The following is a 59,630-nucleotide window of genomic DNA, read 5'->3' on the forward strand; positions in this document are numbered from 1 at the left end:
CCAAGATGTAAAGTTGCTCCTCATTATTATTTCTGAGAGGACAAGACTACCACATGCCCCATCTTCGATCAAAATTTGAGTTGCCCTTTATTGGGTTTTCAACTCAAAACCCCTTTGGTCTCAACATGTCCTTTTGTGAGTTTTCGCCTTGACCTCTCATTCTTCTTCATTTTCTTTAGGTGAAGTATCTCTTAACTGGATCTGAATTCACTGGATTAGGCAGGTTTTTGTCATCCATCTCGGTCAGAATCAGCGCTCCTCTAGAAAAGGCTTTCTTTAACACATAAGGTCCTTTCTAATTTGGCATCCACTTTTCTCTAAAGTCTTTTTGCATAGGAAGGATCTTTTTCAGTACCAGGTCCCCTTCATGGAATTCTCTAGGGTAAACCTTTTTTTCATAAGCTCGTATAATTCATTTTTGGTACATTTGACCATGACAGATTGCCTTCAACTTCTTTTCTTCAATCAGGTTCAGCTGATCATATCGGGATTGGATCTATTCTGCTTCATCTAACTTCAATTCTGACAAAACTCAGAGAGAATGAATCTTGACTTTAATGGGCAAGACTGCCTCCATTCTATAAACCAATGAGTAAGGCATTGCCCCAATGGAGGTTCTGACAGATGTTCGATAAGCATAAAGGGGAAATGGTAACTTCTTATGCCAATCTTTATAAATCTCTGTCATTTTCCCCACGATCTTTTTAATGTTCTTATTGGCTGCTTCTACTACACTGTTTATTTTTGGGTGATATGGTGACGAGTTGTGATGTTTGATCTTGAATTGACTACAGACCTTCGTTATCGTAGTGTTTTTCAAATTCAATGCATTATCTGATATAATCCTCTTTGGCATCCCATACCTACATATGATATCTTTCTTCAAGAATTTGCTAACTGCTGACTTCGTAACATTGGCATAAGAAGTGACTTTTACCCACTTGGTCAAGTAATCAATGACCACAAAGATGAACTGATACCCATTGGAAGCTTTTGGCAAGATCAACCCAATGACATCTCTTTCCTACATAGAGAAAGGCCATGGAGAAGTCATAACATGAAAATGTGAACGAGGTACATGAATTTTGTCTCCATAAATTTTGCATTTATGGCATCTCTTGGCATAACTGATACAATCTCCTTCCATGGTGGACCAATAATACCCGAATCTCATGATTTGCCTGGCCATTATAAAACTATTAGCATACGCTCTACAAACGCCCTCAAAGACTTTTTTTAAAATCTTCTTAGCCTTAATGGCGTCCACACATCTTAGTATCACCTGATCCTTTGTTCTTTTATACAGGGTCTCTCCATCTAAGACATAGTCATTGGCCAGTTTCCTCAGCGTCCTTTTATCATTCCCGGCCGCCTAATCAGGGTATTCACGATTTTTTACATATCGCAGTATATCGTAGTAGCAAGGGTGATCATATTTTTCCTCTTCCTCGATGTTGTAACAATGAACTGAAGCCTCATAAATACTCATCTGGATAGGTTTTACATCCTCTTGCTTGTTCATTTTAACCATAGAAGCTAAAGTAGCTAAGGCATCAGCCATCTGATTTTCATCTAGCGGAAGGTAACATAAGGTGATGTCATCAAACTCTTTAATTAACTCCAGGACCAGCCTTCTATACTCGATCAATTTGGGATCTCTTGTCTCCCATTCTCCTTTGAGTTGATAAATCACTAGTGCAGAATCCCCATATACTTCTAGTATTTTGATCTTATGTTCTATGGCTACACGAATAGCCATGAAGCATGCTTCGTATTCTGTCATATTATTCGTACAATCAAAATCCAATTTACTAGTAAAGGGATAATGATATTTGTTTGGGGATACCAAAACTGCCCCGATTCCGTTATCTACAACATTTGAAGCCCCATCAAAATTTAGTTTCCAAGGATGTTCTTCTTGAGCATCTTCTTCAATGGTTGCAACATACATCAGATCTTCATTTGGGAAATCAAACTTCAAAGGCTCGTAATTGTCTAGAGCTCTATTGGCTAGAAAATTTGCTATTGCACTTCTTTTAATGACTTCTGGTTCACAAAAATTATATCAAATTTAGAAAGTAAAATTTTCTATCGGGCCATTCTTCCATTTACAGCAGTTGACTCCATCATGTACTTTAGAGGGTCCATTTTTTAGATGAGCCAAGTTGTGTGGTATAGCATATACTGTCTCAGTCTTCGAGTTATCCAGATCAAGACACAACACAACTTCTCAATTGACTAGGATATTGTCTCACATTCAGTGAACTTCTTACTGAGGCAATATATAGCTCTTTCTTTCCTTCTTAACTTATCGTGTTGGCCAAGCACGCATCCATAGAATTCCCAAATACTGCCAAATACAATATCAGTAGCTTATCTAGACTAGGTGGCATCAGTACTAGGGCATTGGACAAGTAATGTTTGACCTTGTCAAAAGTCTTTTGGTATTTTTTATCCCATACACCTAGATTATGTTTCTTAAGGAGACAAAATATTGGGTCGCATTTCTCAGTTAATTGTGAAATGAACCGGGTGATCTAATTTAATCTCCTTAAAAACTCTTAAACCTCCTTTTGAGTGCGTGGTGGAGGCAACTCTTATATATCCTTAACTTTGTCTGGATCGATCTAGATTCTTTTTCCTCTAACTATGAATCCTAGCAATTTTCCCGACCTAGCCCCAAAGGTACATTTTGCTGGATTGAGCTTTAACTGGAATTTTTCCAACCTTAAAAACAGTTTCCTCAAGACTTGTACGTGCTCCTTTTTTGTTCAGGATTTTGCAATCATATCATCGACGTAAACCTCAATTTCTTTGTGCATCATATCATGAAACAAAGTTACCATAGCACTTTGATACGTCGCTCCCGCATTTTCAATCCGAATGGCATCACTTTATAGCAAAATACTCCCTACACAGTTACGAATGTGATTTTTTCCATATCTTTAGGATGAATCTTAATTTGGTTGTACCCGAAGAAGCCATACATGAAGGAGAATAGTGGATAACCTACCGTGTTATCCACTAGGGTGTCGATGTGAGACAACGAAAAATTATCTTTTGGGCTGGCTTTGTTTAAATCCTTATAGTCTACACACATTCGTACTTTCCCATCTTTCTTAGGGGCGGGGACTATATTAGCTACCCACTTTGAATATTTAACCACTTGTAAGAAACCAGCATCGAATTGCTTCTTAACCTTTTCTTTTACTTTCAAAAGGACGTCGAGTCTCATCCTTCAAAGTTTCTATTGAACTGGCTTGCATTCTTCCTTTATGAGGAGCCGTTGTACCACGATATCAATACTTAGCCTAGGCATGTCTTGACACGACCATGCAAAAACATCTTTGAATTCTTGGAGTAACTCAATGAGGTCTCACTTTCTTTCTGTGGTGATGCAAGCTCTGATCTTCACCTCTTTCTTTTCTTGTTCGTCTCCTAAGCTCACAATTTCTAATGATTCTTTGTTACACAGAATCTATCTCTCCTCTTATTCTACCATCCTTAACAAATCAGAAGATAAGTTACAATCTCAATCATCTTTAAAATCCTGAGGTTCCTCTAGACACATATATTGCTCAAAAGGAGATTCTAAATCAGTAGTAGCGTTGCTCATATCATTAATATTTAAAGACCTGTTATATGAACGAAGGAAGACCCAATGAATAAATGAATCTAAGAATAATTATCTGTGTGGTATGAGTATGAATGGAATAGAAAGAATAAAAGAATATTTGCCAAAATTAGAAACAAAGATGTATTTTATTAAAATAAAAATAATGAACATATGCCTTTTTTCACAAAAGGATTCTTATTGCTCTCAAGCTTAGAGCAATAAGTATGTTTTGAACATTACTCTGAATTAGTTCTAAAAATTACAGGGATCTCTTCGGCAGTTCAATTGTTCAGAACACTTCCGGGAATGTAATGACGAATACCTGACAGGTTTTCCCTAATTTCTTCTTCGGATATGGCATTAATGCTCAATTTTCCCAACATTTCTTCCGCAGTTTCTTTTCTTGACGTCTTTTGTTCAGGATAAATGGTTTCTCCTTACACGAACGTTTTGGATATATGGTGAAAAGTCATTGGTTCCCACTTGATTTCTTTCCCACTCAGTCCCGCTCTTCTCTTTCTTACTTCTTCTCTAACTCCTTCTTCTTTTGCCTCGCATCTGACTTGTATCCTAAGCAAGCAGCCTCATTTTTCCATCAGCATTGGTGCCTCGGCTCTCCTTTGAAGATATTTCTCGAGTCCTTTTCCAGGTAAGGCTCATTTTCCAACTGTCAACTGCAGGCCCATCTTCATGGTTTTGGATATTCTTGGTACTTGAATCTTATTTCCTTCAATAATAAAAGTTGCATTAACAAATTTCAGTGATCGAAAGGAACATTTTATTGCCTCATTATCCGCTCCTATGTATGGTGTGTTAATAGTTACGAAACAATGATATCCTCTTTAGTGTTTATCGTCATCAGTCGACCCTCTTTACTAACTTCAGTTTTTGGTGTAGTGATGACGGCACTGCCCTAGCTGAATGAATCCAAGGTCTACCTAATATGCAATAATAAGAGGGCTTGATATCCATCACCAAAAAATCTACCTCATATATGTTCGAACCAATTAAGAGAGGTATTTCAATCCTTCTCATCACTCTCCTTTCTGTGCCATCGAATGCTTTCACTATATTTTGACACGTCTTCATGTGGGAGCTATCCATTGGTAATCTGTTTAGTGTGGATAGAGGCAAGACGTTTAGCGCAAATATATTGTCGATTAACACTTATGGCAATGTATATCCTTTACAACAGATAGTGATATGTAGGGCTTTCGTGGATCCCATACCCACTGGAAGTATTTTATCATTATTGAAAAAGATAAAATTGTCAGCACTTCAGGCGGTCCAGCTTGTTCACAGAGATATCATTAGCGACATAAATTTCATTCAGCACTTTCATCAATGCGCGACGATGTGTCTCTGAACTTAAGAGCAAGGGTAGTACTGATATGCGTGCTAGTTATTTGTGTAATTGTTCTACAACACTATACTCACTATGCTTCAGAAATTTTAGAAATACTTTAGTCTCGTTTTCAGTTACTAGCTCATTAACAGGTGATTCAAGCCTAACCATTTTTTCCTTCTTTTGCTCAACTACCAAGGTTTTTCCTTTAGTGGGCTCGGTTCTTGTAGGCTCATAACACCTCCTGCTCCGAGTGTAGAAACCAATATCTTGGTTCTCTTCTGAAGTTCCAATCGAATTCTCCTCTCCTGGGATCATCACATTGCAGTCATAATTCCATGGAACCTTTTTGCTATCCTTATAAGGAAAAGCTACAGGTTTCTGAATTATGACTCTCAGCACAGCTTATGTTCCTGCTTTATTATTTCTCATTTGTGAAATAATCACCATCAGGTGATTGACCTTGTAAACCTTATCCGTTGATCATTCATCTGAAGCGCAGATGTCTTCTCCTTCCAAGTCTTTGACATCTTTAAAGAATTCCAACTCCTTGTTATCTATCAAACGTTGCGCTAAAGTTTAGAATTCAGTGCACTCCTAAAGCTCATGACCTTCTTCGGCTTGGAACTTACAGTAGCTCCTCATCCCTTTAGATACCTCCTCCAAATCTTGAATGACTAATCCTACGTCTATCATCTTTTGCCAAACCCATTTTAGTGGTGTTTTTACTTCCGCCACATCAGTTTTGGTCTTCTTTCCTCCACTCTCAACTATCGCGGTTACTCCTTGATTTGGATGACTAGATAATAGATTTCCTGTCACATTAGGTCTCAATGGATCATCGAACCTTACAATCTTCATCTTGATGAACCTTTCAATCAGCTTTTTAAATGTAGTGTAGTTATCAATTGAATGTCTCGTTATTCTTGCATGATACTCACATTGAGTATTCACATCATACCATTTTGGGAACAGAGGTTGCATGAGTTTCAAGTAAACGGGAATACCACATGTACATCGAACAAATTCTAATATAACTCCCTATATGTCATCGGAATGGGTGTGAATTAGAGTTTTTCTATGCTTGGCCTTGAGTTAGATTCTTGCCTTGAAGGGCCTTAATGTTACGGTTTTTGGTTAGCCTACAGTGACCGATTTTGAATAACCTTTATTATACACACTCACAGTGTTCACTTTATTTTTCCTTTTTTCTCGGAGCTGATCTTTTAACGCTTTACCCCGTGTCTATTTTCCCACTCCTTAATGCATTTTCAATCATCTTTTCAAACATTACTATATCTGAGAAGCTATTGGTAGTACTTCCCAACATATGGTTAATGAACGAGGCTTTTAGAGTGTTTATGAAAAGCATTGTTGTTTATGAAAAGCATTGTTGTCTCCTTCTCTAGAAGAGGTGGTTAGACTTGCGTTGCCACATCTCTCCATCTCTGAGAGTACTACCTAAAGCTTTTATTTTGCTTCTTCTCTATATTTTAGAGATTAACCCTATCGGGTGTCATGTCGGTCACATGGTTGTATTGTTTCATGAAAGCTTGTGCTAGATAATTCTATGAGTTAATTTTGGTACTGGTTAACTGGTTGTACCACTTGGCAGCCGACCCGATTAAACTATTCTAAAAGTAATGAATTAACAATTAGTCATTATTGATGTATCCCGCTATCCTTCGGCAGAACATTGTGATATGAGCTTCAAGACAACTAGTCCTATTTTATTTTTCGAATTCTGGAGTGTTGAATTTTGGTGGGAGTACTAGATCTGGAACTAAGCTTAGCTATTTAGCATCAACCCCACAGAGGTAATTGGCACTCTCTATAGCCTTGAATTTCTCTTCTAACCACTTGCACCAATCTTTTAGCTATTTCGGCAATTCTACTCTTACTCTATCCATTTCTGCCATGTTGTCTAAATCTGGAAAGACGAGGTTGGTCAGATTACCTCCGAGATTGGAACTTGAACCCATAGGGTAATTCACCGATGCTAAAGTGTCAGCTTGATATTGTTGAGATCTTATGATAACGGGTACCCTTCCTAGATGTGTATCTAGTTGGGCTTGGACATTCACTTGGGTAAAGCCTGGGGGTACATAGGGTCTTCATTATCATCCCCAGAGTTATTTACAGTACTTTTCCCTTTTTCAGTCCCTCCAGCCAGCAACTGGGTCAATTGGCTTATCATGCTTCGTTGGGACTCTTGTATTTGATCCCTCATGTCTTGTTGTACCTTAGCTAATTGTTCCTGTAGCTAGGCTTACAACTGATCTTCCATGTCCTTTTGAATTTGTTCTAATCTCTCTAACCTTTGATCCATGGCTCTAGTTTTACCTCAGGTGCCGTAATGATATTCGGTTGGCAAATTCTTGTAGGTTTCCAGGGTAACTGTCATAATTTTGATTAATTATGGTCTTTTTATGAAACTTAATGTATGTGATTAAATGTAATGTTGATGAATGAAAAATGAATGCAAAAAGAAACGTTGATTCTGATTCAATTCTATTATAATAACTTTACTAGAAAATGAATCTTTTTTACATAAAACAGATACATTTTACATATATGGCCTTACCCTAGTACTTAAAGCCTTGACTTTCCTTAAGAAGCCAAGCTAATTCTTGGCCCCTATCCAATTCTGATTCTTATTTCAAACTCAGCATGTCAACTTGAACCTCAAAGGTTTATAAATGGTCGGCTACTTCCCTTACTTAAGTCACAGCTTCGCCCATGATGTGATATTTATCTCTAATCTGACCTTGAGAGTGTTGGAATTGCTCTTTCCAATGTTCATTATTCATTTCTAGAAGTTCAACTCAAAGTTCACAATTTTGCAATGCGGTCTCGAGCTATTCTATATTTCTCTTCAACTCTTCAATCCTACTTAGGCTTGTTTTCAACTCAATTATGGAGTTACGACAATGACATTGACGCAGTGACCTTTCTAATTCTGCTACCTGAGCTCTTAATACAACCTTTTCATTTTAGCTTTCTAACAATTCCGTTTCTAGAGTATCTTCTCGAACTCGAGCATCTTGGAATTTCTATTCCCACTGATCAGCTATAATCTTTTCTTCTTTGATCTCTTGCTGCCATTGTTTCGATGTTTTACCCAACTCGGCAATCCTTATCGACAAGTGCAACTTCTTATAATCTATTTTTAAACTGTCCAAGTTTTCCTCAGTTTTGTTCTTTCCTTTTTTCATTTTCTCAGCTTCTAACTTTTGGACATCGACGTCTAATCCTAGCTTCATATTTTCCTCTTCCAACTGTTCTATATTTTTCTCTAACTCAGAACTCCTCTTTCCAAAGTCTTACTTTACAATTTCTAGCTCAGACGGGTTTACTTGTAAGTGTTTTTCTATTGGCCAAGTGTTTTCTTGACTTGACATAGGGACATTGCCATTGAGTCTTTTACCCCACCACCAATCATACCCGGAGGTCGTTATGGGATTTATGGTAAATTTTTTTATTCTGTGAGTTTGGTTCCAAGCGTTTGATATTTTACGAACCTTCTTCTTATAATTATCACCCTTGTACACAAACTCACACTGAGCCAACCTTTGAGTTGTCGGTATGAACTCCCTCAATCTATACTGTCTTAGTACAAGTAGAAGGGGCATATCCAATAACTCCATATATCTCGAGCAGAGGGATTAGTCGAAATGTTCACATCGGTACAAAATTTCATCAAGAATCACCCAAGGTGCCCTCTATTCAACATCTTTGTCTTTGAGACTCCGGAGAATTGCCATTCATTTTTCTTCCAAAATGTTGTCTTACCTTGGCGTAGCCACGAGTTCTTTCAATGGAGAGTAGTTCTCGGAGAATACTCAATAAGAGACATTTTCTACCTGCTAAAAGTTGCTATGGAACCAATCTAGCAAGAGTTGCACACACCCGATAAATCTTCCTTCACCCGCTCTTCGGCATGCATTTAAGTATCTGAAAGTTTTAGCTAAAATTGTCAGGACAGGCGTGACCCTTTTTTCAAGCCGGTTGAATAGGTCTGAAACTACATCATCTATCTGCCCTAGCGCTTTGGGAAAAACGACCAACCCGTAAATACTCAAGGAGAAAACATCGACTCTTTTCTTCATATCTGGATGTGCCAAAATCAAATCCCGTAATTTTTTCCAAGGGATGCATTTACTATCTCCCTTTTATTTAATCCAGGCCGCGACCCATTACTCATTCATCCCCGTTATGCTCATTAGTCTCTTCAAGAAAGTTAGGATGTTGGCAACTCTAGAATAAGCTTTGTTGACTTGGATCCTCAACAAGAGGAGAGTTATGTACTCTTCTACATTGGGTACCAAGTTTACCCTCCCAAAAGTGAAATAGTTAAAGGTGGGATTCCAATACTGGACAAGAGCTTGGAATTAGTGCTTATCCACTTTGACATCTAGTAGATAAGGCAAATCACCATAGTTACAGTAGAATAACTGCTTGGTTTCGTCATTTCATTGGTCCCATATTTCTTTCAACTCCTGGAGATTATTCTGAATCACACTAATGCGAGTGAAATCCCACAATTCTGATATATATCCCTCCATTAGGCTATCACCCTTCTCTTTTTGTGTCTTTTTAGACCATATTCGGACGGTCGCATTGTCTTTCACTTTATCACGAAACCCTTTTTCCATGACAAGCTCTCTATTTAGCAACTGAATGTAAATCAACACCCTTTTCTATGATGAAAATACAATGCAATCATAACCAAAATAAAACAAAACGAAACAAGTCAATACAAATCTAGAATTCAAAGCAAGCAAGAGATAATAAATAGAGCACCTATTCAGGTGACCATCAGGGGTTTGGTGTGGCTCTACCTAGGGTAGGCTCTTAGGGCTCATTATATGTGGTTCGGTTCTAAAGTAACGGTACCTGAACCAATAGATTCCTCAATCCTCACCCATTACAGCCTCATACGGACCAAGTTTGGTTTAGGGGAATACATTTTTCTATAGCTATATGAAGATGAAAATCTCATGAAGACATAAGTACGGATGTATCTCGAAAGCGATCCACTATCTTATACGGAAGTGAAAACATCATGAAAGAATAGCTTCTCACTCCCACTTAAGAAGGGCAAAATCGAATGGTTATACAATGCAATATGCGAAAAACACACAAAAAGAAACTTTTGAACTAATAAAACAGATATACTAGATCGTTATACAACCTGAGATATAAAAACATGAAGTATGAAATGCAACGAAAGGATAGCAAATTTAAACCAAATTATCAATTTTGACAAAAAGACCAAAAGTAGTCAACTAGTGGCTTGACTCTCTTATTTTATCCCCAGTGGAGTCGCCAAGCTGTTGAAACACTTTTTATTTTGAAATCGACTTATATTTTGAAATAAAGATGGGAGTCGCCACCAATCCTTTTTATTTAGGTGTGATTGGATCACCTCATAATTTAATCATTTTTAATAAAAGTTTAAATTTACTAAAACGATGATTTTTGATTTATAAAATCCCGAAAAATAGGTTCGAGAGTCGGTTATGCACGAGGAAGGATTAGCACCCTCGTAATACCCAAAGTTAGTCCCTAGTTGATTAATTGATGTCTTAGTATCGAGAATTGAAAATTTGAAAAGAGTTTAAAACACGATCTATTTTTGTATTAAGGCACTACTTAACTAAAGCAATTTTCGCGAAAAGGGCTTATTTCAAGTTAATCGAGAAAAAGATCATATCCCGTAAGTTAGGACACAATGTCTTAAGACCTCAAAAACGAGAATAAATGTCAATTGATCGTTACTTAAATCTCGTTTTTATTTGTTTTAAAGTAAATATTTGACTACCTCGGTTTTAGAAAGAAGCCATATTCCGTAAGTTAGGAACACGACTTTTCTAATTCCAAAATAATGAACATTACCTTAATTTAAAAAAAATTATGCATCATACGAAGACGAACGTAACATTTAAAGTAATGTGCATTTAACTTGTTTGGACACAAGATACAAAAACAAATAATTATATTTAAATATAATGTATGATATAGTGATAATGAAATAATGTAAAATGGCTATATAAGTAGAACATTAGAATAATATATAATAAGTAAATGAGGAATACTATTTGATACTAATGTAATTAATAATAATAATAGTATTAATAATCAAATCATAAAAATAACAAAATAAATAAGGTAACTTGAAATAAGAATAAAATAGAAAATGCATGATCAACAAATAGTCGACATGAAAGTGCCAAAATATAAAAGCAATAATAAATTAATAAAATAATAAGAACAGACAAAAGAAACTAAAAGAGATAAATGACAATAAAAATGCACTAATAATAGCATGGCGATAATCACATTAATTATTATTCTAATACTAATTAAATAATAAAGGAAAAATAAATAATAATGATAATAATAATAATACTAATAATAATAATAACAATGATACTAAAATATAAAAGTACAAAAGGAACATAAATAAATGAATTTTAATTATTAAAAAAGGTTGAAGAAATAATAAATAAAACAGTTCGTTTAAAAAAATTGAAGTTAAATAAATCAAGGATCAAATTGAAATTAGAATGAAATTAAGGAGTATAAATGGTAAATAAATGAAAAAAAGACTAAAAAGGACTAAAAAGTAACACGCTAAAAATAATAGGGGCTAAATCGAAAATATCCCAAAACTCCTGGACACGCGTCCTTCCTCGGGGAGTCAACAGTCAAAGGACCAAATTGAAAAAGGTTTGAAATTAATGGTACAATTTTTAAAAAATATAAAAGAATTAGGACCAAATTGAGAAACAATGAAAAAGCGGAAGAACTGGGGCGACAATTTGACCCCCATTAAAAAACACGCGGATCCTTGCCAGGATCGAGTCGGATCTCAGGTCGGTCTCCAAAACGACGTCGTTTTAGGGCATTTCAGACCATCCCAAAACGGCATCGTTTAGCAAGCCTATTTAAGTCAATTTTTTTTTTATAAAAAAATCCATTTCAGCCTATGTTTTAAAGAAACTTCAAAAACTTTCTTTTTTTCTCTCAAAGGCTTCTTCGGCTGGCCTTGGCTTTGGCGAGTCACCCCGCGACAGCTCCGCCGTTCACTGTGGCCGGAAAAAAAAAGAAACCTCCTTTTTGGCCATTTCGGCTCCCTAAGCCCGAATCTAAGGTTGGTTTTTTAGAAACTGGCCAAAAAAATTGCCAAAAAGACAAAGAACCCTTCGACTCCGATGGCAGAAAATGACTACCAGGTGAGTTTTCTTTTTTTTCTTTTATTTTTTTTATATATATAAAATAACCTTTGAAGTTTTTTTATTTATTCTGTATTTGATTTTTTTTGTATATTTCTCAGGTTTTCAAAAAAAAAAAGAACTCCCAACAATCTTTTCTTTTTAGGCTTTTATAGTCGGTTACACTATTATTTATATCAATTTCTCTACTATTTTGTACTTGCTATTGCGTGTGTTGCTTCTTCTTTGCAGGGGTGGTTGGCGGTGGCAGAGGCTAGAGTACTGCGGTGACATGGGAGGAGCGGTGGCGGCAGGCTAGGGATTTAGGGTTTCTATTTCTATTTAGGTTTTGGACTTGTTGGGCCATTAGGTTTTTGGGTTATTTGGGCCACATGTGATTTTGGGTCTGATATTTTGGGCTAATATTGTAACTAGACTGGACTTTTAATATTTTGGAATTTTTATTTACTTTTTCCTGTTTGGTTTTTTATCTAGGCCCGGGCTGGACGAAATTGAGCTTTCATAGTTCGAAACATTCAAAGTCAGTAACCAAACTTCATTCTAGGTGTCCGTCTTAAGACATTATCAATACATTGGCCTAGGTATTAAAATAGTACCTTGTTTTTGAAATTTGTGCCCCAAATTGATGTTTTAAGACTCATTTAAGCTCAAATCTTGTTTGTGGTGATATTTGGGTGCTTGAAACTTTAATTTACATATTTATAATTCAAGTTTTATATGAATTATTTGTACGAATGATTGATCAAGTAACTCCTACAACTAATGTGATGTTTCATAATCAAACTCGGCCCCCAGATAGAGTATGAGGTGTTGCAGAAATAATTTGGTGAAAACGTTTCAAACGCACATTGAGATTTCTAAACTACATAGCATTAATATACAAGATCCAAAGAGCATTAATAGACAAGATCCAAAGAGAAGCCCAGCAGTCTAGTATAACAAGAGTAGATTGGTTCCATTAGAGTTCACAACTTGTATAACTTGGAAGAAAGGAATCAGAAGGATTGAAGTTGCCTACATAATTCTTCATAGATGAGAAGGCATAACAGCAATCCCCTGCATCACTTTATAATTTGAAGATTTTCTACAGGCAAAACTTTACATAATAAGAGAAGCATTTTGGCAGGTCGATAGAAGTGGCATTAGAATTGGCATCTAGTTCGTCCTAACAAGAAGCTGCGAGCCCTTCTATGGAGTACATTGTTCAATTGGAAATATCAACCTCTTGTGGAGGACATCAAGAGCTTAAACACTGAAGCAACAATACTAGCATGGAATCAAATGCATGAAGACTACTTCAAAGAAACTATGAAGTGGTTAAAGTCTAGTTATTGGTTTCCCTTGATTAGTTAATTGCTTGTATTGGTGCCAAATAATAATAATAATGATAATAAAGGAGTTCGACCTTTTATTACCATCAGAAAGGAAAGCACGTCGTTGTTTCAGTTTCCCATATATTCCCTCTAAAATTCCATTACCATGAACAAATATAAAATTAAAACATGAAGAAAAGAAGCTTTGAGTAGGACAATTTGAGTTCCTACGCTCACCCTTTGGCCTTCTTCCCCAACCGCATCAATGCAATGCATTTGGATAGGTAGAGCTACAAGCAAAAGCAAAAATCAATCTTAAAACGTTGGTCTTGCTAACTGCATTTGAATCCATTTACTTGTTTGACTGAAAGCAACTTGTTAATCTGTTCCAACATCCCATCACCTCTTTTTCAGGTGGTTGTTCGAGGGGTACCTTGAAATCTGCTAGCTCACTAAGCTCTTGAAATGCATCCACGAGATTTTGGAGCCTTGCAACGAACTCAATCAAGAGTGAAGTGAATGTTGCTAAAGATAAAGAGCTAGCACTTTGATATATTTTGGATTCCCGAGGTTGGGGCAGCAATGCATCTGCAGTAAACGAGAGACAGGGCCACGACGGTTTACGCATTGTACTCTCGGGTATAACTACATCCGAAGGGTACACTGAAATATCGCTTAGGGATTTCATGTTCAGTTTATGCTCATCATCTTTAGCTTCTTCTTCATGTTCCTTGTTATGCAGTGGGGTTGCCCAGGTTTCTGAATTCACTAGAAGGTATGATTTGTCATCTATCTTCATTTGCAAATCCTCGCCAGCCTCGTGAACTTCCCTCAGTATGTCTCCGGGGCTTAACTTTTCCATCTTTTCAACCTTCGCTCCCAGCTCACGCACCACTTTAGCCCCTTCATTACCGACCCTCTTAATCTCCACAGCAAAAACTTGTCTCTTCTCTGGTGGTGCCTGAATTTCTGAAAGCATACATCCATGCATTGCCATCACCATGAATGCACAATGTCTCAATGCACCACTTACTTTGACATAGTTTCTCCATGGGTAGTTGAATGATTTATAAGGACCATGTGGTGGCTCCCATGAGGCAAAATTTAGCTGGGGAAAAAAATAAAAATTAGTCAAAGCAACTCTAACATTCATGGAGACCAAGGCATATGAGAACATACTAGAGTCTCCTCCTGACAAGAAGATTGCACAACTGATCTGTAGGCACTATATAATGGATCATCAGATGCTTGGTATGTAAGAATGTTAGAAGAGATCCTCTCATATTCAACACATTGCAGGTACCCATTAACACACCCTAGAAAAAGATATGATTTATCAGTTTAGCACAGTAGTTGAAAATTCCATAGTGAAGCACTAGTTGAAACGTAAAGCTAACCTTCCAAGGAAGAAGCCGCATTCTTGAAATTTTTTACCACCAATTTATGTAAATCCTCCCCTGACCAGATGGGGTATATACATATGTTTATAATCATAGACAAGCCAGCACCAAAGAAGATATGCAACAATCGGAAAACAGCTGTGTGGATGAAATTCCTTGAGTTGTTTCCAGACACCAGCACAATGCAAAATGTCAACAAGAATACCCGAAAACCGTATTCATACGGTTTCACGCGAGGGTACAATTTGCAGTAGCTTGAAATAAATCCTAATGCAGAATGAAATATTTTTACAGAGTTGATTGAATACAGTATAAAAGAATTCTCATGTGTAAACATTCATATATAGTATTAACTCCAACCTGTTATGAAAATGCTTATCAAAATAACAATTTCTTCGTACTCTCCAGACTTTATTGATAGTTCTGCAATGCCTAAAGCAATGGCTCCAGCAGAAAAAGTCCCTATAGCTCGATTGATCCCTTTGCTGAGTGTTGCACCTAGAATATACGAATTGGTTTCACTATATCAACATCTGTTAAAAATAGCAGGCAATGTGGATTGGCATAACGCTCGACTAATATAATATACCTACGCTGAACTCGAAAACCAAGACAACGGTAAGGATTGCCCACACAGAATACTGACTGACACCCCTTAGAGGCTCTTTGAAAAGCATAAGCAATGATACAACCGTTAGTGAAAGCCCCATTTTCATAGCAAAGAAAACCTTACGGGGATCTGATCGACCCATTTTATATAACTTGGCAGACACCTGTTGAAAACCATTCCAAAAGTTATCAGTGGAACCACAACATGATCGAAAACACCCTCTTTTAGCTCCCTCGTCAGCAGCACCTAATCCCGAACACCCTTTCTTCGAAAGCAACCTTTCTTTACTCTCCGTACTCCGCAAAAAAGACCCCCTCTCCATTTTTGCATCAATAGATCAAAAAATCTCTTCTCTTTGTATTATATATTCAACTTAATGAATCAGATGAAATTATTGGTACAAGTACAACAGTCTCCAAGAACATACATCTAGAAGTGGTGAATATGTGCTTGATCTAACGTGAGAATAGTATTACTATTATTATTATTATTATTATTATTATTATTATTATTATTATTATTATTGATGATGGTAGATTCATTTGATTGAAGGGGAAAGGGAGATGTAAAACAACTATCCAAAATAGAAATTATGAAAGAGTCAGAATAGATTGCCAAGAGAGAGGAGGGAGGGCTACAAGGCTCAAAATCACCTCCCTCCACGCGTCACCAGCCACTTGATTCTTAATTAAATAACAAACTGCTTGGATGAGTAGTTGACTGTGATGAGTGAAAACCATCCATCAAAACTGATCAAAAACTATTGTCCCCTGTTTTATGTTCATTTGTCATTTGGCAAATTGCATTGTATCAGAGAGGAAACCCCAACACAGATAATGGCTTGAGTTTGCTTAGCTCATCAACTTTAAATTTGCTACTAATTGATGCATGTTTTCTTAGTGCTTTCAGGATATGTTTTCGTCATTAGGCATGTGAGAATTGACGAGGCTTGTTAATCTAATAACGATATGGACCAAATAACCAGATTGTTAAGGAATGAAAATAGTTGTGGTAGTTAGTAGTTGGAGTTTAAGTTGTTATTCTGGTAATAGTTAGTTAGCAATTAATGCTTAGTGTTATAAATATAGTGAGCTTTGTACATTTTGATTCAAGTTAATAACATACAACTACCACTCAGTTTCTCAACTACTATTTCTCGTAATTTTCACTATAGTATCAGAGCCTTAATTTTTTTCTTTAATGGCGACGACACAGTTTCAAGTACTGATAATGGTAACCATCCCTCCATTCATATTTCCACACAAGGGATACGAATGCCTTGATGACAACAGAAGGGTGTTTATATCTAGACATGTGGTGTTCGATGAGGGTTGCTTTCCTTTTGCTAGTTCTGCTCGCTCTACTGGTGATTATTTACACACATAGCCTGTTTTACAGCATCAATACTCTTCAGTTCTAGTTGTGGTGCATTTTAAAGGTCACTATTTCCTCAACTCAGCAGATTCCAGGTTATGTGTCAGGTCTTACGCCTTCCCATCCTGCTTCACTCCTTTTGGAGTCCACTAGTTTTCGAGTGCAGCCTGATGTTAATACTTCACCAAGGGTTGCATCCTTCAGTAATGTTTCTGCTTCTGCTTTAGTCCCTCTTCCTTCTCCTATCATTCTTCTAGTTTTGTTCGATCAGAATATTCCTGTCAACTCACATAACAATGCTCATCCTATGACAACCAGATCCAAGAATGGTATTTTTAAGCTCAGGGTGTTCTCTGCTGAGCTCAGTGAGACAGAGCCTACTACAATTGACGAGGCCCTTGCGAGCAAGGAGTGGGCACTCGCAACTCAGAAAGAGTATTGAGGCTCTCCTGCAAAATGACACTTGCGATTTGGTTCCCTTACTTGCAAACCGAAGAGCTGTGGGGTGTAAATGGGTTTTCAAGCTCAAAAGGCATTTAGATGGCACATTGCTCGTGTTGGAGTTTGAGTGTACTTTAACCGGGTAAAGTAAGAGTTGCAAACAGAGCACCAGCAGCAACGTATTATACCCGGATAAAATATGAAGAAAAAAAACACTTGAAGCTCAAGCTTTAAGCTTGCTATTAAGAATAAAGAACAGAACCTTGAAGTTTTTGAAGGCAAAGAAATATGGAGCATAAAAACTTGAATGAAATTCAATGGATTTTCATTAAAAGAAAACTTTGGCTTGTAGCCCTTACATATATCAGTCATTGACTGATCAAAATAAGTCAGATACATCACCTAATGTATACCTAATACCACTAAAATACATTGAAACTTGATAGACATAACTTGCACACATGGTAAAGCTGATTTATCAATCTATCAGCACCTAATTACATCAAACATAAAACAAACATAGTTCCAAATGAACTAGAATGCATTACATTAACCAAAGTAACAAAATGGACAAAATGAACAACTGGAAACAGACTTTAGCTCTTGGCTCGGCAGCTTCTGGTCTTGGCCTGCTCTGCATGGTCTGATGGTTTGGTGTATGAGCTGCATGGAGGGCCACATTCTAACACTCCTCCTTAGTCTCCATGCTGCTAACTCCAAGTTCTTTCCTTAACTTGATGAACCTTGAAGTACATAGGGCCTTTGTAAAAATATCAGCAACTTGGTCTTCTGAATTGCAATGAACCAGCTCTATCTCTCGAGCTTATTCCATCTCCCTTACCACATGCAACTTAATGCTGAAATGTTTGCTTCTACCATGGAAGATAGGATTCTTTGCAATTGCAACAGTAGACTTGTTATCACAAAAGATCTCTGTTGCTTCCTTTTGATATAGGTTTAAATCACCAAGGATTTTTCTAACCCAGATGGCTTGGTTTATCGCTCCAAAGAAGACCACATACTAAACCTGCTGTTGGTGAGCAACAATTGATTGCTTCTTGGAACTCCAGCAAAACATAGCTGAACTAAGGGTAAAAGCATACCCTGAGGTGCTTTTCATATCATCTTTTGAACTGGCCCAATCACTGTCAGTGTAGCCTATTAGCTTCAGGTCTTCATTCCTGCTGAATTTCAATTCATAGCTCAGGGTGCCTTTGATGTACCTGAGCACTCTCTTTGCTGCTTGAAAGTGTTGTTTGTTGCAGCAATGCATAAATCTTGACAGCACACTAACAGCATATATGATGTCTGGTCTGGTTCCTGTCAAATACAACAAGCAACCAACTAAACTCCTATAATCAGTTTCACTGACCTGTTCATAGCCTTCTTGACTTGATAGTTTTGCTCCAACAGCCATAGGTGTGCTTGTTGGTTTGCAGCTTTCCATAGAGAATTTGCTTAGAATTTTTGCAAAAATGTCTTACGCCCCAAAAGATTCCACTATGAGTTTGCTGTACCTCCATTCCAAGAAAGTAGGTCATTTGCCCTAGATCAGACATTTCAAACATCTCTTTCATTTTGGCCTTAAAAATAGCCAATATATTTTGGTCTCCTCCTGTCACTAAAAGATCATCAACATAGAGGGACACAATATGCTGTGTTTCAGCTTGGTTCTTCTTAACATACAGAGTTGGCTCACTAGAACTCCTTTCAAACCCCAAGCTGACCAGGTAACTGTCGATCCTGCTATACCAGGCCCTTGGTGCCTATTTTAGGCCATACAGAGCCTTATTCAATTTGTATACCATGTCTTCTTTACCTGACACAACAAAGCCTTGAGGTTGATCAATGTAGATCTCCTCTTCAAGGAAGCCATTGAGAAATGCAGACTTCACATCGAGCTGGTGGATTTTCCACTGCTTCTGAGCTGTTAAGGCAATCAACAATCTGATGGTATCTAGCCTAGCCACTGGTGCAAATGTCTCCATGTAGTCCAGGCCATACTTTTGGCTAAATCCCTTCACAACTAGCCTAGCTTTAAGCTTGTTTAGGCTCCCATCTGCATTCTGCTTGGCTCGATAGACCCATTTTACTCCAATAACCTTTCTATTGGTTGGTCTAGGAACCAATTCCCATGTCTTGTTCTTTTCAATCATGGCAATTTCATCACCCATAGCTTACTTCCAGCCTTGGTGTGCTTCAGCCTCTTCAAAGCAGCATGGTTCTTCTTGTGCAACATGAGCCCTTTCATAAACATCAGCCAAAGTCCTTGTACCCCTGACTGGTTCATCATCAACATCCATCTCTGGATCATTTTGATCAATTTCAAACTGATCTGTCACAAGTTCTTCAGGAATGGCTTCAGGTTCATTTCTTTCCCAGTTCCAACAAGCCTTCTCATCAAACACTACATCTCTGCTCACTTGGATTTTGTTGGTTAAAGGATCCAGGATCCTATAACCCTTTTTGACCATACTATACCCAGTTAAAATACCAGGAACAGCTCTTTTAGATAACTTGTCCCTCTTTACAGCTGGTACTTGGCTGTAACATAGACAACCAAAGACTTTCATATGAGCCAATGATGGCTTGAACCTGAACCAGGCTTCAAAAGGTGTTTTGCGAGCGAGTGCTTTGGTTGGAAGCCTATTCTGAATGTAGACAGCAGTATTGACAGCTTCAGCCCACATTGTCTTGGGTAGATTTTTCTCAAACAATAAGCATCTGGCCATGTCCATCAAACTTCTGTTCTTCCTTTCACTAACCCCATTTTGCTGGGGTGTGTAGACATTGGTTAGCTGGTGTTTGATGCCAGCATCTTTGCACAAAGATTGGAACTGAGCTGAAGTGTATTCAGTTCCGTTATCTGACCTAATGGTCTTTATCTTGCAGCCTGTTTCTGTTTCCACTGTAGCTTTGAACTTTATAAACACTTGAGCAACCTCAGACTTATGCTTCAAAAAATAAACCCAGCAGTATCTGGTATAGTCATCAATAAAGAGAATAAAGTACCTGTTACCACTTAGTGATTCTGTCCTCATGGGGCCACAAACATCACTGTGCACCAGCTCCAACTTGCTTGAAGCTCTCCAGGTTGTGTTTGTAGGAAATGGAAGCCTGGCTTGCTTTCCCATCTGACAGACTTCACAAACATCTTCACTCTGAACTATCTTGGTGAAGTTTTCAACCATTTCCTTACTGACCATTTGAGTCATAGATTTGAAGTTGGCATGACCTAGTCTTTGATGCCAAAGCTTGGTGTCTTCAGTTGAAGCAACATGAGCTGAGTGTGAGTCACGTGACCAGTTGACTTCAAAGCATTTGTCACTCATGGTGACTGTCATGAGGCTTGATCTATTTGGATCGGTGATTTGGCACTCTTGGCCCTTGAACACAACTGAGTACCCCTTTCCTAGCAGTTGAGAAATGCTAAGTAGGTTTCTGTCAATCTCAGGTACCAACAGCACATTTTTGATGATTTTATCACCTGTGGCAGTGCATATTTGCACATCTCCCTTGCCTTCAGCCTTGATTAACTGACCATTCCCAATTTTTACCTTGGTTTTGCAGGATCTATCCAAGGTTTTGAAAATTGTTTCATCTGGTGACATGTGGTTGGTGCAGCCACTATCCAGCAACTAGCCTTTTGTACTTTTCTTCTGGCCAGCTGAGTATGAAACAGCAAAGACTTGTTCTTCATGGTCACTACTTTCTTCAGCCACCCGAGCTTCTTCATTCTTGTGTTGAGGTTGGTTTTTGCCAGGTCTGCCTTTTTCTTTGCAGACTCTTTCAACATGGCCCTTTTTCTTGCAGTGTTGACATACAGCATCTGGCTTGAACCAGCATCTGGCCTCTGGATGACCAGGTCTTTTACAAAATTTGCAGAGTCGATCTCCTCCTCTTGCAGCATCGAGCTTAGGCCTGTTTTCAAGTTCTTTTGCCTTTATAAATTTGAGGTGCTCGAGGCTGCTTTGGCCTTAGCTTGGAAAGCACCCTCCTGGTGCCCCTCCATTCTACTGGCTTTCCTTTGTTCCTGAGCATAGAGGGCATTAATGAGCTCAGTTAGGGAGATTGTTTCCAGGTCTCTCGAATCCTCCGAGGATGAGATCTTTGCCTCATATCTTTCAGGCAATGTTGAGAGCACCTTCTCCATAATTCTTGCCTCATTGAACTGTTCTCCTAGCAATCTTATGCTGTTGACCACAGCCATTATCCTATCTGAGTACTGCTTCACTGTCTCTTCTTCCTTCATTTTGAGATTTTCAAAGTCTCTTCTCAAGTTTAGTAACTGCTGCTGCCTAGTTCTTTCAGTGCCTTGGAATTCCTCCTTGAGTTTGTCCCAAGCCTGCTTGAGAGTCTCACAAGCCATAATTCTAGTGAAGATAACATCAGAAACACAGTTTTGAATGCATGACATGGCCTTGTGCCTTTTGGTCCTCTCATCTGCATGTTGTCTGATTTGAGCCACTGTTGGGTTGGCTCTGAGTGGAGCTGGCTCAGCATCTGTGTTGACAACTTCCCACAGATCGAAGGCGTGCAGGTAAGTCCTCATCTTAACCTGCCATATGTAGAACCCTTCACCATTAAAGACTGGTGGTGCAGTAGGAGAAAAGCCTGATGAAGCCATTTAATTTTCAACAACAGGTCCTCTAAGATGAAAGCTCTTGATACCAATTGTTGGAGTTTGAGTGTACTTTAACCGGGTAAAGTAAGAGTTGCAAACAGAGCACCAGTAGCAACGTATTATACCCGGATAAAATATGAAGAAAAAAAACACTTGAAGCTCAAGCTTTAAGCTTGCTATTAAGAATAAAGAACAGAACCTTGAAGTTTTTCAAGGCAAAGAAATATAGAGCATAAAAACTTGAATAAAATTCAATGGATTTTCATTAAAAGAAAACTTTGGCTTGTAGCCCTTACATATATCAGTCATTGACTGATCAAAATAAGTCAAATACATCACCTAATGTATACCTAATACCACTAAGATACATTGAAACTTGATAGGCATAACTTGCACACATGGTAAAGCTGATTTATTAATCTATCAGCACCTAATTACATCAAACATAAAACAAACATAGTTCCAAATGAACTAGAATGCATTACATTAACCAAAGTAACAAAATGAACAACTGGAAACAGACTTTAGCTCTTGGCTCGGCAGCTTCTGGTTTTGGCCTGCTCTGCATGGTCTGATGGTTTGGTGCATGAGCTTCATGGAGAGCCACATTCTAACAGCTCACTATAAGGGTCGCTGGTGGTTAAAGGCTATCTTCAGGAGGCTGGGGTTGACTTTCAGGACACTTTTAGTTCTGTTGTTAAGTCAACAACTATTAGAGTTGTTTTGGCATTGGCTGTTCAATTTGGTTGGTAACTCAGACAGGTGGACATCAACAATGTCTTCCTCAATGGTGACCTGTTTGAGGAAATTTATATGCTTCAACCACCTGGATTCGAGTAGAACCATGGTGACAAACCATTGGTGTGCAAGTTAAAGAAAGCTCTGTATGGCCTCAAACAGGCTCCTAGGGCCTAGTTCTCTAAACTTCGAGATTTTCGGTTGTCTTCACAGTTCTCTTTGGCCAAGTTCGATGGTTTACTTTTTATTAAGAAGACTGACAATGTGATTTTATATGTCTTAGTATATGTCGATGACATAATTATTACTGGAAATCATCAGGCCAGTATTGATCAGTTTGTTACAAACTTAGATACTCAGTTTTCTTTGAAGAATTTGGAACCTCTCAGTTATTTTCTTAGAATTGAGGTGTCTTCCTCCTCTATTGGCTTGTTTTTCATTCAGCGTAAGTGTATGCTCGATTTTCTTTGAAAGGTTAAAATGGATCAAGCCAATGGCTCCCCTACACCTATGGTCACCTCTTCCATCTTGTCTCAGCACACTAGCTGTGCGATTGGGAATGCATTCGAGTATCGCAGCATTGTGGGAGCATTGCAGTATGTGGTCATCACTAGACCAGATATCACCTTTGCTATAAACAAAGTCTGTCAGTTCATGCATCGACCCTTGATCAACATTTTAAAACAGTCAAACGAATCTTTTGATACCTATAAGGTACTTTGGACTATGGTATTCATTTTACTCCTGCTGCCACTAGTTGGCTATTCAGATGCAAAGTGGGGCACTGATGTTGATGATCGAAGGTCAACCTCGGGATTTTGTATGTTCCTTGGCGGTAATCCTGTAGCTTGGGGATTGAAGAAGCAACAGGTAGTCTTTAGGTCAACCGCAGAAGCTAAATATAGAGGGCTAGCTCATGCAGTGACTGAAGTGATATGGCTTGAGTCTCTATTGTTTGAACTCTATGTTTCACCTTCAAGGAAGACCACTGTATGGTGTGATAACTTTGAAGTTGTTGCAGTCTCTGCCAATCCAGTGATGCACTCGAAGTTTAAGCATGTTAAATTGGACTCATATTTTGTTAGAGAAAAGGTTGCTGCTAGAAAGCTGAGTGTAGGACATGTTCCAGCACAGGAGCAAGTTGCGGATGTGTTTATAAAGCCTTTGACAGTGCTTTTGTTTTACAAAGTTTAGATCGTGTCTTAAGGTGACTGCGAAAGCTGATCACTCAGCAGGAGTCAGGACGATAGGAGCATGTTAAGGAATGAAAACAGTTTTGGTAGTTAGTAGTTGGAATTTAAGCTGTTATTCTAGTAATAGTTAGTTAGCAATTACTACTTTGTGTTATAAATACAGTGAGCTTTGTACATTCTAATTCAAGTTAATAACATACAACTATCACTCAGTTTCTCAACTGCTATTTCTCACAGTTCTCATTACAGATCCATGTTATTTTTCTTTAATCTATTCTCGATTTATAATCTATAACCATAATCGGGGACACCAATGTTTGTAATTCTTTTTTCTTATCTAGAGCTAAAGTAGAAGAAAAGAACGGCTTGGAGCCATTGACCCTTTTGCTTACTTCACATACAAATCTGCTAAAGTCTCCATTTCTTGCATCCTATCTCGATAGTCAACATTTGTAACTTTGATTACTTCAGTATATTAGTTCTCTCATGTGTTGTCTTGAGCTTTAGAATTTTTATTTGCATGTTTCTCCTCTTCACTCATCCAAGTAACCTCTGGCTTTAGAATTTTTACACCATCAATATTATCAGAAATTCAGAATTGAGCGTCATGTCTCCTCATCCATAGGCTTAATGAAGGCTTTCATCTTAATTTTCCAACAAATTCATCCGAGGTGTCTTGTTACCAAAAAAAAGAAAACCTTTAATCTTGAGCAATACTCAACAACAGGATCACCATTTAGTGCGTCAAATGTCAACAATATTTTTAGAATCAGACAGATGGTTGAACTGATCAGACTACAAATTTCTAGTTTAAAATTTTTGATTCAACCAGTCCAATATCTTCTTCATAATAAAATCTACTATAATATTATTTAAAATAAATTAAATATTATTTCAAATAAGAAATATGCTATATTCTACCATTTGTTTAACTTATTATTTCCTGTTTCAAGATGAGCCATAAATACACAACAACAACACTCTTCAATTTTCAAAGTTTTATATTATTATTTTTGAATAAAAGTCATTAAAACTTTTCATTTCATTTTTTGATTTGTTCAGTTCTTAATGTTCTCTTTAGTTTTTAGTTTTTCATTTTTCCTTTGGTTCAAAGCTGTTTAAAACAAAATAGTAGTGGATGGATACACTGGCAAGCAAAGAACCATTGATTTAAATAGACAAGGGCGAGCAAGGAGAGGCCAATACTATAAAGGCAAGGGCAAAGTCAGAAAATTTTTCGGGGACCAAATGAAATTTTAATTTTTAATAGTCTATATCTTTATAATTTGTAAAGGATTAAATTAATTTTTTATAATTTTAAGGGGGCCAAAGTACAATTTTTCCTTTTCTAATTTAAAATTTTAAAATAATTTAAAATATCTAAATAGTAATTTTCCATTTTAGGGGAACGGGGCTTGACTGCCCCCCTAGATTTGCCTCTGTGTAGAGGGTTGAGTGTTGATGGTAAGTGAGTCTTTATTTTTTCTGTTTTTTTTTTACTTTCTATATTTTTCATGTTGGGAAGCGTGGAGACGTAGGCTAGGGATTTTTTTCATTTGTTTTAACAAAATTGGGTTGGGCTAGTTTAGAGTTTTTGAAAGTGGGTTTTTTTTTTTCGATCCGAGCTAATCCAATTTGGTCCTATTATGTAAAAACTAGTTGAATCGATTTTTTATTGGTTTTTTCAATCAATGGTTCGCGATTCAATCGTGGTTCTTGCCGGTTCATGGTTAAAACAGTTTTTATCACACAACAAACCATACTATTAATCGATTTCTGATCTAACCAATCCAATTGATCGATTCGATCCGATCCAATTCGATCTACTTTCAACAATATTGAGTGTCAAACTTCAATACTAAAAGAAATAATATTGATTTTTGCTTAGAGATACAAGTTCAAATACAAAGTAAGTTACAATTGAACTATCTGATTACTATAGGTAAAAATGGAAACGGAACACCAAGAAATTTTTTACAATGTTCAAATACCTCATACGTCTACGAGGCCTAAAGAGTCAATCCACTATACTTCGATGAGTACAAATTATAATTTAAATCTTACTCACCAAATAGTGACCTCACTCCTATACTATAAATAAGATTCCCTTCCTTTAAAGCTTTCTCCCTTGAAAGCTTAAGTGTAAATAGGTGACTCACTTTAGTTTACTTATACTTCAGTGTTAGAACATTTTCAACATATATATAGTATTCCAATAGTTGCAAATGAAAATTTGTAAGTAACCAAAAGTTATAACTCTTGATTATCATCCAAGAGTTGCCACTATTCAAAAGTAACGAGTCATGTTTCTTGTTACTAAAAGTTATGTTACTTGATTATTAATAAAAAATTTATGATTATTCAAGTAATATGTAATGAATAATTACGTTCATTCTTAATAGATGTGACTATACAAATAGACATCGATTATATAGTCATATCTCTATGAAAAGACATGAGAACTATAAATAAGAATGGAATTTCATTTGCATGGTATATTAACATATACCATGACACACCAAAATATTAAGAAACAAATATTTCTTTATTTTCCTCCATATTCTAATATTCAAATATTATCCTTTAAAGAATTGCTACAAAAGCTCTTTATAAAATTTGATACTCTTGTCATGCTCAACTTAAGCCTCTGACATTACGACAACTCAACAAAATCCACTCGTTTCGAATTATGAATCAACCTAGCTGTGGCACATGTGACTTGGTTATATAAGTGAAAAAGGTATGACTATTTTTAGCAAAATAGGCCTTCTTATATGCACCATAGTTGGAAAGATAAATTTCAACAAGCATTACATTTATGGGAAGCAGACCTGAGTTAGCTTCGATTCACCAATGCATAAGACTAAAGGGACTATCAATTATATTCATTTCGGTTTATGGGGTCTGACTCCATTCGTCTCCAAAGGAAGTAGCAAATATCTTCTAAATTTTATCGACAACCACCCCAGGAAAGTTTGGGTTTATTTCTTGAAGTATAAGAATGAAGTCTTCAGGATCTTCAAACAATGGAAGACTTTGTTGGAAAAATAGATTGGGAAGTTTGTAAAGTAATTCAGAACAGATAATGGGCTCGAATTCTGTTCAACCGAGCTTAACAATTTCTTCAAACGGGAAGGGATTAAGAGACACTGCACAGTTGTAAGTACCCCTACAGCAAAATGGTATAGCTAAATAGATAAACAAAACGATACTTGAGAAAACCTGATGTATGCTTTCCAATACAGGTTTAGAAAATGAGTTTTGGCCCAAAGTGGTTAATCTCGCAAGCTACTTGGTGAGCTGATCTCTACATCAAGTTTTGGACGAAAAGGTTCTCGAAGAGATTTTGTCCGATAATTCTCTTAATTACTCTAATCTTAAAATATTCAGATGTCTTGCATATGCTCGAGTTAGTCAGGGAACGCTTGAACCAAGAACGGTAAAGTGCATCTTGTTGGGTTTTGCAGTCGGGATAAAAGGTTGCAAGCTATGATGCCTAGAAACAAGTAAGATCATAGTCAATAAAAATGTTACATTTGGCGAAACATCGATGATTTTGTCCAAAATGGGGTCCTTAGGTCATAACAACACTGAAAAGACGAGTGTTTCGAGTAAGGTAAAGTTGGAGACCAAAACAGACGGTGAAATCATTGTGTCACAAAGCCCGTCGTCTACGACGTGACGAATAGAGGTGATGTTCCGATGAGGAAAATCGACTCGTCATAACGTTAGGTAGAATTTCTAAAACTGATATTTCTTTGATGCAACAGAAGGGTTCTAAGGCTTCTCCATCTCAATTAAAGACCCAAACATCTCAAATTCGAGATTATAAGTTAGCCCAAGACAAAAAGGAGAGATATTAAACCCCCCAAAAAAATACTATGAAGAAAATCTTGTGGCATATGCTCTAGTGTAGCAGAGAGCATCGACTCAGCTGATCCTCCAAATTATTCATAGTTAGTTCAGGCTTCTAATTCTAGTGAGTGGCTTGTTGCCATGGAAGAAGAGATGGAGTCTCTTCATAAGAACAATACATGGAAACTTGTTGAACCACTCACCAAAAAGAAAATCATTAGTTGCAAGTGTGTCTTTAAAAATAAAAAAGGCTCGGGTCAAGGCAACATGAGATATAAGGCAAGATTGGTCACAAAGAGCTACAGTCAAGTGGAATGAGTTGATTTTCATGATGTTTTCTCTCCAATTGTGAAGTATACGTCCATTCGAGCACTGTTAGCTCTTGTTCCATTACACAATCTTAAATTGGAGAAGTTAGATGTGAAAACCGTATTCCTTCATAGGGACTTAAATAAGGAAATTTACATGCAGCAAACCGAAGGCTTCAGGATCGAAGATAAAGAAAATCATGTTTGTCTTATTTAGAAATCATTATATGGCCTGAAATAGTCTCCTCAACAGTGGTACACAAAGTTCAATTCTTTCATGTTAGAGATTGGTTTCGTTCAAAGTAAGTACAATAGTTGTATTTATCTACAACATTTAGGTGATGGATCATTTATCTATTTAATATTTTATGTTGATGATATGTTAATTATAGCTAAGGATCCATCCCAGATTGAACGACTTAAAACCATGCTTAACTCTAAATTTGAGACAAAGGATCTCGATATGACTAAGAAAATATTAGGATGAAAATTTTGAGAGATCAACGCTCCAGAAAGCTATTTCTTTCGCAACAATGATGCATTGAAAGGATTCTCGAATAATTTGGAATACAAAATTCTAAACCAATTAGTACTCCCTTAGCTTCCCACTTCAAACTTTTGACTTTAGACTCACTAAAAACCAAAGACAAAGAAAGTACATGTCTTTTGTTCCTTTAGCGCGATCAAAAACTTAATGTATACAATGGTTTGTACTCGTCCTGATATTTCACATGTTGTTAGTGTAGTAAGTAGATATATGGCCAAACCCGACAAATTACATTGGCAAGTTGTTAAGTGGATACTGAGATATTTAAGAAGGACTTCAAGTACTTGTTTGGAATTTGAAAGATGTTCAAAAGGTCTAACTGGCTATGTAGACTCAGATTATGCCAGAGACTTAGATAAAAAAACATTTCTCACAAGTTATCTATTCACCTTCAAAAATTGCACTATTAGTTGGAAAGCCACCCTTCAGGCTACTGTGGCTCTATTAACTACCGAAGCTAAATATATGGCTATTACAGAGGCTGTAAAAGAAGTCATTTGGTTGAGAGGTTTATTCGAGGAGCTGGTTGATAAAAACAAAAAGATTATCATATATTGTGATGGTCAAAGTGTCATACATCTCATGAAAAACCAGATGCATCACAAAAGAACGAAACATATAGATATTCAGTACCATTTTTGGGGGAAGTGATTGCTCAGGAAGATGTTCAGATTCTCAAAATCAACACAAAGAATAACCTAACGAACATGATGACAAAAAGTTTTCCAATTTCCAAGTTCAAGCATTACCTAAACTTGGTGAATATTCGACAGAGATCGAGTTAGGCCCCTGGCAAGGCTCGACAAAGAACGCATTTTGGAAATACGAGTCAATGTGGAGACTTGTGGAGTGTGCTTCACATTTTTTGCCAAAACAGAGTTGAAGCATTGTCTCGGCAACACTACCACCTATGTCACTACAAGAAGATTTGCCACGTCCCGAATAAGCAACAGCCATGTCACGACGTGGCAACATGTTCCAAAGCTTCTTGGTTTTCTTCTCCTAATTAAACTCTGAGTTCTTTCCCTATTTAAACTCTGATTATTATAATGATGTTTTAGTCAAATTTTTGTACCAAATTCAACCTATAAATAAGCCTCATAGAAATCCTAGAAAGGTTGAGAATAACACAACAAAATTAAGAGAGTTTGTGGAAATTTCAGGAAAACTTTGTAATTCGAGTTCGAGGCTTATTTTTTTCTCCATCTTGTACTCCATTTTTCTGGTTTTTGTCATTTTCGTGAAGTTTTTCCTTACCCGTGATTTTTTATCCTCTTTGGAGAAGGTTTTCCACGTTAAATATTTATATCTAATTTTCTCATTTTTCATTCGTGCTCATTGTATAATTCAGGTTCGACCCCAACATACTATATTAATTTTTAAAATCATGGCAACAAACTTTTTGATATCGTTAGCTTTAGAAGAAATGTTCTTCTTTAAAAATTGGAATTCATTCTTGAAATGTCCAGTCTTACCACAATGGTAGCATGAACCCTTTTGTTTCTTCTTGAACTTAAGTACTTTTAGCAATATATTTAAACTTTTTATTGGATGGTATAGTAATTTGCCCTTCCTCCATAGCATGTACTTTGACATTTTCAAAATATAGGTTCTAATCTCACTTTTTGTATTCTTTTTCAAGTAAAAGATGATTTGTTAAAGCCTCAAGAGATATACGTGCTCTTTCTTATATTTTAGATTTCTTTTAAATCTTTCCAGGATGAATGAAGTTTGTCTATAATGGAGGATACAACAATCATTTCATTCATTGTCATGTTATGTTGTTTAATTTGATTTAACATTTTTTTCAATTTCACAAAATTGTTCCGTAACAAAATGACCATCAATCATGTGAAAATTATTGAAACAACTAACAAGAACGTTCTTACTTGTAGCGTCTTCAATCATGTACCTTGTTTCCAATTTGTCTAATAGTTCTTTATCGGTGGACTCATTCTGGTAGGTTTCCAATAAACCATTGGATAAATCATTCAATATGTGGCTTATACACATGTAATCAACATTGTCACATTTTTCTTTTCTCCGGGTTGTAGCAATAGATTCATTTTCATTCTCTTTCAATTTAGGTGTATTTAAAATATAAGCAATCTCCAAAGTTGTTAGTAAGAAATGCATCTTTTTCTACTATCGTCGAAAATTGTCACCATCAAACTGATCAACCTTGGCAAAGTTGGAGGCTAACTCCCTTAGTATTTCACTTTCATGTGTAGGAGTAGCCATCATAAAAATGAATAGAACCTTAAAATTGTTAGTGTGAAACTTTTAAGTTGTCGGTAAAAAAAATCTATAGGATATGAACAGAGCACAAACAATTACTTGAACAAAAAAATCAATAAAAAGGTCAAGGCTCTAATGTGTATATCAAGCTGATATTTTTAAGATTCTATTTGTCCACACCTATTCTTAGTGTGTAGAAAAATTTTAAGCAATAAACCTCAATTGTTATTTGTGTTTTGGACTAACGAAAATAACCCAATAAATATTGGGTTGAGTATAATAAGAAAAACAGTTTCTTTGTAGAAGAGTGGTAAAATAGGGAAGAAGAATAGATTATCATTAAGCTTAAAACAAACACCTTTCCCTAATAGACTATTGTTTGAATCTTCCTAAGTCTCATTATTGTTGCCTGACCCCATAAAGTCATTCTACGCACTATTTGGGCTTGCGCAACCGTCATTAACTCCTTGAACGCGGTCCCTCTCAACCTATATGATTTTGGTCCAAAGATTCATACATCATAATTACTTTATAGTGGAAAATTCAATTTTCTCAGCATTAAACTAAAGAATACCGTGCTCCTTAATTGAATTTACATTTGAATTTATATGACCCTCCTTCAACCTAAATACATGTCTTCAGCTTTCTCTTATTTTGATCGCATTTAGGGCTTGGCTAAAAGACAATTGCTATACCATCTAATCATCTTACTCCTATCTAATGTTATAAATTATTCTTTTTAATAACTCAAAAAAATAAATTCTTAGAAATTAAAAATGTTCATAAATTAAGCGAGCGATAAACTCAATACATTTTGGGTTAAGCTTAAATTTATATTTTTACTTTAAGCAAGTTCAACTCAACTCATTTTATTGCTTAAAAATAATTATATACTAATATTTACATTTTTATAATTAAATTTAAATAAAAATATTTTGTATTACTTTTGAACAGTAAAATAAATCAACCTAAGCCTTCTTAGCTAAACTGACCTAAGTCTGCTTAGCTAAAGCCTAAAATTATTTTTTAAAACCAAACATTTTCCTAATTCAGCATATGAACAGTGGTCCATATAACTATTTCCTCCAAAAATTTGGATTTCTGTCCAAAACATAATTTTTCTTTTGAAATGAAACCAAATTCATTTCAGCCATTTGATTCATTGTTTTAAACAATAATATTGTTGTATATTGACGTTTTTTCTTTTATTTCAAAATAAAGTATTTATTTTTATATAATAAAAATTTAAGCTAATCAAAAGTAACAATAAAAATCGGTTCAATTCTGTTTGAAAATTTACAAGGGTCAACTCACGAATCAAACATCAAACCAAATAGATTTAATTTATTACTCAAAACGGAATCACACCAAAATCAAATCAAATTCAATAAAAAAAGGAACCAAATACTAAAGCTTGAACTAGATTTTCTCTCAAATCCTAATTTTCTAGAGTTTGCCTGGCCTCATGCTTTCATCAAAACGTTTCGAAACCAGTCATTTCCTGCTTCGATGCACTGATATAATCCGTTATGATAATGGAAACTTGTAAGCAGTATTAAACCCATAATCATTTTTCCCCGTTAATCGTGATCTTTAACTTTTAACAGAAAATGGGTTATCTTCTTTCAAGGGAAATGATTCAGTGTCAAAGCAACATCTTAAATTGTTTCTGACTTTCCATTTTGCTTAAAATACTCGTATCCAACATCCCCATCAAACACATACTTAAGCATGAGTACAGAGATATAATTCTAGAGACCCCTAAAGATACAAAGACAACCAAAAAAAAAAAATGCCCTTCAAAAGGATTAAATATATACTTGCGCCAGACTAACACTCGTACCCAAATTCAAGTAACAAGACAGCATGGGACAATCCAGTTAATCTTGGACAAAAAGCATTTCCACCAAAAAAAGAAAACATCTGTTTAACCTTTTTCAGGCAATATAATGTTACAGGTTACCGAAGGGAATATACCAGAGATGTAGTTTTCACCTGTGGGTCAAGGAGAGCGAGGAATTTGTCCAAAAATAAAGGGGTAAGCTTATAAGCTTTTATCCTTCTCTCTCCTGATTTCTGAGATCTAAACAGAGGGTAGCTTACCTTGAAACCGAGCAGGAACCCGAACTCCAAAGAAAGCAGTGACTTAGTCCTTGTAGGAGCTTTGAGTTCATTTGGACAAAACTCATCTTGAATGGATTTTTATTTATTCTACAAGTGAAATACAAAGGGCAACAGCCATGCCAGATGCTAGTGAGAGTAACTGCACTGCAGTATTTTTCAATGTTGTTTTGCCATTGTTATTCATTTCTGCAAGCACTCCAGCAACAGCAATGTATATAAATCCACCAGCTGTAAACCCCTGCGAGAAAGGGGGAAAAAAGAAACAAAAAACTGTGAACTTCAGACCATAACCATCAAAACTAACTTAACGAACATGACTCCTAGGTTGCTGTATTACCTCAATCAAAGATGACTGTCCAGGATCTTGTCCCCAAAGCAAAGCCTATAAAAAGAAAAAAGTTTGTAACTACTCTGCCTATCACTTGAGGTAATAATTGCACTAGCTGCAGAGAATACAGACCATTGCAGTTCCTGCTAGAGCCACCAGTGCTGAAAGGAAGTTGAAGAACAGGGCTTTGGAAACACTGAACCCAGATCTTACCAGTATACCGAAGTCACCAACCTGCACAGAGGAATAAACCAAGCCATTGACTTGATATATATGAGGATACCCAAAGCAAAAATTCAAACCACACCTTTTAAAAGAAATTTTATATTGTGCTTCCATTTTATCACGTTAGGATAGTTTTCATGGTTCAGTCATGCATTATAAGGGACGGTTTTTGTGTGCCTGTGTGTGGATGCTGAATGATGGGAATGGTTTGGAGGGGTTAGTAAAGAAGGTAATGTGGTTTTCTTGTCAATCAAGACAAACCAAAGAGCCTAACTGTTGTGGATGCTTTTGAGGCCAAACCTGTGTCAGGAAAGGCCATTACTTTCAGGTCTCTAATAAAGGCTTAGGGTTTTGGATTGCATTTTGTTTCAATTGATTTCTTTCCTTAAATTTCTTGATGGCAATTTTATTTGATTTCTAGCTTTTCTAGAATAGGTTTCATATTTATGTAATAAGACTGATCCTTAGTTAAAGCGATGTATAGAATAATAAAAGCTAAGCAAAACTTTTATCAAAAACCCTATAAAGATCCAGGTCTCTCTTTAGGGTGGGTTTGGGGCGGCGGTGCGGTGCTTTTAGCTTACTTTTTGTCTTGGGCTACAGTATCACTACATTATCCAATTTCACCGCCACCGCTGTTTTTACACTAACCGCAGGTAAATGCACCGCCCATCCAAACTCACCCTTAGTCTCTAACGACTCTTAAGGTTTCAGTCTCCCTTTAATGAGTTTGAAATGTCTACCACAATGTCATTCCAAAAATCAAGATGAGGGGCAGACAATTGACTTCAACTTCCCTATCAATCACCCTGTGACACAAAATTGTTCGAGTACTTATAACTACCTGGCGTCAAAGCCGACCACAATGATCAATGACAAACAAGCATTATTTCAAGAACATCAAACACTTACAGATCCTAGCCAGAGGCTAAGTTTATCAACTTAAAAAAATTGCATAAACAACCACCTGCAACAAATGACATCACAAATCCTGGAGCAGATGAAAACACTAATTTTTTACTGTGTGTAAATCAACAATTGGGGACAGTGACACAAGCAGTAGTACAACCTGACTACACCAAGCACCTTTCCCACCAACTGTTAGAGGAGGTGCAACACCACCACCGTGGAGTGAGGTGGTTCTACCAATTGGAGTTGTTCCCAAGTACACAAAATTAGATGTTCCTACTTTTGATGGGTTAGAAAATCCATTGATTTGGCTGCACCGGAGTGAACAGTTCTTCGAAGACCAACACACCAATAAGGTAGATAAGTTTGGCAGCCTTCCACATGCTAGGTGAGGCACAACTTAGATATTATTAGATTAAGCTGGAGGGGCATGTGATGAACCGGTTAGAACTCCACAATAATTGCTCCCTACATTTTGGTCCTCTAGTAGGACGTAACCCCCTTGGGATATTTGGTTAGTTCGAAACAGATAGGAACCACAGAGCTGTATTAATGACTATAACAGGAAAATATTAGCATAGGCTAGTCATACATTCGGGTAGACCAACATGACAGGTAATTCATGGTTGAACTTGATGATTGCATTCAATTGGACCATATGCACAAACTCCCTGACTTAGCCAAGGCTATGAGCCTCGCTAGAGCCTTTGAACAGAAGCAGCAAATGCTAGAGTTCAAGAAAAAACATAGAGGAACTTGGCAAGGCAATGAGGGCAATTTTATTTCTCCTGCAAATATGGCAGTCTTGACATCCCAAATTTCTGAGAGCAGCAATACATTAGGAGGAACTACTGAAGCAAATTCAGTAAATTTATCTACCCCATTTATTAAAAAATCAAGGGCAAAAATGGCAGAAAGAAGGGCAAAAGGCTTACGTTAAAATTGTGATGAACCGTACACAATTAGGTATAAATATAAGAAACTCTTTTGGCTAGAATTAGCTTATTTGAATGAAGTACAACCAGAAATTGAAATTGAGACAGTCTTATTTATATCGTCAAGTTTATTAGACTTCAAGCTTGAGAACAAACTCTTTCTACAGGAGAGGAGGTAATGTTGCGGATGCTCAAGTGGCCGAACCTATGTTAGGAAAAGCCATCTAGTTTTGGTTCTTTAATTAGGGCTTGAGATTTTAGGTTGTGAGTTTATTTCAATTGATTTCTTTCCTAGGTTTCTTTATTGGGATTTTACTTGATTTCTTTCCTTTCTAGAATAGGTTTTCTGTTTATGTACTAAGGCCAGTATGGAATAATAAAACCTAAGCAATTCTTTTATCAAAAACCCTAAAGAAAGCTGGATCTCTCTCTAACGAGTCCTGAGGTTTCAATCCCCTATGAGGAGTCCAAACTGTCAACCACAATAGATCATTCAAGAAATCGAGATAAGGGCAAGGCAGTTGACTTTGGCTTCCCTGTGACATGATTCTGTTTGCGTATTCATAACACTATGATTCTGTTTGCATATTCATAACACTACTTTTCTTTTCTAGAATTCACAGAGCACCATCGAATCAAATCTCACAGTGAACTTGAACTGTGAGAACTAACAGAATAACCTCAATGCCCTTTTTTGTGCCTATGCAGAAGATAGGGCTAGAACCCTAGACCTGCTAGAAGTCTCAACCCTAAGGGGTGGGTTAGTCGGTGGCGCGAAGCCAATTGACCTCCTAGCAGCTTTCTATGGTTGTTTACCATTTAAATAACTCCTGAAAGTTCAATTCATTCCCTAAGCTTCAACATGTAATTATTGGTTCAAAACTGGATGGATTTCTCAAATATCAAATAGACCGTATTCAAATGCGGCTTCTTAATTTAATAGTTGCCACAATTTAGGAAGATTAAAGTCTTGACCTCGGAATGCTAAATGACATCTCGCATTCCCGAGCTAAAGAGGGTAGCCATCAAGGGCGAAGCTAGGAATTTTGATTAGGGGGGAGGGTCAAGATTATAAAATTTGGGGAGCCAAAGCTAATACTTTTGTATTAAAAATGCTTAAATTAAATTATTAATTTTTCAAAAGGACCAAAACCATGATTTTTCCATTTAATCATAAGTTAAAAAGGACTAAATTGAATCTTGTAATTTTAGAGAGGGACTATAAATGCAATTATCTCATTGAGCCAAGGGAGGGCCAAGGCCCCTGCCTGCCCCGCTTTGGCTACACCCCTAGTAGCCATGGAAAAGAATGTATATGGCTAAACCTCAATGCTCAAAAACCATCTTGGCACGTCAATCAATGATGCCATGCCAAAACAAAGCAGAAGATTCAATTATCAGTAGCATTATGCTCGGTAGTAGATAAAAGTTGCCATGGTCCATTGACAGAAAGATAGTCAAGGCATGGAAACCATTCGGATGCAGCACCGCATGAATAATATCATGATTCTAACACGTTTGATTTTCAAACTTTCTTCCCATTTTCCATATTACAAGCATATTACCTAATATCACTGTTATCTTCAAGTCGTAAGGACATCTTTTTTGTTGTCAGGGAGTGAGTTAAGGACATTTTTAGAATGACATATATCATGCTCATCAAATCATAAAAGAACTCAAACCTCTTGGGGAAGCTCGTGTGCAAGCAAAAATAAAGTTCTGGACCAGCCACCAACAGATCCATGAAGCAAAAATGCACTTCCCAAAGCCATCCCATCAGTAAAATTGTGCTGCAATAGTAGAACACCGAAAAGAACTGTTATTCAAGGACAAGAACATTAGGTTTTGCAAACACACAACAGAAAAAAATACTTACAACACCATCAGAGAAGAGATTAAGATAGCCAAACACCAAGTTCGATGGTGAATGAGAAGTTTCCTTTAGTGCCGAGGTTTTAACACTATTTGCAGAGCCATCTGCAAAACCGGTATCTGATTTACCATCATTGGTACCAGCAGAACTCTTTCTCTGTTAGATAAAATATGTTAGATGATGTTGAACATGTATTTATGTATTTCAAACTAATTTACAATGTTGTCATCAGAACTCTTCAAGTGTTCTACATCTCACTGTTGTCACTTTTTTTCAAGTTCAATCTTTTCTTTCAAAAATAAGGTTTAAGGAATTCAGTTTCCAAAATGGGCAGAATATCTTTACAGGTAACAAATGTTATATAGATGATACAAAACATATCTACACCTCATGCGGTGCAACCCAGTTCTGCTCCCAGAATTTGTAATAATGCCATAGCTAGAAAATATGTATACGCAGTCTCAATTGTATGAAATCTGTTAGCACAAAAGACCTCCAGTGTAAAAATTCGAAGACTACCTTACGGATTTCAGGCTGAGTTGCATTATCTGCATTCAAAGAGTTGTCTGGTGTATCACCTACCGGTTGCAAACTGTTTCTGTGAGCAGCATCTTCATCCTTTTTCTTCAAATTTTTATTGCTTTTGTGATGATGGTGGTGATGACCATGGCTCCATCCACTAGCCCCTCCAGAGTTTTCTTCAACATATCTGACCAACTTTTCGACAATAAGAAATAGTACTATCCCCGCTGTGACATACAGAAAGACCATGACACAACCACCCAAAATAAGGTCAAGCAAAATGAAGGGGGGAAAAAGAAGAGAGAGAGATGGTCTTTTATGAAGTCATTTGAAACAAAATACATGCATACCCACAAAGTATTACTGCACCACCTATTCCAAAGCAAATAAACACCACTTCCACTCTCTAAATTACAGATTCCACAGGATATTATGCAACACCAAAGTTCAGAAGATTCCAAATGACAGGTTTTCAAAACAAACTCTAGCTCAGGGGAAAGGCATAATGCAATCTGTCCAACAAATCTAGCTATAAAAAAATTTCTCATCGGGCTTTCAGCCTGTCGCCAAATAATTAGTTGGCACACCCAAGTATATTTGGCTCGATGGTAGGTGCCTGTATACTCTTTGAAGTCGGGTTCAGGTTGCCCCTTCTCCATCAATAGAAAAGGGTTATCTGACTTCAAGAGAAGCCTACATCTCCATGACGTAAAATCCATCAATCATGCAGGGACAAAATCATTTAAGTTCTTCACTTCCATTTATTTATTTTCTTCTTTTTGGGATTTCACTTAGAACTTCTATAATTTCATGTAGACACCCAATCCCATCTATTCCTTAACTGCAAGCACATAGTGCCAAGGTTCTTACACTATACCTGTTAAAACTTCGTATCAAACAATCAAAATTCTCAAAACAAAATGTTGACCTCATTTAGGCTTAGTAGTTACCAAACAGTCTAGTATGAACAAAACCTAGGTTCAAACACAGGCACTTCCCCCAAAATCTTTCTTGATTTACAGGAAAAAAAAGCTTGGGATGGCAGAATGTCAGTGTGCAAATGGTCAACGAAAGAGTATCAACTTCAGGAGAAACAAGCAACTGATAGTGTTTCTCAACTTTTTATTTTTTCTTTTCCCTTCCTTTTATAATAAAGTATGATCCAGATCAAAAGTAATTTCAAATCCACATCTCAAACTAGGCGCCAAAACATGCTAGAACAGTATAGCTCCAGAGATGATTTCTCCTTTGGAATGATTCGATATTTAGTTTTTGTTGTAAACTTTATTGCATTAGCTGCTTAAATTACTCATAGACAAATAACATAATTGTAACCACAATCTCTATCTTCATCCTACCAAACAAGTTACAACCATCTCTTGTAAAATATGTGCATGAGTTTCATACCTCAAAGCAGGCAAGAGGGAGATGCAACCCATAAAGTAAATAATATATTTGGGGGGGAGGGGGATTATGAGAAAAGTAACACTAAGAAACAAGCTTAATTTATCACTATTCAGCTCCAACTCAAATGCAATAGAGATCAGCAAACTTTACAAGAAATAATTCAGGATGTTGCCAAATTGTCAAAAATATATATCTGGAAAACACCCTTCCTGTTAGTATTTCACTCATGCATTTTCTTATGATAAAACATTAAATAATTAAGAGGAAATGATGGATAGCAATTAGCATCCATGGGCCAAGCCAAGCCCCATTCTTTTAGAAGTATTAAAATACAAAATATAAATACTAAAGCTCCACTTGGTTTCTGAAAATATTTTCTATTTTCATTTTCCATTTTCAGAAAACAGTTTTCATTTTCTACTTTTTGAATATTGAAAAACATGTTTAGTAAAGAGAAATAAAAATCATTTTTAATAATGAAAACATGTTTGGTAACTCTTTTCTCTAGCAAAAATAAAATAATTTTTTTTACATTTATATGAATTCGAACTAGGATATTAGATTTAATATTAGAAAAACATTAGAAAAAATAATATTTTGCATTTACATGGGTTTGAACCGAGTCAATTCATCAAAAGTTAAAAACAATTTTATCATTTTCACTTTTACAAAGCATTTTTAGGGAAAACAATGAAAAAAAATTTTTATTGTTTTCTAATTCACATATTTTCAGTTTCATTTTCATTTTTAAAAATTTCAACAACACATGTTTTCTTTAATGTTTTCCATTTTCCAAGAAAACAAAAACGGAAATGGCCTCTATTTCCTAAAACCAAACAAAGACTAAGTTTTTTATGGCCAAGAAAAACAAAGGCTAAGTTTAAAATTTTAAAAATATATTTTAGAATAAAAAAATTAAATAGAAAACAAATTTTTATTAACAAAATAGAGTGTTAAAAACCGTGTCCAAGGTCCAAACCGCAAGCCGAACTATGTAAATAAGAGCATCTCTAGCAAATCAAGCCAATTTCAAGAGACTCATGTCATAGAAGAAGTGATCTACCTAGGAAAATGAAAGGTGATAGAATCAACTTGATCATTCTTGCATGCTTATTTATAAATCAACTAGGTAGAGTAGATAAGGAATGCCTGATAACTCTTCTAACATCAAGGAGCAAAATTCAGCCATTTCTTTCCTCAATTTATTCTTACATTAATTGCTTAAAACAACCAACAAAGTCCATTTCCTAGAGTGTGTGGCAAAGATTTAGGGTGCATTTGGATAGACACCTAGTAATAGGATTTGAGTACAATTGCTTGTAATTACACTCAAATCTAATTATCCTATGGCTTTCCAAACACACTCATACATAATTTAAGTTATTTTTGTATAATAATATTACTTTAATTTTAATACATCTATTTTTAAAATATAATTATATGTTATTTTACTAAACTAGTCTAAATAATTTGAAATTTTATTGATGAGAGATAATTTATCATACATTTTGACCTACTAAATGTTAAACTAAATTACATAGTATTTATTATAAATTATTTATACTAATTTTAACTAAATTACGTTACATTAATTATTTGTACTTGACCAAGGACAAATCGAAGATAACAAGAAGCATACGTTTAGGGGAGCCCAACACATATTAAATGCTAGAGTAATTAGATAAATTTGTATAAAATGTTTTTTTCTTGTTAATTTTATTAGTAGTTATATTGCGAATTATTTTGGACTAACATATTTCATAAAAAGATTGGATTTTAAATTTTGTTACTTATTTAGAGAATGCTTTCTCAAATATTATTGATAATTTAATAATTCTCTTTTTTAGAATTTAAAATTATGTAATTTTGTAATTACAAATACTATGATTTAATTTTGGATTTTGTTACTTTTTAGAGTTTTTTTCATCAAGTATTATTGATAACTTTTATAATAAGTAATATTCTTTTTTGAATTTAAAATTAAGCAGTTATGTAATTACAATTTATATTACAAAACATGACAAAGTAATTACGGTTAATTACACACTCTATCAGCCAAACACATCTAGAAAATTAGAATTCCATGTAATTACAAGAGGGAGTAATAACTGCCCTAGTAATTACACATTCATCTATTTACTCTGTAATGCCCAAACATACCCTTATTAAGGTTCGCAAGCAAAGACAAATGAACACATTGAGCATATCCTAAATATGTAATACTCACTGTCATATCTACTTAAGTCAAACTCCTATTGAAACTAACACTTCTACCAAGCCTCATTTCTTTTCAACGTAGCAACTAACTTTCAACGGAATTCCTTCTACATTATACACGTCTAACTGCTTGAGAAAACATAGAACATTTAGATCATCTATCTATGATATGCACTCAAAATTTTAATTAGCGATATTGAACAAGAAATTTCTTACATCACAGCAGATATAAAAAAATGATATAACCAGCCTAACAACAAGTTCCCCCATCTTCATATGTATACACACACAAACACACTTTCCTAATATTTTGCTACTTACCAAGAACAGACAAGCCCACAGAAAGATCCCTTAAAGAGTGTGCATGCGTATTATCATGCCCAGTATGAGTATGATGTGCATGATCCCCGTGGTCATCATGTGAGTGGGAGTGTGCACCGCCTGCAAATGGTTTATTAGTAAGTGACTTGTCTACTAGCACAATTCAACCAACAAACCACAGTACAAACTGCACTTACAAAAATTTAGTCAACTTGTTTGGCAACAGAATTTTATATTTGACCATTCTTTTTAATAAGATTAATAAAATCGACAAGGAGATAAAGAAAGAAAAGAAAGCCTAAAAATGATGCTTTCATTAACCATCTCTCTATAATTTCACAAATTCCATAGGATCACATCATGATTCTCATGAAAAGAAGAATTTTGATGCATCACTAATATGACTACACACCTTGGAAGCCCCAAACTAAAGCTGAAGAAACTTAGGTCCATACATCTACTTAGGCTACCCAGGAGTTACAGCTCCAGTAGTAGTTGCAGTTTTAGGCTTTTTTGTTAGGTTGGGGAAATAAAGTAACTTGCAGTTGCATGAACAAACCAAAGTCATGGTCCATTGGGAACATGTTTTGAGTGAAGTCATATTAAGGAGCCTTCAATCTTTGATTATTTTACATTTTCCCCCATTTCCCGAATCCAAAATGCAAAAATCCCTTTGTCAGCAACTATCTAACATCATTACAAGCTCTAAAGCATGCATGATGTATATGGTTCCAGAAGGCAAGCAGTAGCCTGCAAGTTCAAATAGCAGCCCTGTAATGGAACACCCAAGACCACCTAATGGCTTGCGAATGGAATTAAATTCTGTGGCCTCCCTTGTCAAGACATACTCAACCACGTATAAAATGTAAATGCAAAATAAACATCTTACTGATTGCTAGGAAATTGAAACACATGGATTATATTGATCCTAGAACTAGAACTAAAATTCCTGCATTAAAACCTCAAATATACCACAAAAGTCATGGCTTATTACTAAGTTGAACAATCATAAGTTTATACATGATAAAAATTATACCAAAAGAATGCGGCAACTGGTGCAGAAAAGCATCTCCCAACATAGCTCCTGCCTGTAATATCCAGGTACAACAAAACGTAGAAAACTAGTTGAGAGAGAGTGCTTTGAATAATAAACTCTAAATACTGCTCAAACCCAAAACTAAGCAATAGTTCGATCAAGTACTCAACAGATGCTATCTTGACAATATTTACTTATAAATTCACATGTCAAATGAAAGGTTTAAAGAATCTAACCCCAAATAAAGCCAATGAATCAACAACTGCCTTGGAAGGTTTTCCTTGTACTGCAATAACATTATCAAATTTTGAGCTCCATTATCAAGGATAACATCTTAACACGGAATAAAAAAGCAATAATCAATTCAGCAGAAAATAAAGCTGATGTGAAGACCAAATATGTAAATAGTTATGCTTCAAGAATTAACTTACTAAATATCACGGGTAAAATAATCAGGCAAACAAGAGAAGCCAAGCTTACTAAGAGCGAACAGCCCAGTGCGCGTAACCAAAGGCCTGTCAAAAACAAAACAGTCCAAAGAATGCTCAAACCTCATATCAGAACTGCATCAATTATATGAACTTGAGACATGTTGATCAGAACATAATAAATGGATATAGCAGCATCCAGAGGAGTGCAGGAATTCCAACACAACAAGCAATCAGAGTGGAAAAAACAAAATCCAAGAGCATCATACCAATATCAGCATTAAACTCAATGGTTGGTAACCAAAGATTTTCTGATTTAACACCTTCGAGACCATTTTAGGAGTAGAATTCAACTAAGTCTACCAATTCAGTAAACGAATGAAGTTTCTGAAATCCATAATAGATATTTATGCAAATTCTTCTCCAATTAATTTAGCCAGAACGCCAAAATGAAAGGATAAGTGTAGGGAGCAAGAGCCAATTTACCTAACACACTTAAGCTCACATGATGCAAAGATATGTTCCACTATAATGTAGCATTAGATTATCACAACACATGGCCCACTTTAAGAGAATTAGACCTTCACAGTAAGAGCTAAAGCAAGGGGGAATTCCGCTCAACATTTGCTGGAAAACAGTTCAGACACTTTGCCTCAGGGACAAATGGCTAAATGATCAGTGTTAGAAGCTTATATTATGTGTGATTAAACCCAAAATGTCAAGCAGGTTCAAGCACTATAAGGAGGCAGGCCTTACCCATCCAACCAGCAGCCATATGGTGGATGCTTAAACACAAAACCCATAGCAACTAATTGATACAACATTAAACCAGCTACAGACTAGACTTTCACTATTGACTTTCTGGCTAAAAGTCACACTAGCTGAATAAAATGCAATAGGCCAGTAAGATCCGTTTTAGAAGGGGCAACTCTGCCCATCTCAAGTAAAATTTCACTCTTAAATTTTGATTAAAACTGATAACCTAATCTCATAAATCTCAACTTTTTAGGCAATCACATTCAGTCACACCAAACCTTCAATGACTACATAAAGTGTCCGTCCTACTTCCAAAATATATCTAGATAAGCGGATACACATGGCTTGTTATATCAGTAGGTAATTATAATCAAGGCTGATTTTAAGTCGATAAAATGAACAACTCAGATTTGAAAGAAAGGCTTTTCCCTCAGAACTAATGTCAAACTCCAGAAAGCTTCACCTTTTCCACTGAAACTCAACTTAAAAAGACATCAATATATTGCAAAATAGACTTAAAACATAAATTTCATCTAAATTACCTAAACTGGAGAGGTCTTGATGATGATGATCGTGATCGTGATCGTGATCGTGATCGTCTAGATAGGGCCCAAATCCGTACAATTTCATATCTTCCTCCTCAGCCAACTCCTCCGGCAACATCATCTTCTTCTTCTCCTCCTCCTCCACATGGCGGTGGTGATGATGGTGGTCATGCCCATGTCCATGATCACAATGATGATGATGCCCATGGTCACCATGCGCCGGCGACATACCGAGCTCACTCCCGAAACACAGATCCAAACTCACCAAAACCAAAACCACCATAAAAAAGATCGGTGTTTTCTCGAACACCATTTTCTTTCCTTCCAAATAAAACAAAAAAGAAAAATCCCCTTTTTATTGGATTTTAGTGAAATTGAAAGCAAATGAAAAAGAGTTTTGATGCGGAAGCGAAAGAGAAAAATTGAAAACAGCAAGAAAGGGGGGGGGGGGGGGACCCAAACTAAGAACGGCGTTTGCAAGTGCCTTCAATGGTTATGAAACAAACAATGACTAAAAAAACCAGGATTACGGCTACTATGATGCCGAAGGTAACCACATCCATTTTCGTGTATTGAATATTTTAATTAAATTTCCGACTGGCAAAATTAAAATGAAATTAATTTGAAGAGGGTAATTGATAAATAAAAATCTTCCTTATTTTCCTTTTACAACTTTCATTCATTCTCCTGTGCAATTATTATTAGTACGACATATTAATATTATAATTATAAACGGTAAATAGGTTTCCTTATTTGAGTCATGAATATTGAAATTTGCCTCATTGATCCAGTACCAAATTAATTTTTAGGGATTTTATTTTCATCCCTTAAAAAGAAATTTTAATTAAGGATTAGTATTTTGTTTTTACTTTTTATTTTAAAATAATCTTAAAACTTATCATGTCTATTTTTTAATGTTTATTTTATTAATATTATGTGCTATGATAAATGGGCTAAATTTGAGAAAAAAGTTGATTTAAAAAAAAGGAATTTTAGCTACATATTTAGGTTCGGGTATTTGTTTATATAATCTTACTAAAGAGGACGTCATTTTCATTGTTACTGTTCCGGCTATTAAAATTAGGTCTGCCTGTCTAACACCGGATCTTGGTACCAACCCATAACGATCAAAGTCAAAGCGTGAGCCTATTAATGAAGCAAATTCAATAAAGCAAATTCAATAAAGCAACAACTAGTACCATAAAGAAGCGGCCATAAACTGGAGAGTCTTGACCAATTTAAAAGATCATTTAATGTAATTGAAATAACTAAATTTAAGGTTGTTCGATCAAGTAAGGGAAATTTGATGGAATTCATACTCAATGTTATTATTATTTTGACTTTTTTCTTTCTGAGATATTTTGGAAAATAGATTGATTTTAGAGAGAAAAAATGAAAACACCTCTAGTAAGACGTATTTTCTGCTGATGTGGCTAAAAGTGTGTCCTCCTGCCATGTCAGCTGAAAACATGCCCTGGTGGACATGCTTTAGTCTGGCATGGCAAGAAAGCACGTCCTATAGAGCGCGTTTTAAGCAACGGTAAAATCACAATAGTCACAAAACTCCAACAACTATAACACGATTAATTTATTTGCTATATAAACCCTATCCATTTTCTCCATTTTGCATTCAAATCAAATTCTCTCAAGTTTTTAGTTCTTAATTTTTCATTAGATTTCTCTAAATTTCTTGTTGTTTTAATTTTCTATTTCGTATTTTATTCGTTTTAATTTGTTTTTATAATGATAAATACTCTTATTCGTTTCAGTGACAACCACATTTCCGGTATTCAATTTCAAATGGCAAGAAAATATTTTTTTTAAATTTTAATTAAGTTCATTATTAAGTTGTTAACATTATTAAATTTATTTTTTTATTTATTTTTTTATATTCAGACCAAATATCAGAGTTTGAAGACGTACATACACAATCTATCAACAAGGGCACCACATGTAATTGAACAATACTTGCAAGAGGCAGGATTCTTACATGTGTCTCGTATGCTATGGGGTATAGATTAGATCTTACATTTATCAGCACGTTGGTGGAAAGATGGAGACCTGAGATACACATATTTCATCTTCCATGCGTGAATGTACAATCACACTCGAGAACATAGCTTTACAACTAGGTTTACTAGTGAATGAGCCAGTCATTACAGGATCAATGGTCGTTGGCGGTTGGAGCAGCATTGGCGAGCAACTATTAGGCAAGGTGTCAGACAAGTTTTTTGGTAGCCAGATAAAGATGAAATGGTTTCATTTATCTTGACGAAACCTCAAGTGCCCTTAAAAGAGAATAACACGCCCTAGCATTCATCCTGAGGTTATTTGGTAGTGTTGTAATGCCTGATAAATCTTGAAATCTGGTACATTTAAGATAGCTACTAAAACTCGTTGACTTGAAATAAACGAGCTGACTTAATTGGGAATCAGTTGTGTTGGCCACGTTATAATGAGAGACGTGTCGGCCGACACAACTACAAAAAATTAAAATTGGAGGTTGCATGCTCCTTCTGTAGTCATGGGCATGGTATCGGCTACCATTTTTATATCCTCGAGTCGACGCCCCTTATACTTTCTCACTTGTAAAGGTAAAATTCATTTAATAATAGAGTTATCATAATTTTTTCCTTATTATATTGTTAAATAACATTATTTGAATTAGTGGGACAATCGCATGAGTCATAGCAGAGGAGCTCGAAGATATCCGACTACTGTTAGATCAATGATCAAAAGCCGAGCTTAGTTTTTAAAATTTTCAATTATATAATATTTACCTAAGGATTTGAAATTTAATATTATGTAGATAATAAATTTTATTATTTTGTACTATAGTTTGAATGAATATATATGCCGATCTGAGAATTCAAGCATACATCTCGGCTAAATTTTTTGTTAATCCTAACATCTGTTATGTGAATGTGTCATTGGTAGTTTACACAACGATGGAGATGTACAAATCTAATCGAGTGATACACCAAATCAGGTTTAGGCAAAGTATTCCACCATCACCCCAAGACATTGAAGCACTGCACAATGTCGATTTGCGGAGAAGAATCAACAAAGATTAACCTAAATTTCATGGGCAATGTATTAACATTTGAGAGCATAGGTACGATTTTAGATCTAGCCACAAACCATTTTTTGCCTAGGAATTAACTACCTCTCTAGACTACATGTCATGGTTTAGGCATCACGGTAAGCCATATATTCTGTTAGAAGAGGCAAAGACTAGGCAATATCGTACTAGGAGGCCAAAACAACACCACATTAATCCTAGGCTAAGAGTGCATGCCTCAATGGAGTCATCATCAACTCCAACCCAACACGAGGCACCGAAAGCTGCACCACCTTCTCGTCAACATGATTCATATTATTTTGGTGATGCTTTCACTAGCCCTATTATTTTTACACAAGCACCACACTATGCACCAGCATACCTTGATTCAACACCATCTACAAGTATTTTTTTACTACCTCTGTCATTGACACTATATTACACACTAATGCTGACAACAACACCAACGTATTTGTCACCTCTAACAATTTCAACATTTAATCTGTAATCGGGTTATGCGACGCCATACACTTATCTGTCAATAGTGTCGCAAACACCCTCAGTGTCACTATTCTACAGAAGTGGCTCATCTTCGCAACGACTTGTCAGTAGAACGCAAGACATACAATGGCAATATAAGAGGACACCACACTCAACCACAAAGGAAAGAGATGAAGAAGGAGATAGAGCTAGAGCTAGAGGTAAAGACGAAGACGATGAAGATGATGAGCTGGAACCCAACTTTTATAAAGAACTCTATCTTGCAACGAACACCCACCAGGTTATGGCACACATTCAGCCCGACAACATTGATGATTTTTTTTTTGCAAAAGTTTTGCCATATAAATCATCATTTAGTTTACTAACTTTTAATTTGTATTGTATTAATTTTTTCCATCCATAATGTATTTGATATCAATAATGTATACTTTTCTTTTTATAATCTACGAATTTTGTAACATAGAAGTTTACCTCATACTTGATGTTGTACTACTTCACTGCAGCGGTCTTCTATGAGGAAAACTCCATGCCAATTTGTAAATTGTCAACATTTAATGAAGAACTCGCATAGTCCAGTCTTCTATGAAGGAGCTCTAGAAATTCTAACACACATTCAGTATCAAGGTTGACATTATGCATATGGGTTGGAGGTGCATATGGCTTGAAATCCAGATAGATTCCTCCAGTATTAGTCGAACCTTCACAGTTGGAACCACTATCTTCTAGTTCAGTAGGAACCAGCTTTGGTTCAAAAAACAATGCAAATTCCAAACTATCCAGCCTAGACTCTTAAATTAGATTGTTATTGAATTTAGATCCCTCTTCGTTATCAACTCCAGTTGCAAGTCTAAGGTTGAATGCCCCTTCACTGATCCAAGTTATAAGGGGTACATCATCCCTTCTTGTGTAGCTTTAGTTACAACCAAATTCACTTACAAGTTGCTCACTGGTATAACTTAATGACATACTCGTATAAGTGTTTTGAACGTTGAACATCGATGCTTGCAATTTGAAATCAAAAACACTAACAAAATATTGTGTCGGGGTGTTAAAGTTACGTTTACCAACAAACCCTAACTGCTAACGGACTGTGCATCAAATTTGAAATCGAGGATTGAAACTAATGATTGTCTTCTCATTGATGATTCTGAGATTTCAAAATGAGAGCTTTGCAATAATGTTGTGAACCCACCACACAACCGTGTGGTTGGAATTTTAACTTTATATTCTGTTTCAGCATTAACTGGAACTGTTGTTGAACTCAGGCCACCTTCATCAACGTCAAAAAACTCCACATACTGATTCACTAGAGTAATGTGTCTCGAGCATCACCTTGATCGTCTTGTCGCTTTTAAGCTCAAATATTCCGTACCTAACGGGGTCCACTAACGCTAGATATCTATATTTTAAGCTTGAAATTCTTCTTCTATTTGAACTTCTCACTTTTCACCTAATTCTTAACTGAAGCTCCAACAATTTATAGTCCAGTTGAAAGTCATTTCCGTTGTTTGGACTGATGCAAAATCGACCCCAATATCAAATTTATAAATTTCGCAATCATAATAAATAATGGCTTTAACTCATCCACTATTCTTCAACCAAATAACTTGTTTCACATGTTTAAAACGAAAACATTGTGTAAAAAAAAAAAACAGTACTAATAATCCAATAACAACAACCACAAACTTTACTTGATCTAATTTAGTGTGTTAGGTCGATTTTTCAGCTTTATAACGTAAACAATCTTATCCTTACGCAAATCTTCTTATACTAATAGTCTACTCGAAATTTCATTATAGAAGGTTTACTGAAAAAACGGGTTTAGGAAGCGCAACCAAAATAAGTTTAAGGGAAAAACCAGAATTTTAAGATTTTTTTTCAAAAACAAGAATTTAGTTGTAATATTTAAAGTAATAAACACTTAATCAAATTTGTACCTTTTCGATTCGTCTAAGATGAACGCTTCAACTGAGTAGTTTTATCTGCTATCCACAATGTCACGCCTATCGAGTGTAAACTCGTTTTGAATAAAAAAAATCACAAAATTACTAGTAGAGTAATTTTACGATTTCTTTAAACTTTTAAGTCAAGTTGTAAATAAGAAAAATATCTCTAGAAATCTTCTAAAATAATTTCTTCAAAAAATTTTCTCTCTATAATTTTCTCTTAAATTCAAGTCCATGTCAAATAAGGACCCAATGCCCTTTTATATAGGAGAGTTTAGAAAGTTCAACTAAGATCAAATTTAATTACTTTAATATTAAATCTATTAAATTAATAGAATATTTATCTATAAGATAAATATTAATTTAATATTAAAATTAATATTAAATTAATATAATGCTATCAAGATAAGTATTAAATTAAATTTAATATTAAATTTATTAAAATAATATTATTTTTAGAATAGTTATTCTGAAAACAAATTATCCGGTAGAGTCTACTAGTAGTAGTGTAATTCTTCCACTGCTCAACCATCGAAGAACCACTGTTGCTAACCATCTGTCAGCCATTGAAATGTCATCGTCACAACCGCTGGCATTGTCGTGCCCGGTGGTGTCAACACAGGTGCGACACCCTCACGGCACCCCAAGTCGGTTCATGTGTTGCTGGTTCGATCTGGGTCAGTGATGGCATGACTGGTTCGATCTAACCGTTGGTTAGATAGTCAACCGAATTTTATATACTAGCTTAATTTCACATTCCAGTCCATTTCAACAGGTTTTGGGTCTCGATCTTGGTTTTTAGTTCTTAGTTCCAATTTTCAATCTCAGGCCCAATTTTCAAGTTCAATTACTTATTGGGCCAATTGTCTGACTTGAAAATTAATTTCCAAAAATATCATATTTATTTTAAATAATTTGATTAATTTAATTTTACTTGATCAAAATTAATTTTTCCAAAAATCACTAGATAATTCTTTAATCAATTTTTTTAGTTAAATAATTCTCACGATTGCCTAATTCAATTCCACATTGAATAAATCGGCTCAATTAAATTATTTTCAAAGTCGTAGAATTTTTTTATTCAAATGCAGTCCAATCAAGCTTTTGTTGAGCTAGCAAAGGGACCAATCGGACATATACAATTAGGCTCGAGTAATTGCAATTATGTTCATAAGGATCGTTCGAATAATTCGCAATTTACTTAATCATGAAGTCAATCCACAAGAAGTATCTTGATTGAAAACTCCTTAACATATACTCTTTATGAAAGCAATTCATCCAATTGTTTTGTCCAATGACCCTGTCATGTGTGTATTACTCTTATATGATACCCTTGATTTCTTTGAGTTAAATTTCATTCACTCAATACAATCATATTTTATCTTACTGTCATTATTGTATCTTCTTAATGATTAATATGATCATTGTCAACTAATAGCTGTAATAAATTGCTCGTTCGAGAAGAAACAACCCGTGGTCATGTTCTATATTTATCAATCCACCCAATGCCAATGAGAGAATATTGTTAACTTTTTAATCTAGCTATGAATTCCATTATTGTTAGTAAAGTCATGTAACCCAACATACTGGTTATCGGCTCAATCATCTCCTCCACTTATATCAAAGCACATGAGTTACATATGCATAATCAGTGACTAACTTAGGATTTAGGTAAGTCATACCATGAACGTCACAAGTGAAATTCTGTAACGACCCAAAATCCGTAGGCATTGAAAAAGTATATTATCGGGCCTTTGACGTAGTGAACCGGGTTTAGAAATAATTATTAAAAATATTTATGAGTTTAGTGGTGTGTCTAGTTAGGTTTTAATTAGGTGAATTTAGCTTAATTTAAGTAATTAGCAAAAAGGACTAAATTGAATAAGAGGTAAAAGTTTAAATCTAAAGCAATATAAAGTAAAAAGGGCCAAAATGGCAAATATGCCATTAAGTAATGGCTGAGGCGGCATAAATGTATTAAAATCTAAGATTTTATTTAGATTATATATATTATATTATATAATTGATTATTATAATTATTAATTGTTATGGTTTTATATTCTTATTAGTATTATTATTAAATAAATTAAATAGTAGAGAATTGTATAGTAATAAAAATATTAGTACATTTGTAATTTAAATACTTAAATTACTTATAATTTAAGTATAAAGATATTTGTTAATTAAATAATTAAATTACGATATTTTTGTATAATAAACAAATTGAATAATGGCAATTGTAATAAAAACATTGGTACATTTGTAATAAATAGATACATGTGCACTTGTTATAAAATAATTTGTTTACTTAATATTAAAGTAATAGATAATTAGATTAAATTATATTATTGATAATTAAATAATTAAATTATTAGATTTTTGTAAATAAATAAATAAATAAATGATGACATGTGTATGGTATTGGTGGTGTACATTTGTATGTATTTGATTAAATACTTAATAGATATTTAAAATAAATATATTATAATGTATGCTAATTAAATAAATAAAGTAAATAAAAGATAAAAGAAAAAGAAACAAAAAGAATAGAAACATAAAGCATTCGAAAACAGGGAAGAAAAATAGAAAGAAAAAGGAAAAACTAGAGATTTGAAGTTTGAAGCTTCGATTGGTAAGTCAATTAAGTCATTTTTAGTTAATATTGATGTTTTAGAAGCTTTAAAGCAAGGTTTTATTGAAATTAAGTTGATATTTCAAGAGTTCATAGGTTTTCAAGTAGGGTTTATGTTGGACAAATTATGGAATTAGGGATTAGATTGAATGAATTTTAAGTTAGAATTGAATAAGGGATTAAATTGTATAAGAAGCTATAAGTTTTATGATGTAGGGACTAAATTGAAGAAATTTCAAAATTAGAAAAATATGCTGGAAATTTAATAGTTAAGTTTGAGTTTAGACAAAATTTGAATAGAAATGAAGAGTGAATTAAATTAAGAAAGTAAGTAAGTTTAGTTAGGATTAAATTGGAATTAAAGTAAAAGTTAGATAAAAATTTCAGCAATTAAATTGTGTTGTGTTAATGATTGTGAAATTATTTTAATTGTTCGTAGCTAATATCGACCCTGAAGCATTGGCCCAAAAAGAAAAAGAAAAGATCGTCGAGGATTAAATCCGAAGAGAATTCTGGTTTGTGTCACTATAACTCAAGCTTTATAATTAATATGTGTTTAATTTAATATGTATGTATGGTAAGTATTTTAAGGTAAGTATTTAATGAACTGATAAAATTTGTGATTGGGTATTAAAATTGAGATTGATACTGAACTGAATTATGAGATACTGAATATTGTTTTGAATATCGAATTGAACTGTGAAATTACTAAATATTGTTACGTATACTGCATTGAACTATAAAATTTCTGATGAAACGGATTACTAAATTACTGTGAAAAATTGATTGAAATAATAAATTATAATTAATATTGAATCGAAATGGAAATTGTACTGAAAAATAATTTGAATACCCTATTAACTAGTCGGACTAGTCGGATATAATTGGCATGCCATAGGATATGGAAGAGTACAGGTTCTTGTCGACTTCTCGATCGAGCACTTATGTGCTGCTACTATTATTATTATCATCTTTCATATCGATTTGACACTTTGTGTGTCAAATACTATTATCTTATCATTCGATTAAACACTTTGTGTGTTGAATCTTATTACTATTATCATATCGCTACCGTTCTCGATTCTTGTTTAGGTACTGTGTACCGTTAAGGCACAATGTGCCGTACTGGTGTGTTGGTTGGAATCCGTGTATCCGCCAAGTCCGGGTCAAGTTAATAGGGACAAATGAAATAAATTTACTGATAAAACTAAATTTGAATGATATGGCATATGTGAAAAGTGAGAATTGCACTAAAGAAATAAGAATGATATATATATTCAAATGATAACATAAAAGATTGAATTGTTTATTAAGTGATGATAATTGTAATGTAAAAGTATGTGTGTGATTTAATGTATTTAATTATAAATTGAATTATAGTGATACCATCGAGTATATGCATACTCAATGTCGGTTGTTTTCGTATGCAGGTTGTAGAAGTCAAATCTTGAACCAACATCCAAAGCCAGCCCGACTTCAGCAAACTTTTGGTGATGTATATTTTCTTTTGGTAACGTGGCATGTACATAGAATGTGTATAAATGTTATTATGTTTTGAATATAAATGATTGAAAATGTTAGTATTACAAGTCTAAGAATTATAATGAAAGAAGTTTATCCATTTCAATTTAATTAGTACATTGATAAATTTAAACTGATATTATATTGATTTGAGTTTGATTAGAAGCTATTTAGAATAGAAAATGAGTATGTGAAAAGAATTGGTTGAATTGGTTATGTTTGAAGTGGATACGGTTTTAATTGCAGGAGGTTTCATGTAAAAATAAGTAGAAATGTTGTCGAAATTTATAATAATAAAAAAATTCCAGAGTACTTGAATGAGTCTTGTTTCACTTTTAATACATGTTTTAGACTTTGAGAGTTCATTATAGGGACTTAGTTATTAAATTATACTATGAATGTTATTTTATTTGTGAATTATTCGTAAGTTGTCTGATATGTCTGGTAATGCCTCGTAACCCTATTTCAGTGACAATTCGGGGTTAGGGGGTGTTACAATTCACAAACGGATTCAGAATTAATTCAACTTGGGTCTAGTCCAATGTATTATTCTTCGAATGAAAACATTTATGTCTCGACCCGTTGACTTAACTACTCTGATAGCTAAAACTAGAAATCTCTCTAATTGGAATTGTAGATGACATAATCCTTCTATGTATTCAAATCAAATGCTCACTTTGATTCTTTTATGAGATTACAGACTTATTTAGATTATCTAGTAAAGTAAGTTATATTTCTCGCAATGTAAACACTCTTACAATGCCACTTATCATCAGCTTGAACTTAGACAATCAATGAGCTAATATTTGATTGTCACAATTTCATTATGTATGCAGAACATAAAAGAAGGAAACACAAAAGATATAAATAGTGAAATATGAATTTAACTTTATTTATTTATCCATCGTTCAAATACATAGAAAATAATTACATGTTTACTACAATACGAGTACATTTCCCAACACTTTCGGTTTGTATGACAGCCATTTCAGCTGAAAACACATCCTACAAGGCACTTTCAATAAACATTTCTACCACTTCAACTGAAAATGCATCCTGTGGGGCATGTTTTCCCCTCCCATTCACAACCCCCACCCCAACCAGTGAAAACTTTCTAAAACCCCAGGATAATTTTTCAAACATCCTGAGAATCCCGAGATAATTTTAGATTCATCTGTTACATCTTTTTTTTTTAATTCTTGCCCACCCATCCCAGGATAAGTTTTTAGACATCTCGAGAATCCCAAGATAATTTCAGATTCGTCAGTTACCTCTTTTTTTTTTCAATTATTGCGCACCCAATTGCCTATATAAAAGGGGGTTTTGCTCCCCCTACTCCATAAACTCTCTTGGCCATCACCCCTCAACCCTTAAATATTCTCTCCTAATTTTTTTTTGTTGAGTGTTGAATTTTTTCTATGAAAAGATTTATTTGTGTTTGAGGGAGACAATGTGTAACAGTCCGGTTTAGGCCTTAGTCGGAATAGTAGTTTCGGGACCACAAATTCGAGTCAAAAAATATTTAATATTATTTTTCATGCTTATTATATGTGAATTGATATCTGTGAAAGTTTCGTATGAAAATTCGATTGTTTGTGTGCTTAATTTGATAAAAATAATCTAATCGCGTAAATTGTAAAAATGGCTAGCTATTTGTTAAATGTGTCTATTTGTTATGGCTTTTTATTTGTGGGGTCCTTATGTGGTTATTTGATTATAGAATGTATCAAATGACTTAGTTGGACATTATATAAAGGTTTATTAATGTTTTAATGTAAGGGCAAAATGGTAAACCAATTATTAATGTTAATTTAGTTAAAACAAAAGCATGAAATTATGTTATTTTCATTCATCCTAGCCGAATTCATCAAAGAAAAAGAAAGAAAACCTGAGCTAGGGTTCGGCCATGCTAAAGTTTGATTAAATGTCCGTTTTTGATCTGTTTTCGATAATTTTTATGTTTTTGTGATTGTTGCTTTGTGTTCTATCAAGCCCATGTCTCAATTTCTGATTTTGATGATGATTTTGAGTTATTCCATTGTTGATTTTGTGAGCTTTGAAATGTTAGTTGATGGAAAATGAAAGATATGTGTGGGGTTGACATATTTTGTCTTTGAATTTTTGATGAATTTGAGCATTTTAGGCTAAATTGTAAAAATAGAAAATTAAGGGACTAAAATGTGAAATAAATAAAATATATGGGCTTATATGAACACCATGTATATTTGGCTAAGCAAGTGTGTATTGAAATTTCGTGTATTTTGTGATTTTATGAATTAGGGACTAAAGTGTTAAAATGTGAAAATGTGAGGACTAATTTGTAAAATTCTATAATTATGTGTTTTTGGATTGAATTGAATGATTTGGTGAATAAAAGAGTTAAATTTGAATTTATATAGATCAAGAACAAAAGAAAACGAGATTAGACTGAAAAAAGTCGAAAGTCATTGAGTAGTCGATTCCGTTCGTTCGAATCCGTATGAGGTAAGTCGATATACAAATAAATGTGTTTTGAGTTGAATTATTATTGTTTATATGCTCTTGAAAAATTATGAATGATTATATGAGTTGAGTATGAGGTATCCGAGAAAATATCAACAAAGTTTCGACGTCCGAAAAGTCTCGTACGAATCATAGAAATAGTTAAGATACATATGTCATGACATAGGATCTGATATGTGTTTTCGTGTAAGACCACATCTGGGACGTTGGCTTCGACTTATGATTTATATGTAAGATCATGTCTGAGACATCGGCATCGTATTTGATTTCGTGTAAGACCCTGTCTGGGATAGTGGCATCGATATTTGATTACATGTAAGACCATGTCTGGGACGTTGGCATTGTACAATCCTTCTGAGCTATCTGAGTATCCTTATTGATTCTGAACAGTTCAACGAGCATTTCGAGAAAAGAATGAATATATGAAATATGCATCCGAATCAGGTACGTTTGAAATGTATACTATGTTTGAGAATAAAAGGTAAATACATGTGCAAGTGATGATATATGATATAAGTATGAGAAAATATGCTATATGAGCAAATGAATTCGGATTATGTGAATTGTTTATGAACTATGTAGTAAGTGATAGTATTTGGTCATGAATTGCATGAATGATTAGGTTTATAATTGTGTTATATGATAAGTTTATTTGTATATAGCTTACTAAGCTTTTAAAAGCTTATTTTGTGTGTCTTTCAATCGTTTTATAGATATCAAAGCTACTGAAAGCTCGGGGATCATCAAGGATCATCACCACATTATCGAACTCTATTTTGGTACCTTTTGAAAATATATATATTGAAGTATGGCATGTATAGGCTAGAAGTATGTGAATATGTTTTGTAAAGTGTATATCATGACATGTGATATGGCAAGACTATAATTGAATTAATGGTCTGATTCTGGTATTTGATATGTGATGCAAAAGTGCTATATTTGATGTATATATATAACCTAGTGAGAAATGGTCAATTTGGTAAGTTAGTAATGTGATTTGGTTATGGAAATGGAATGATTTTGATAAGAGAATAAATGTGAAACTTAGTGATAAGGACATGTATAATTGAAAATGTGTCTGGTAGGTAATTATGGTATGTTTTAGTTTAGATAATGAGCATGAATTTGGTTGACAATGATATGGTACATATGATGTGTGTATTGGTTGTGAATTGGTTGAAAATTAGAATGAAAATTGTTTGGTTATGATGCTTGTAGGGAGGACCCTAAATGGGTGGCAAATTGACCTTGTAAATGGCCTATTTTTGCCCACACGGGCGTGTGTCTCAGCCATGTTGCTCAATGGCCATTTCGAAATGAGCCTAGGCAGACCACACGGTTGCACACACGGGTGTGTGCTAGGCCGTGGGGCCAAGTCAGTTTTGAGCACGAGCTAGACACACGAGCGTGTGACAAGCCGTGTGACCCAAGTCAGTAGCCTCCTTAATTTTCACACGGCCTGGCATACGGGCGTGTCTTGTGGCCGTGTGGACAAGTCAGTATGTATGCCATGTTTTGCCATGACTTAGACACACGGCCGTGTCTAATGCCGTGTAAAGCACATGGCCTATTCACATGGGCGTGTAACCTGTATAACTTTGAAAAATGTTTAAGTTTCGAAAAATTTTTGTATGCATTCAGTTTAGTCCCGACCCCTTTCTAAAGCATGTTTAAGGTCTCGTTGACCTAAATAAGGGACTCTCTAATGATATATGATTATGTTTGAATGATGCTTGTGAATTTTTTTGTGAAATGTTCCGATTTGTCCGGTAATGCCTCTTAACCCTAGTTCGGTGATGGATATGGGTTAGGGGTGTTGCACAATGTGCTAGCATTAAGGTGTGTTTAAGTTCACGATGATGCAGTGGTGCTCGAGAATCCATACATTTCATCTGTCGTGTCGAGCTGGAACTATTGCCTTAGAAACCCATCGCATTACAACTTAGGCTCGGACTTCGCGATGCTTATATGGTCACAGTTTGAAGTATAACTAGGGCTCCTACTTAACAAACGTTAATGTGCGGTCAGGGGTTGGAGTATAACTCGGAAGTCTAGTTGACGGTGGTTATGCAATCACGGGTTCAAGTTCCACCTCACTAGAAGAGGATGGTTTGTAAACCCAATACATAAGTTTGATATCACAATTATAAGGAAAAACAAAGGGGCTTTCCAGTATAATCACCTTAATATTTTTCTTCCTCTCCACTAAAGATGATATCATTAACCTCCAACTTCCCTGAAACCTATAATGGAGTTGGGGACAAGAGGACCTGTTAGGGCGTGCTTTCAACCACATAAGTTAAAAACGCGTCCAGCAAAATGCATTTTCATTTTCTCTCTCCAAAATTAGCCTATTTCCTTACATGTCATAGAAACCAACCTAAATCCCTAATTTTTTTTTAAAATGATTTTTTTTTATAAAATTTAGCTTATGGTGGTTATTGCTTTGGCTTATTCAATTGTAATGACATTTATTGCAAATATTTCTAACAATAGTTGAAGTATTTACCACACTAATTTTATTTGAAAAAAAATTTCACCAAGACAAAGGGCTTCGTTAGAAATTTCACATAAATGATTGTAAAAATAAAAAAAAAAGTTTATTCTTCATTCATTCTTAAAAATTCAAACTTGGAAGTAAGGATGTGAAGTTTGGACATGTAGACTGATGTATTCCTTTAGTGTTGATTTTAAAGAATTGTCCGACATCTTTAGTGAATTCACACATAGAAAAGATTTTGAATTATTCAATGACAACATAACTGCATATTACATTAAGAGCTTTTCAATTCCAAATTGGCAACCCTTTCTTCCACAATATCGTAGTTGTTTTTCTGTCTTAGAACTCACAATGTTGTAGCTACTTCAATAGAAATTTCACATAAATGAACTTTAAAACCAAAAATAGTTTCTTCTTAACTCATTCTTAAATTTTCAAATTTCAAAGTAAGAATCTAGAGTTTAGACATATAGATTGATTGCATTCCCTTCATGTTGATTT

At 35.1% G+C, this 59,630-nt stretch overlaps 3 protein-coding genes across 3 annotated transcripts; all 3 read right to left on the reverse strand.

Annotated features, from left to right (window-relative positions):
- Positions 1 to 13,864: 13,864 nt before the first annotated feature.
- Positions 13,865 to 15,703, reverse strand: LOC108458616 (aluminum-activated malate transporter 4-like). Its single transcript, XM_017758025.2, has 5 exons — positions 15,502 to 15,703; positions 15,273 to 15,410; positions 14,910 to 15,179; positions 14,692 to 14,828; positions 13,865 to 14,620 (listed from the first exon to the last, which is right to left on the reverse strand). The coding sequence occupies exons 1-5, from the start codon at positions 15,662 to 15,664 to the stop codon at positions 13,865 to 13,867; spliced, it is 1,464 nt and encodes a 487-aa protein (XP_017613514.2). The 5' UTR covers positions 15,665 to 15,703.
- Positions 15,704 to 21,280: 5,577 nt separating this feature from the next.
- Positions 21,281 to 21,964, reverse strand: LOC128285490 (uncharacterized). Its single transcript, XM_053022967.1, has one exon. The coding sequence runs from the start codon at positions 21,962 to 21,964 to the stop codon at positions 21,281 to 21,283; it is 684 nt and encodes a 227-aa protein (XP_052878927.1).
- A 10,514-nt stretch (positions 21,965 to 32,478) lies between these two features.
- LOC108460506 (IAA-alanine resistance protein 1) lies at positions 32,479 to 45,173 on the reverse strand. Its single transcript, XM_017760020.2, has 11 exons — positions 44,464 to 45,173; positions 43,169 to 43,252; positions 42,974 to 43,023; positions 42,738 to 42,789; positions 41,702 to 41,821; positions 37,754 to 37,983; positions 37,238 to 37,390; positions 37,044 to 37,151; positions 33,425 to 33,526; positions 33,302 to 33,346; positions 32,479 to 33,202 (listed from the first exon to the last, which is right to left on the reverse strand). Exons 1-11 carry the CDS (start codon positions 44,777 to 44,779, stop codon positions 33,047 to 33,049), a joined length of 1,416 nt encoding a protein of 471 aa, XP_017615509.1. The 5' UTR covers positions 44,780 to 45,173; the 3' UTR covers positions 32,479 to 33,046.
- Between the last annotated feature and the right edge of the window lie 14,457 nt (positions 45,174 to 59,630).

The sequence above is a fragment of the Gossypium arboreum genome, chromosome 12, assembly GCF_025698485.1.
Source record: "Gossypium arboreum isolate Shixiya-1 chromosome 12, ASM2569848v2, whole genome shotgun sequence".
In the NCBI taxonomy this organism is placed as follows: Eukaryota; Viridiplantae; Streptophyta; class Magnoliopsida; order Malvales; family Malvaceae; genus Gossypium; species Gossypium arboreum.

Excerpts from the sequence above, each read along its gene's own strand:
- LOC108458616 (XM_017758025.2), bottom strand. The coding sequence starts at position 15,664 with ATGGGTCGATCAGATCCCCGTAAGGTTTTCTTTGCTATGAAAATGGGG. Across the intron at positions 15,411-15,501 it reads GGTTTTCGAGTTCAGCGTAG|GTGCAACACTCAGCAAAGGG; the intron begins GTATATTATATT and ends CGTATATTCTAG. Across the intron at positions 15,180-15,272 it reads GATAAGCATTTTCATAACAG|GATTTATTTCAAGCTACTGC; the intron begins GTTGGAGTTAAT and ends ATTCTGCATTAG.
- LOC128285490 (XM_053022967.1), bottom strand. The coding sequence starts at position 21,964 with ATGGCTTCATCAGGCTTTTCTCCTACTGCACCACCAGTCTTTAATGGT.
- LOC108460506 (XM_017760020.2), bottom strand. The coding sequence starts at position 44,779 with ATGGTGTTCGAGAAAACACCGATCTTTTTTATGGTGGTTTTGGTTTTG. Across the intron at positions 43,024-43,168 it reads TATTTTACCCGTGATATTTA|TACAAGGAAAACCTTCCAAG; the intron begins GTAAGTTAATTC and ends ATGTTATTGCAG. Across the intron at positions 33,527-37,043 it reads CACACGAGCTTCCCCAAGAG|GTTGGTGACTTCGGTATACT; the intron begins GTTTGAGTTCTT and ends TCCTCTGTGCAG.